The sequence below is a fragment of the Lycium ferocissimum genome, chromosome 8, assembly GCF_029784015.1.
Source record: "Lycium ferocissimum isolate CSIRO_LF1 chromosome 8, AGI_CSIRO_Lferr_CH_V1, whole genome shotgun sequence".
Taxonomy (NCBI): Eukaryota; Viridiplantae; Streptophyta; class Magnoliopsida; order Solanales; family Solanaceae; genus Lycium; species Lycium ferocissimum.
In genome coordinates, this window is record NC_081349.1 from 42,783,223 (window position 1) to 42,852,613 (window position 69,391).

Here is a 69,391-nt window from a genome sequence, read left to right on the forward strand (position 1 = left end):
CCTTGCTCTTGCTAAGAATGAAGGTGAAAGTCATTCTCAATTGGACTATGCCAGAGTGTTGGGAACTTTGACGTATATCATGAATTGTACTCGACCTCATATCGCTTGTGCTATAAGTAAACTGAGTCGCTACACAAGTAATCCCGACCAAAATCATTGGCTGACAATGAAATGAGTTTTGGGGTATTTGAAACATACTCATAACTTTGCTTTGCATTATAACAAGTATCTTGTAGTTATTGAAGGATACATTGATGCAAATTGGATCACCGGATCAACTAAAATTAAATCCACAAGTGGATACGTTTTTACCATTGGTGGAGTAGCAGTGTCTTATAAGTCATCGAAACAAAAATATATCGCCCGCTCTCCAATGGAGTCTGAGTTCATAGCTTTATACAAAGCCGGTGAAGAAGCTAAATGGCTCCGAAATTTCTGAGAAGACATTCCGTTTTGGCCCAAACCGTTGGCTCCTATATGCATACATCGTAATAGCCAAGCGGCAATAGAAAGGGCCGGGAGCATTATGTATAACGGAAAGTCTCGTCATATACGACAAGACATAATACCGTTAGACAACTACTCTCTAGTGGATTTATCACAATTGACTACGTTAAGTCAAGAGATAATATGTCGGATCCACTAACTAAAGGCCTAACTAGAGAGGTGGTTGAAAGATCATCGAGGAGAATGGGACTATGGCAGAGGATAAGTCATCGTGGCGGTAACTCTACCTAGAAGACTGGAGATCTCAAGATCTAGGTTCAAAAAGATCAAACATAGTCATTGATAACGGCTAAACATTGTCAAAATAAACTTTTTTGGTCCATTCTCGTGATGCGACAATGTTCAGTACCAGGATAAAGCATTAAGGCTTTTTAATGGTTTCTAAGTTTGATACGGGGTATATCAAATAGTGTATCTACGGGATGACACATTTAGGAATCACCTATGTAAATGTGAAGTGTAAGCGCTTCAAGGAGAATTCGTAAGGCCAATTCTCTACGCACTTATGAACCAAAAAAAGTCATGGCAATAACGAACAAAACAATGAGAACCAAAGACGGTTAAAGGGTAAATTATGTGACATGTGGTTGTCTAGGTATACACCAAAGCTCAACGGTTCAAAGATATCAAATCTACCGATTGACCGAGTATATCCGACATATGTTCACTACGGAAATTTCAAAGAGAAATCTACTTATCCAGATGCGATTAATCCTTGCTTACGAATCACACAGTTTTTCATGCATGTTTTTCATAATATAGTCACTCCCCAGCGGGGGATTGTTGGGTTTTTTGGAGTGTGAATGGGAAATGAGAAAAGATACCTTTTGGAGTGCACCCAAAAGGTACCTTTTGGATTGCACCTCTCCATCTCACCTTTTCATTACCATAAATTTAGAGGACTAGCCTCAGTTTTCTACACAGAAAAATTCTGCACATCTTCTACATATTTTCTTACAAACTAATATCGAGTCTTTGTGTGATTCGTTGCCGAATTTGCGTTCGACGAAGTTGTTGGGGTTTGAGTTACCGCTACGCCAGCAACAGGTATATCCGTTTTATCCTGGGAGGAAGTAATCCATAACCTCGGGTACAGTGAGGGGATTAAATTCTTTAAGGACACACAATGAATTCTGTGGACTCGGATAGTGTTTTTGTCATTTTGTTTTCTCGGTTTTATTAAAATATTGTTTCGTCGTTTGAATATTGTTTTACTAACAACATTTATTGTTTTGAGCACAGTTTGGATAACAGTTGAAGCATGTAATCTAAAAAGAAAATGTGCTCATATCTAGCTTTGTTATGCATCTAGAAGTAGTGGTTTTCCCTATTGAACCATGTGCCTTAGATGTCTGAAAATAGGTGTTTTTGAAGTTGTGAGTAAGCCATTGCTTATCTAACTACATTAGACATATTGCTCTACGGTATGCTTGCTTGGATGAGTCATTCTTGTAAAATTAGTTGTTTATGACTTATAATTGGTTAATTTGTTGAACTAATAAGTCGCCATTCAGATGACTAACTGATCATTTGTTTAGCTTAACAAGTTTGGTTGGGATTTCTTTTAAGTGTTTGCTCTTTAAGTTTCAAACTCTAGTTTAATTACCTTAAGTCAGGTTTGCTCATTATTGAATAATACTAGGCTTTGACTAATTTAATCAGTCAAAGAGTAACTCATTCGGATAGAGTCAAGTAAATATGCTTATATTTGCTGAATGATATTTGATTTGCTTTACTGCTATGGTTGGTACATGAATGGTTTCTATCAACGTGGATCTTCGGTAGTTTCTGCTGAAGGAAGTTGACACTTAATGATAGCCAACTGCTTCCTCTGCTTGTTAATCCTATCTTGGGTCATTTGCAAGTATAGAATCTAGTATAAAAATTTTGTGCCTAAATTAACAAGTATTCGCTTGTTTTATTCAGCCATATTGAGTTTTCTCCTTGTTTAATAGGAGCTCTGCCTCATTATGCTGGTAGCTGTTTACATTTGACAGAAATTTCTTATTTGCTTAAAACTAAACTTACATATAGCTACGGGACATTCAATTTTGTACTCCCTCCGTTCATTTTTACTTGTATTCTAAAAATAGATTTTCACTTTTACTTTCACTTTTAGCATATCAAGATAAGACAATTTCTTTTTTTTCTGTTTTGCCCATAGTATTAATTACTCATTTCAAATCCATTAAAAATATGCTCCAATAAATATGGGTACCATGGTAAATTATACACTTCATTTATTATTTCTTAAGAGGTGTGCAAAGTCCATAATGGACAAATAAAAGTGAATGGAGGGAGTATATATTGTTTTTTGCATTATCCTTTGTATAGTTAATCTTATTAGCTGGAGTAGTGAAGCAAGTTTTAAAGTAAATACATATTTTCTCTATTATTATCAGCTGGTGATCCAACTGAAGAAGATTGTGCACTAACAACATTTGAGGAAGCACAAGATATTGAATAGGTAGGTAATATTCTTTGTCCTTTTCTTGTTTTTGTACTCGAGTCTCCTGTTTAGTTATTGTTTGCACTGTTCATGTTCACTTTTCTTAAAAAAAAAAAAAAAAAAATTGATTTTCTTGAAAATTGAGTTATGTGGAGTTTTTGTGGTGTTCCTTGTCCCTTTTTTCCTACTTGAGTCCCTCTTTAGTTGCTGCTACTGTTGTTCATTCTCACTCTTCTGAGTAGTTGCTCTTGATACACTAGTTGGTTTGTGGTGCATGGTATTTGTTACTTATGATTCTTTTTATTCAATTAGCATTTTTTTAGCTGGTTTCTTTTTTGGTTTTATGGATTCTCTGTGATAGTATTATGCATCTAGTTCATCTTTCGTTGTTGCTAAATTAAGTAATGTCATCTGAAACATTTAGCTCAATAAAACTATTGACATTGATAAGGGTTTAAAATTGTGTGGTATTCTGGTTGTACTGAATCTACTCAACCTATTATCTTCGCCATTGAATCTGAAGTTAAATTCTGAATTGTGTTGTTGACGTCTGAGAATTTTGGTTTGAAATTTTGAGTTTGGTTTCTGAATGATGAATTAGAATATTCATTATTCTGAGCATTCGAATTGCATTTGAGATGGTTTGATCGTAACTAGAAAATTTAGCACTGGTTGTTGAACTTAAATTAAAGAACTCCAGGTACACGTTAAACTATTCGTATGTCATTGATACACGTTAAACTACTCGTATGTCATTATATTGATTCTATTTGGTTTCAAAAAGAAAATTGAACTGGTGTGACTGTAGATTCAAACTCGTGGTTCTTACTGATTTTGGGTTTTGGATTCTGTTTGTTTAAAAACTGCCAGTTTTTGCAAAAATTTATTATTATTTGAACTCAGTGGTACACATCTAGAATCTAACTCCACATATTTGCATATAGTTCTTGTTTCTGTTTGACAGTCTGAACATCAGAGTTGTCAAAACTCGGGGGAACAGCGGATGATGCATTTACTGAAGTGTTTGGAAAGAAGCAGCCTGGTCGGATTAGATGCTATGGTCGATCAGTGAAAACAAGTTCTCCCGAAAAAAAAAAATATGAGATCAACAAGCTCAAACAAAAGCATGCAGATGAAATCACTTTGCTGAAGCAAGAAATGAAGCAAATGATGAGAGAAGAAAATGCCACATTGTTGGACAATTCTAATTTTTTATCTATTTAAATTTGGTTTTTTGGAGTTCATTGCTAGTGCACACCTTGAAATATTTATTTATTAGTATGTAGTATAAGACATATGTTGCTTTTTCGAAGTTTATTGCAAATCTACACATTTGAATTATTATTTTATGTTATTTATTAGCTAATTTAGTGCTTGAGATCTATATGCAAAATAAAATTGTGGTATATAAATATTTTAATATTTTAGTCTACTCAACATTGCCACGCTTTAAAAGTGTGCTTATTAATGGTAAGGTCACGCTTTGTAGGTGTGGCTATAAGAAAGCAACGGCCACACTTTGCAGGTGTGGATATAAGGTAGAAAAGGCAATACTTGAAAAGTGTAGTATGAGGTTATCAAAGGCGTTGCTATATGAGGCGCTACAAGCGCGGCCTTTGTACTGTATAGGCCGCGCTTTTGAAGTGTGGCTTTTAAAGCAACACTTGAAAAGTGTGGTCTTATGTCAAAGGTTACGCTTGTTTAGGCCGCCCCCAAAAAAATATTGTCTAAAGTCAAAAAGTGTGGCCTTTGATCAAAGACCACACTTATTGATAGTTTATGCCACACTTTTTGGGGTGGCTAAAAACCTAAAATGTTGTAGTTGTCGTTTAATCTTCCCATTATAGGAGGTTGGTTACAATTTTTGTTAAGTTACCACTTCTTGCCCTAGTCAAGGTTTATTGCATCCAAAAAAAAACCATGAGATCTCTGATGAGGTCTTCATTTTCAAAAAATAATCTTCCAGTCTAGTTGTAAAAAAATGACAGTTTGGTGTACAAAGCATCCTGCGTTAGCAGGGTCTGAAAAAGGGTCATACACCAAGGCAGGGGCGGAGCTAGCCCTTCGGGTGTGGGTTCGGCCGAACCCAGTAGCTTTTGTCCAAACCATATATTTGTATTAAATTTTTTGTCAAATATTTATAAATTATTAATTAAGAACCCAGTAATTTTAAAAAATTAGAATCCTGAACCCACAAGCTTCGAATTCTGGCTCCGCCTCTGCACCAAGGAGTGTGATATTTGACAGTCTACCCTAATGTGTGGCTGCTTCCACAGCTCCAACCCGTGAGTTGTCTAGAGAGAAATTGGACGGGGCCATAGAAATACAAACAAACAAGTATCAATTAGTCCACTAACTCTCAATTTTGATTGAGATGTTTTTTATGTGAGGTAAAACTTTTACAAACAAAAATCTAGCCGCTCAATATGAACCGTAAGTAGTGCCTTTACCAATCACATTCATACTTTAAAAATGGAAAGCTTAACTCACATGGCAATTTGAAGAAAGAAATTGACTCGCTCCTTTAGAAAATCAAGGGTTGGTAGTGAATATTGATCTGACATCTTCTTCATGGCAGTAATGATTTCCAACACACTTGGGTCCATACTAAATTGATGATTGGATGTACTACTCTATTTTGAACCGCAAACAAAGTTCAACATGGTTTGGGCATATTGAAAAGGAAACTTTAGTAAATGAATCCTCAATATTTAGAAATCTCAAAATAGGAAGCTCATTAGAGAAATATTTGTAAGAGCTAGTCATGTGATGATGTATAACTTAGTAATTCCGTACGCGAAAATCAACGGTCAATAACAAGTTATAGGATACTATTGAAAGAGACATGTGAACAGATTCAACTGAATTGAATACTTTCACTTGAGTTCATTTACATATGCAAAAAGAAGAAGAAAATATAAATATATACTAATAAATCACATTTATTTTGAAACCATTGACTCTATATGCTAGTTTCACCTCGGTCGATCTATAGGAATCCGTCTAGTCAATGTCTAAGGTTCCTATAGCCAGAGATGTCAGGGGTTCAATTGAGAAATTATACTATGTAAACAGAAAAAAATAAAAGTATTTTTTCTACATATATGTAAGTTGTTGAATTTCCTTGACATAAGATTTTTTGTGAATTCCTAGCTCTGTCACTGCCTACCGCGACCTTAAGTTAACAAATAATAATAACTGAGTTCACTACTAAATATTTATAGAATTTAATGGATTTTATAATACGTATACAAGGGTCTGGATAAAAATTAGTGAGTTTCAAATTATAAAATCATAAACCCATAAGTTATACTGTGGATCTATCTTGTGACCGTTCAATTATTATAGAATAAAGAAAAGAAAAAAGAACTAGTCTTAGTTGTGCAACAAATGTATTTATCACATACCAAAGTTGAGCAAAGTTTAAGGAAGATGGAAAATGACAGGAAGGAGTTGCCGTAATGCCATTTGCCAAGGCTTAGAGTTCAAATAAATTGGGGTATGATGGTGACTGGAACGATTGCTATGCATTTTGCAGAGCTGTATCTTCCTGAGATATTTAATTTGCACTCATTGTTATTGATTTCTTTTCTTTAATTTGACATCAGTCTCTGATATGCAATGGTGATTCCCAATGAGAATTTTGTGTGTCAGAAGCTAGTGTCAACAAGGAAAAAGAAAGGCTTAATGCATATGCGGCGGGCTTAATGCATACGCGGCCTCTTAAATTTGTTCTTTTTTTTCGTTTTGGCATCTTAATTAAGTGTTATTTCTATTAAATCTCTGAACTCGTCCTCAAGTGTGTCTATCAAATACAATCCGACTTACATAGTATTCCAACTTCAATGTAGCAACATGCTAATATATATATATTCTAATTTAATCATGTTATCTTTTAGCTAAGATTAACAGCAATTGAGAGTGAAAAAAAGAATAGCTCTTAATTAAAATTCTGAAAAAAGAAGCAGAATCCAACAGAAACCGACGTATCCATGACCTTACCACATGTCTAAAATAGTACTCATCCAAAGAAGTGTAGTTGCATATCTTCAAAACGTTTTGCTTCTATCAGTTGCTTCTAGTCGATACTCATCACCTTCGTGCCTTCAAGAAAGAAGAATTCGACAATTGCTAGTTTATTGAGCTGCCCATGATAAGTTTTGTAATAAATACATGATATTGAACGAGTATACAACATATTAACATTAATTATTTATCCAAATTCCATTTTTCTTTTCTCTCAATTGTTTAGTTGTCTAATTTTTTAGGAGAATTTTGATTTCGTTTCATTTCCTTTCTAATAGTTTATTTAACTGAACGCCATATATAATGATAATATAACAATAAATGCTAGTGAAGTATGATCAAATTTAGAGGTTTTGATGGACACACGAGGGACGAGTTCGGTTGCTAGGAGCAATAACACTTAAGGTACGAAAATGAAAAAAAAAAAAAAAAGAGGTAAGTTTAGGGGGCCGCATATGCATTAAGCCAAAAAGAAAAGAAGGAAAACCCATAATAAAAATGTAGGAAACATGGCACAATATGTAATTTGCTTTACCAAGCTATTGTTCATATAATAATTTTCAAGAACTATGACCAAGAGAGACTCTTAATTACCCATTGACAAAATTATTGAATAGACAGGTTGATTGTGATTCTCAATTGCTTTGTAACATGTAACTTTGCATTGTAACTCCATTATATTTGATTTTTTACCATTAGCCTCTGCAACAAGAAAAATCCAAGAAATCAATTCAACTTGTGCACAAGTTCTAAGTGACATGAAAATTTGCTAAGAAACTCAGCGTTTGTAACACTAGACATTTACCTTTGCCTTTTCGATATGTATATGGACACCACATTTGCAACTAGCCTTCACAATCTCAAGAGGTCCATATCTTGACCCACCCACACACCCCCCCCACCCAAAAATAATACAATAATAATAATAATAATAATAATAATAATAATAATAATAATAATAATAATAATAATAATAATAATAATAACAGACCCCTGCCATCACCTTTAAGAAATCCTACTATAAATTCAAGCCCCTAAAGTTTATCTCATTCTATAGTAAGAATTCTTGCAGTAGTGTAACTAAATTACTACTACTTCTACTATAGGCCTCACTAGTCTTTTGGCCATAGTAGCAAGACACTTGTTTTAGTACTATATTTCAAATATAAACAGTAATGGCTTTCTCTGCTGGACAATCTTATGCAGTTTCAACAAATTTTGATCCCTTGCGACAAAATTTCTTGGGTTCTAAGCCTCACATTTCATCATTTTCCATCAACTTGAAAAAATGTGAAAAGCCTAACATTTTGTCCAAAAAACCTGTCTATATTTCAGCAGTATTAAGTGGATTTGGACATGCTGATGAATCAAAAGAGTCCAAATCTAGGGACCCTTTAGTCCAATGCAATGCATATGAAGCTAGTCGACCGCAATCGGTACCAATCAACATTGAGTTTGGCCAAGAAGCTCAGGCTGCTGCTGCTCAGAAGATTAAGATTGGGCTATATTTTGCAACGTGGTGGGCATTGAATGTTGTTTTCAATATATACAACAAGAAGGTGTTGAATGCCTTTCCATTTCCATGGCTTACTTCTACTCTTTCTTTGGCTGCTGGCTCTCTCATCATGTTGGCTTCTTGGGCTACCAAGATTGCTGAAACCCCAAAGACTGACTTTGATTTCTGGAAAGCCTTGTTTCCTGTAAGTAAATGATGTTTATTTAGACACTCGGATTATGATTCGTTCCAGTTGAACACCGTAATGCAATGATAAAGTGTTCTTGCTAGACATTTTTGACTTACATTTTGAAAAAGATTTTGCGCGTGTTTTCAAGCATTCATTACTTGAATAAGTTAACTACTTAAATATGTCACATCCTTTGATTATACACAGTAGCCTCAATAAGTTGTAAGACCTCAGACCAATTCCAATTTCTGATAAATTGTATAATTAAAGGAGGTGACATATTTTATGTGATTATGTAATGGGCGCTTGAGAACACGTTCAAATTTTGTACTCAATTGAAACAGGCTATAGTTTAAGTGTCTAAATGAAATTTACGGACAAATTTAAGGCACCGTCGTCGATATATTCAGCCTTTTTTTGAACATTGAAACTCATATTCTGAATGTGGTCTGTTCTGTTTTTTTCACTTCTAGGTAGCTGTGGCACACACAATTGGGCATGTGGCTGCAACAGTGAGCATGTCAAAAGTTGCAGTTTCATTCACACACATTATTAAGAGTGGAGAGCCTGCTTTTAGTGTTTTGGTTTCAAGATTGTTAGGTGAAACTTTCCCTTTGCCAGTTTACCTTTCACTTGTGCCAATTATTGGTGGTTGTGCACTTGCTGCTATTACTGAACTCAACTTCAATCTAACAGGTAAGAAGAAAATGCAAGTTTCACTATTTTAGTTTAGGAATTTTTTCATTTTTGGTCAGCCGAAATTAATTACGGGCGATAATCAAAACATATATAACATATACACTGATTATGTATATGTTATGTATACAATATGTGTATTATATGTATATTTATACTTAATAAATAGAACCAACTACATTTGTCAGTTATTATTTTTTTTAGCGGTCCAAAAATATAATTAGCCCTTGCATTTCTTAATCTTGATACCCTTGCAGGTTTTATGGGGGCAATGATATCAAACTTGGCATTTGTATTCAGAAACATATTCTCAAAAAAGGGCATGAAAGGGAAGTCAGTTGGAGGGATGAATTACTATGCTTGTCTTTCAATGATGTCTCTTTTAATTCTGATTCCCTTTGCTATTGCTGTGGAGGGTCCACAAGTATGGGCACTTGGATGGCAGAAAGCTGTCTCCCAAATTGGCCCAAAATTTATATGGTAAGCCCATTGCACTTTTGTTAAGTTGATGAAAGATCCCAATGTCACTTTCAGTTTCTTTGGAAAAAGCAAACACAAGTATGTTATGTCACATGTTTCCCTTTGGAATCATGCTCATAGTTTATAGGGAAAAGGGCCAAATGTGTCCTTAAAATATTTGAAATGGGCAGATAGTTTAGTTCACATGCGTCCTTATCATTCAATAATTGGTCCAAATATTCCTTATTTTAATTGGAGCCCTTAATTAACCTAATTAACTCATTAATCAGCAAAAAAGGGTCAAATTTGCTCTTAAAGTATGCGAAATTGAGCAAATATGTCCCTCGTAAATAATATCTGTGAATGATACTCAATCAAATCTGATTTACTCACACTTAACAAAGTTAACAAATTAGTTTTTTTGGCTGACAGCCTCTCCCAACCCCATTGATTGTCTTGTGTGGTTCTAGTTTGCATAGTAAAAGTGGTCCAAGAACTTGCAAAAACTTAAAAAGACCCAAACTCCTAAAGAGAAAAAGGAAGATCTTCAAGATTTTATAAACTGACTTCAATGTGATTACTCTTTTCTTTAGGTGGGTGGTGGCCCAAAGTGTGTTCTATCACTTGTACAACCAAGTCTCCTACATGTCCCTAAATGAGATCTCCCCATTGACATTTAGCATTGGTAACACTATGAAGAGAATTTCTGTCATAGTCTCATCTATCATCATCTTCCAAATTCCAATTCAACCAGTCAACGCCCTTGGAGCTGCCATTGCAATCGTGGGAACTTTCCTATACTCACAGGTAATAACTGAATTTTTGTCTTCAAAATATATATAGCATTTTCACTAATAGTACAATAATAAAAATAGTCATTTAAAAATTTCTTATATGAAACCAGCTTTCTTATCTTAATAAAATTATTGTATTTAAATGTTATTAATGCTTGTATTTAGTGTTCCCATAATTAAAGTATGTATCACAGGGGGACCAGTAAAGATCCATCCAAATGATCAATCTAGCATATGGACAACTTGTTACTTATTTTCATCCTAGATCCACTGCATGCTTAGACAACTATAAGGATTGTGACCACTCAAACAAACAATAAAGAATCTTTGCTTCACTTCTAAAAACTAGATCACTAAAAAAAATGACATTAGCTACGAGCTTCGTTGCAAAATTACTCATAGTTGACAAAATATTTTGTTAATCAATCGCCAAAATAGAATTAGCTACAGATTTTATTGTTTAGCTACAGAATTTGTCCGTTGCTATTTCTGCTTTTTTTTTTAGTAGTGACTAGATGTACGTAGGAGGGTTGGTTCGGATTATTTAAACACCAAACCAAACCAAATGCGTCGGGTTTTTAAATTTATAAAACCAACCAAACCAATAAAATTAGTTTTTCAACTTGGTTTTCAACTTCGGATTTTCTCGGGTTATTCGGGTTTTTTATTTTTTCATGTTCCATACAAAACATACTTTTCTTACTTCAAATATTTTACTGCACAAAATACAACTATATAACTAAGGTGTTTCTTAAGAAAATAACACAAATGTGAGATGGGTGATGACATCGTATTAAAATATTCAACAAAAAAGATAATAAAATCGGTTAAAATAAGTATTCTTCATTAATAAGCTAAAGAAATGACTTTAATATAAAGTTATGCTAAAATAAGTCTGGCTAATAAATTAATTACAAGACAAAGAGAAAAAAATTAAGCTATATATTTTTACGCTCTAAACCAATTATGCAAAATTGAAGAATAGATATAAAATTATCGTCATTCCTGTTAGAATTGAATTTCTTTTGTTAGCATTAGTGTTGAGTTGGTTTGATTTAGACTTTATTTGAGTTACTAACATCCATGGAATATAAAATTCGTTGGCATTCAAAATTTAAGTTGTTAAAATAATATGATAAAAGACAAAAAAAAGTATGAAAAAATTTAGGAAATATTTACAAATTACATTACAAATAAATATTTTAAAAATCGAATACACGTAACGTCGGGTCGGTTTGGTTTTTTGACTTTTATTAGTGAAACCATTTTGATCGGGTTTTTTTTCCAACACCAAACCACTAGTCGGGTTTTTTTCTCGGTTTGACTCGGTTTATCGATTTGGTGCGATTTGTCGGTTTGCTTTGTACACCCCTAGTAGTGACCATTTTGAGCTAAATTTGTTGCTATGATTTTCGTGCAGGCTAAGCAGTAACCGGAATTTGGTGAGGGTAGATGAAAAGAAAAATTGGGGACTTAAGACTTGCTTTGAGGAAAGTAAAAGATGGATAGAACTGGACCTATCACTTGTTGTAGATGAGATATTTTAATGTTATCTTAGTGACTACTAGCAGCATCCTAGCAAATGACCCGAGGCATCGAAATGGTACCAGCCGTACTTAATAGTAGAAGAATTTGGCTGAAATATGTAAAATTATCCCTAGCTCCTAAAAAGATTGTTCATTGTTTTTCCCTAGCAAATGACTGGAGGCATGGCTAGATGGATGTGAAAAATGGGCAGTCTCAGTGATATTTGTATTTACCCTTACGATGTGAATTAATATGAAAATATTGTATGTGTTCGTGGTGGTGATAAATTGTAAAGATTGGTTTGCTCTGCTCGAGTTATATGTCTACAATTGAAATATTTTAAAATGAGTTGTTAAATAACATACTGACGAGATTCCTAACAACCTAATTTGAATTCTCCTTGTGATGTTTCAACGTCTTTTGAAATCCTATCTTGTACCTATGTAGTTTGAACATCACAAGGCAAAATTTGTTACTACAGAAAACTTTATGAACAATTTAATAAAATAAGCGGAATAAAGATAGTATTAAATTTGGGCAGTCCGAAAAAACTTGTGAACAATTAAACAACATAGACAAGATTTACAAATTCATCAAAACTTGTGAACAATTTAACAACATAGGTAGAACGAAAATAATACCAAATTTTGTCAGTCCGAAAAAACTTATGAGCATTGAACAACACACGCAAGATTTGTCATTTCAGCAAAACCTATGAACAATTTTTAAAAAAGGTAGAATGAAGAATGCACCCAAGTTATGTCCTGCCAAAGATAACTTATGAACAAGACAAAATTTGCCAGTCCGTTAAGACTTGTGAATTTATCAAGATAAGTAGAGTAAAGACTGTACCAAAATTATACCATGCTGGCTTAACTTTTGAACAAGACAAGATTTGCTAATCAAACAGGAACTATGAACAATTTAAAAAGATAGGCAGTGTGAAGATGTATATATGAAGGTGTAATTTTTTATTTTTTCTAGTATGTAGCATCAAAAAAATTACCTTAAATTTCCAAACGAGGATAAAATTGGGCAATTTGCACGATTGTCCTTATTCAGGGGTGGTCTTTAATTTTTGCCCCTCAAATTGCTGGTCTTTAATTTTGTCCTTCTCCTAAATACCCCGAAGTTCTAGGTTCGTGCCCCTGCTCAGTTAAAAAAAAAATCTCCAAGGTGAGGTTTAACGACCAAACTAGGCCTATTTGGGCAAAAGTTAGGCCTTAAGGCCTAACTTTTGTAGAATTCCAGCAGAAAAAAAAAAAAAAAAAAAAAAAACCTGCCTTGCAAAATTTCGCACAAACTTTTGCCTTATAAGGTAGAATTCGCCTTAAGGCAAAAAATTTCGCGAAGCCTTGCCTTGCAAAATTATTTGTTTTCTTGACTGAGCAGAGGTACGAACCTAGAACCTCAGGGTATTTTCGATCACTTTTTTAAGTCGAAGGACAAAAATTAAAGACCAGCAATTTGAGGGGCAAAAATTAAAGACCAGCGCCTTTGAAGGGAAATCCGTGCAAAAAAATGGATAAAATTCAGATAGTGGCCCGAAAGAAGAATTTGCGCTGTTTGTTCCTTAATTGGACTGGTCTTTAATGTTTTCCCTTCGAAATCGAATTTATGTTTAACGGAGCATACATTTTTTAAGGGCATGGAACGTAACTTATGGGATATTATCATGCTAAAATATAACTTATACCCCATGAAAAAGTTGTTTGCATGGAGGGTCAAATATTAAAGACCAGCATAAAAGAGAGACAAAATCGCAAATGACCCGGCACGAAATGATACTATTTGTAAGGGACCCTTTCTACAAATCAAAGGGCAAGGTCTCAATTTGGCCTGGCTAATTGAGTATTGGGCCTACTGCAAAACGGGCCAGTTTGCTAGAAGGAAGTGTTTAATCTAAATCTCTTTCTTTTTTTTTTTTTTTTTTTTTTTTTTTTTTTTTTTGCGCGGATTGTCCTACAGATGGACTGGTCTTTAATTTTTGACCCTCAATCGCTGGTCTTTAATTTTTTCCTCCACTTCTCATTTAGTGTATTTATGGGATAAAGTCTCCTTATTCGTTGGTCTACGACCCCGGAGATTTTGGGTTCGAACCCCAGCAGAGTTGAAAAAAAAAATCGCAAAGCGAGGGATTGACAAAAAAAATCATGACGAGGATTTCATAAATTATGCCTATTCGGAAAAAGCTTAAACTTGTGTCAGACATAGTTCAATAGAAATTAACTCATCCGAATTTCTTTTTTTATTTTTTCGATGTCAGAGATATTTTTTACCACTTTTTTATTACTTAAAATGCCGAAGAACAAAAATTAAAGACCTTCGATTTGAAGGGAAAAAATTAAACACCACCCCATGATAAAGGGCAATCGTGCGTATTGCCCAAATCTTAATTCCTAGTCTTTTCCACAACTACAAATGTTGACCTTTTGAATAGTACGTGTTATGCTAGTCCAGCAAAATTTTGGAGGTCAACTTTCAAGTGCACAACAAATCCATCATCTTCCTTAGAAGTGCTTTTTTATAAAAGATTTTGGGTTATACACAGTTGTTTTCACAAAAGATCCGTGAAAAAAATGGGATTTGTTACATAAACAGCAAACTAGTAGTAGGTAATTATATTTAGTAGCTATAGTTTAGATTAATTACATCCTATAGCTAAAAGTAATATGTTAAATACAATTAATAGCTACCTATATTGTTAAAGTAGAATACCCATTATCACATTATTCACTTTCAACCCAATCCTCCCATCTCTCTCTCTCCCCCCTCTTCCCCCACTGCTCCGGTGAACCAGAGCAGCGGTGCCCCTTCACCACCACACCACTGCCACTACCAACCCCTTCCCCTTTTCCCTTTCTTCTCCCTCATCGATACTGCCTTCTTGTGTGTTGCTTCCAAGTATTCTCGTCGATGTGCATACGCACTAACCCATGCATTCTCATAAGTAAATTGCTTCCAAAATGATGCAATTTCTTCTTGGATATGATCACTGTACTTGCATCATTTTATTCACAACAAAAAGAAAATGACGATGACGGCGGCTTTCTCTTTCCCGTCGCCGCTCCGCCTCCCTGCGCTGTACACATTCCGGTCGGATCTGGCCGGAAGCGGCTTTTTTTTTTTTTTTAATACAATCTGGTGTTGATGATGATGATAGTGACGGCGGTCAGATCTGGACGGAAACAGTCAGATCTGATCGGAATTTGACCGGAATTTTATTTCTTGTATTCTGTATTTGAGTGTATTCGTTAATTTTATTTCTTGTATACAAATGAATACATTGTTTTGAAGTGTATATAAATGAATAGAGTGAATTTTATTTCTTTGTATTCAGTTTTTGAGTGTATTCATTAACTTTTTAGTACAAAATTCTGCTTTTGTATACAACCGATTAAATATAATAAAGTGAATACAATGTAAAAGTAGCTACAATGAATACAATTGAGTTGAATACATTTAAATTGAATACAAAATTCAGCAAATTTTAATATCGTATTCATGAATATAGCGACGAATACAATAAGTAACAAGTCTTGAGTTTTGCTATATGTTTGCTACGTGATGTAAATAGGTAAAATGTAGCTAAGAAACAAAAATAAGGCTTCCAAGTTAGTCATTTATGAAATTTTCCCAAAAAAATAATACAAGCACTCGATAAATAAAATAGTGAATTTTTTTATGGGAATAACTTAATTATATTACCTACTAACCATCTTTACACGATATACTCTAGTAATAATAATTACTTTAAAAATATATATATATATATATATATATATATATATATATATATATATATATATATATTACATAGGGGGTACGGAAAGGAAAAATGGGGTAGGGAATTACAAGGTGGGAATCGATCGAACTTTCACTAATAAGGTGAAAGTTCAGATAGTCAATTAACTGAGCTACTAAGATCACATAGTAATAATTAATTATATATATGCTCTTATAATTATTTACATAATATATATTCTAGTAAAAATTAATTCTCGTTACTTAATAGCACAGTGTCTTATGGGATACTATCCCTAAAATTTACCAATTTTGATGTCTCCATTTTTTTAGCTGGGGGTTTTCCGGAAAGAGTGGACAGGGGTAAAATCTGCGCGCATTCTACCCTCCCTGACCCCAGTTGTGGGACCACACTGAGTATGTTGTTAATGATGAAACAAACCAAACATTCCAGTACTCAAATATATAATGAAGAAATGACAGTATCAAAAAGATATTCAAATCAAAACAAGCAATACATTATTCAGCAGGATATTCAAAATCAAAAAAGGAATATTCAAATAAGAACTATACTATTCAAATCCATATTAGAAAAAGCTACACTAATATAATATTCAATTTCAAACTTACAAGTTACAATAATCGATTCAACAGTACAATATTCTGTATTTAAACTTATATATTCGACTCAAGAGTACAATATTCAGTTTAAAAAATATTATATTCAATTCAAAACTACAATATTCAATTAAAAATTAATAACGTATTCAAACCAAACTACAATATTCAAATTAAAAAGCTACATATTCCGATCAAAATTCCAATCAAAATGAAAGTATTCAAACCAAAATTACATAGTCCAAAAGAAATTATTATAATTTTCTTCTTGAATGACTGATGAGCGAGAACCCCCAAAGATAGTTGGAACTCGCAACTGCACTTCAGATATGAGGATAGAGGTAACCCAACCAGAAAAGGTAAAATGTGAGTGGAAAGAGAGAAGGTAAAAAAACAATTCCTTAAAATATGGAATTGGCAATAATTAGATATATTTGCTAGAGTGATCTATAAAAATATTTTAAAAGTTAAAAATGATAAAATAAACTTATTATATGAAAGAAAAATAAATCTATGTCGTATTGTAATACTTGGTATTTCTAGAGAGTACATGGTGTAGATTTCTCGATCTTTATGAGGTAATTTTCTTCAATTTAAATTGCAGTTATCATAAGAGATCACTGTCTAGTATAAAAAATTAGATATTGCTTAAGGATTTTGAATTTTCCACCATACATTGGTGTAAGGTGAAGGCATTTGATTACCATAGTGACTCCCATTTTCTTTTTCATAATTGATGCCATTACTAATTCAAATTTGGGAAAGATTGAAGGCATAACATGGCAAGTTTCTCGCGATTTCAACGCCATAAACTATTTTTGCTAATTCAAATAAACCTCTTGTGATTTTTTCTTAGGTAAATATACCTCTTTCTCTTTTGATATTAGAAGCGTGAATCCGGTTTATCGATTCGGTTTTATATTATTCGATTTTTACTTTTTCGGTGTTTGGTTTCTAAAAAATATTCAATTCAAACCAAAATAAGTTTGGTTCGGTTCGGTTTTTATTTTTTCAGTTTGGTTTTTTTCGATTTGGTTATTCGTTTGCATCATATAAGATAATCAACATAATAGAATAGCTTATATTTGAATGGCGAAAACGAACAATATTTTAGAGAATGAGAAGCAATCATGTCGGGCTCCAATTGGGGTACCGAACACCGGGTAGAAAATTAAAAAAAGAAAAAAATGATGAAAAGTGGTAAAATACTCAAACTCAAATTCCCTTAAATAATACTCGTATGTTAAATCTATATATATATATATATATATATATATATATATATATATATATATATATATAAAGAGAGTAGTCTAGCTTAATATTAAGCCAAGTGGCGTAATATGAACAAGCCACTTTGCAACAAATTCTATTTGCATTAATTATTAAAGAAGTTATTAATTGTAGTTCAAAATATACTAATTTAATAATCTACTAATAATCTCTCTCTCTCTCTCTCTCTCTCTCTCTCTCTCTCTCTATATATATATATATATATATATATATATATATAAAAGGAGAATAGTCTAGCTTAATATTAAGCCAAGTGGCGTAATATGAACAAATAACTTGGCAACAAATTAAACATTAATTATAAAAGAAGTTATTAATTGTAGTTTAAATTATTACATAATTTAATAATCTTCTACTACCACCACTACTAATCAACATATAGTAGTAGAGTTCTTAATATAATAATAATATCTATATCTATATTTATTAGAGTATAATAAAAGGAGGGTAGTCTAACTTAATATTAAGCCAAGTGGCGTAACATGAACTAACCACTTGGCAACAAATCTATTTGTGTTAATTTTAAAAAGAAATTAATTGACATTATTAAATGAACTCACATAATTTAATGTATTTGACTGGAGAAATATAACTAATTGATATTCTTGGATTTAATTTGTAGTAAAGAATACTCTTTTAAATGGTAAGATATAACATTACATGATAGAATTTTTTTTTTTTTTTAAAAAAAAAAACCTTTAAAATAATTAGTTGGAGATGGGGTAAAATTACTGTGAATGTGCAGAACTTATAGTACTCAATAAAATAAAAACTTACCAAAGTAAACATACGTGATATTTTATTACTTATTATTCATAGATCAGTTGTGAACTATTATGTAGTAATGTTTTTGCCCCATTTTTCTATACCGTAGCAAAATAAAGGTAATTAGAAGTAAATAAGGTAATTAGAGATTGAAACTTACTGTCTAAGGCAAGGAATAATATTATATGACAAATAATATTTAAATGATTTCATTCGCGAACAAATCAAGGAAGCATGACAACGATGAATCAGAAATAGAGTTGGAAAGAAATAATTAATTACCAATCAAATTAGACATATATGGAAAAGAATATTATGATTAAGAATCATTCCAAAATAAAAATAATCAAAGTTTGAAAATATTTAAAGTTCTTTGCCAAAGAAAAAGGGATTAATGTGATTGAAGACACCTTTAAAGATTGACTCTAAACCCTAATGAAGACAGAAAAGAAGAGGTTTTACAAAGATCAAATACTTTTCAATATTTTCCGTCATGCTTCATTCCTAGAGTTTTAGAGAGCTAAATCGTCTTTCCTGTCGATGAGGTGAATTCTCTTTTTTCTTCCTTTCCTTTTTTTTTTTTTTTTGTTTGAAACTTTGAAAAAAATATTGTAACTACGAGCCAATATAGTGTTTGCTTTTTAGATGTATCAAACTACGAGCCAATATAATTGTCAGATTTTTACAATGAAATTTAAGAATTATTTTTTTTCTAAAAAAATTTATTATGTAGTAATGACCTTTTTGTCCTATTTTAAATTCAAAAGTAAGTAATTAGTATGATCTACTGGTGAATTTGAATATTATGAGGTTCATCATGCTGATATAAGATGAAGGCTTTGTGCGATGTTCTAATTGACATATGATTGCATTGTATGTAATTATGGATAAATAGTTTTGGTATTTTAATTTTAAGGGGTTTCTTGTTTGGTATTAGAACATAAAATACTCTCTTTAACATATTTACAAATAATTGATAATAGCTCCAACTGTTTTTCTTAGAAAACACTCATAGTCTTGATGTGTTAATTACCTCAAGTGGTCTAGAAGTGAATATAGTTAATTATTAACCTTTTTTTTTTTTTGAACTTTTGCTTCTTCTTCTTTTCAGATCTTCAATGAGTTGTTGGGTAAATATAATTCATAAGACATTCTCAATACACTAATTAATTACCGAGGTTGGTCTTTCGAGTTCAAGCATTAGCCTTGAATCATCTTTACTATTCTTCGTAAATTCATATTTAAATCACTTTCTTAAGGAGTAGGAGACAATGAAGAATAGTTTGAAGAAGAAGTTAATTCCACGTCTTCGACACAGAAGGAGCATGTACTTTCACTAAAATATACGCGCAAAGAATGTGAGAAAACTTATTGAGTAGTAAATATTATAAAAGTGAAAAAATATGTGTAATATATAATGGAAGACATTATGGCACCGAGATTAAAAATTACAATAATTTAATAGTAAATACGTGATAAGATTCATTGTACTTTTCCACAGCGGGTTTATTGATTTGGTTTTCACATTGATGATCCTTCTTTGATTTCCCGATTATTTTTCTCAAACGAAAGGGATAATCGTTATTTGAAATTTCCAAGAAAAAGAAAGAATAGGAGTGATGATGGAAAATTATGTGTTTTTTGTGAATACATATGATAACGAATTCCACACAGTTTACCCTTACAAATGCATAAATATTATTGTCAAAATTAATTTGTATATCTTATTTAAGTAATTCGTGCTTATTTTTTATTTAACACTTGAAAAATAAAGTTCAAGTTTTTCTAATTAACAAGCAATTGAAACCTATATGTTCTTGAGTGCACAAGAGCACATATGAATAATTTTTTGATTTCCATTTATTTGAAAAGTGACATAAAATAAAATCTATTACTATTTGTTGGTCCATTATTATAAAAATAAGTTAAATAGTAAATGTTGGGATAGGGAAGGAGAGTCAGAGAGAGCGGGAATGAGTTATTGCTCATATTCTAGTCAAAATGTTTGTTCTAATACTTTTAACAAATAAACTCTCATAGTATAAAATTTATTAGCATAAGAAATAAAAATATTTTAGATTATATTATAATAGAAAAATTATATTATGAATAAGACCGTGTGATGGAAGACTTAATAAATATAACCAAATTTAAAAATATTGAATATAAAGAAATTCAAGTACCACATTAAAAATTTAAGAATTAAATTAATTTCTTATGTGGGTAACTCTAAACTATACATTTATAAGTTCTTTTGCTTTCCAAATCATATTTAGAAGTAAGTTACTTAACTAATAATTATGTAAAGTAGATATTTTATTTTATAATGATATGATCTTTTTATATGTTATAGATCAACAATCATTCAGGATTGTATAATGAACAGGGTTAATCTCACAACCCAATTCGCGAGTCATGGTGGCACCTACACTATCCCTCCGAGTAGGCGAACCACATTACTATTAACAAGTTAAATAAGCGAAAAATTGAATAAGAATAAGTTATCAAGTCTTAAATACTTATCATAACTAGAAATGTCACGACAACCCCAAAATCTGGTCAAAGGGCACAAGAGCGCTAACATAGGTTGGAATAAAAGTCTGAAAATACCCGAAGGCTACATACTGTCTGTCGAACAAAAAAAAATAGAATTAAATAAGAGGGTCCTTCAGGGGCCACGGATGACCAAGTAGCTCACCCTGAATGACCGAAAGATGTCACCCTCGCGTATCAGCCACGGGGCGTAGAACTGGAGCCTGGATCGTACTCTGCACTCAACAAAAGTGCAGCAAGAGTAGTATCAGTACAACACTAGTACCGGTAAGCATCATAGGCCGACAATGATTAGATAACGCATGAAGAAGTGGAAACTAACAAGTAGCATATAGAGCAAACAAGTATCGTCACGTATCATACATAAGTAAGGTGTAAAGGAATCATGAAATCAACCAAGACAGATATAGTTCACCAGATGATCAGTCAAATATATGAGTGAATGAATGCAATGCAATGCAACAGTCACCTCTCTCACTCCACTCTCGTACACATATGCTAAGGGTAGTGCCTCGAAGCCATGACCCATCGGGGACCCGCGAAGTCCATGTACCACTCGTGATCTCCGGCAACCTCGGAGGCTATCAATCACTCTCAATCTCCGGCAAAGACCTCGGAGTCTTTCTGTCACTCTCACTTTCCGGCAAAGACCTCGGAGTCTCTCAATCACTCACCTCACCAATCATCACAACAATAATATGGAAAGCATGTCATGCATGATATCAGTCTCAACAATATCACCAATATAAAATCAACAAGTACAAATCATATTACTGTCCACTGTTCAATTATCAATATTACCATTCCTTTTTATGTGATGAGTGAGCTAGTATGTGACGGAGATACAAACAGGTGATAATCACAGAAAATAACACATTTGGCGACAAGCCAATAGCTGACAGAACCAACCTAATTAGAATTCATCTGCACTTCATGCCCGAAGGCCTAACATGCTATCCCCATCGAATTCTACAACTACATACGATTTTCTAATCAGAGTCTAACTAAAGTAGACCGTAACCTACCTCAATGCCGAGCGGGTGCCACGAACAATCAAACTAATGTCTTCTCTTTGCGTAGAGCCTCTGAACGATCAAAATCTATAAAATATGCGATCTACGTTAGAATACGAATCTAAGGACACCCATATTGCTATATTTATATTCGAAACCCAAAAACACACCCCAAAAAGTGGCCTTGGGCCCACAAGGGCAAGATTGGAATTTTATTGAAAAATAATTTCACCCATTATCTAAGGATCATATATTTTTAAAATTGGTCAATTTCATCCATAAATGGACTCTCAAATCATTAACTCTCCTTTCTTAGGACTAGGACTCGAAACCTTTAATTTACCCCAATATTCAATTACTGGACCCACTATTTAAAAAAAGAAAATATGAAACCAAAACTAAGTTACAAAACCAGTAAATTCAACCCCGAATTAAAAATATGCAGAACATTAACCTATGCTCTATTCATCCATTCTATACTATTTCTCAATGATTAGCTCATAATCAATATGTTACTCAATTTGAAAACTCACAAAATTGGCCCCAATTGTCTCTGCCTCTAACTTGTCCGTTCCCATTTATTTTGTTGACTAAATCGTCACTTTCTTGTAATAATATACAAAACTATTAAAAGTCCTTTTGTACTTTCACATGTGATAATAACCAGATGAGTTTATAATATCATCTAATAATTGATAACCATTCTTGTGCGGTCAACAAATATAATTTTAGTCAAAGAAATACAATTCCATACCTGATGTCCCTAAAATTTACTTTCAAGAGAAGAAATTTCATTTCAGTTGTTTGCCTCCGTGTAGTGTCAAAGTGTTCCCCTTCCTTTCTTTTCTTTTTCTTACTAAAAGTTAACTGTATTATTTGATAGTTGATACCCTATGCCACTATGCTATACGGGTAATGAGAAGTGGGCTAAGCCCAATGACTTATTCTAATAGTTTTTACAATTTAATTATTCACTTAACCATTTATACAAAATAAAGTCATTCGGTCAAATACTTTATTTACCAACTTGTATCTTGTATGAGCAAAACTCATATTCCTATAAATAAATTATTCACATATATTAAATAAATATATTTCAAAAAGTACTGCCAATTAAAACACCGTGCCACCAATTCCCGCAAGTCAAGAATACCCTTTAAAACTACGAAAAATGTATTTTAGGAAAAACGAGTTCAAAAGTGCTAAATGACCAAACGGGTCGTTACATCAGATACCAATCAAATAATCGCTCGTCCTCGAGCGACAAGGGAAAAGGTGGAGAAAAGGAGGTACCTGGATTGTCGAACAACTGAGGATATCTACTCCGCATATCCGCCTCGGTCTCCCAAGTGGCCTCCTCAATCGGACGGTGCTTCCACTGCACCTTGACTGTAGAAATATCCTTGGACCTTAACTTTCTCACTTGCCTATCTAGGATTGCTACCGGCTCTTCCTCGAAGGATAAATTCTGATCTAATAATATCGAATCCCACTGAATGATATAAGACCCGTCTGCATGGTACTTCTTCAGCATGGAAACATGGAATACCGGATGAACACCTGCCAAACCTGGTGGCAAAGCCAACTCATAGGCCACCTCACCAACTCGACGAAGAATCTCAAAAGGGCCAATAAACCTCGGGCTCAACTTACCCTTCTTCCCGAATCGCATTACCCCTTTCACGGGTGAAACCTTCAATAGGACCTGATCCCCAACCATGAACTCCATATCACGAACCTTTCGATTCGCACACTCATTCTGCCTACTCTGAGCTGCCAGAAGCTTTTCCTGAATAAGCTCTACCTTGTCCAAAGACTCCCTCAGCAAATCTGTACCCCAAGGTCGAACCTCAAAAGCATCAAACCACCCAATAGGAGAACGACACCTCCTACCGTATAAAGCCTCGAATAGCGCCATATCAATACTGGAGTGATAGCTATTATTGTATGCGAACTCTGCCAAGGGTAAGAACTGGTCCCAATGACCACCAAAATCAATAACACAAGCCCTCAACATATCCTCAAGCACTTGAATAGTCCTCTTGGACTGACCATCTGTCTGCGGGTGGAACGCGGTGCTAAGATCTAACTGAGTTCCCAATTCCTTCTGCAAAGTCCTCCAGAAATAGGAAGTAAACTGAGTGCCTCTGTCGAAAATGATGGAAATAGGAACCCCGTGTAATCGCACTATCTCTCGGATGTAAATCCTGGCCAGCTTCTCTACATTATAAGTGATCTGAACCAGAATGAAGTGTGTGAATTTAGTCAACCTATCCACAATAACCCAAATCGAATCAAACTTGCCCAAAGTCTTCGGAAGACCAACCACGAAATCCATAGCAATCCTCTCCCACTTCCACTCGGGAATGGGCATCTTCTGAAGCACACCACCTGGTCTCTGGTGTTCATACTTAACCTGCTGGCAATTCGAACACTGGGCAACAAACTCCACAATGTCTCTCTTCATCCTACCCCACCAGTAGTGTTGTCTCAAATCACGATACATCCTTGTTGTCCCCGGATGAATGGAATACCTGGAACTATGAGCCTCTTTCAAGATCAACGGAATCAAATCACCAACTCTAGGAACGCAAATGCGCCCCTTAATCCTCAAAACACCCTCATCATCAAGAATAGCCTCCTTGGCTTCTCCACTTAGCACCTTATCCCGAATCCTGCACAATTTATACATCCTCAAACTGCTGGGCCCTAATCTGCTCCAAAAGAGATGACCTCGCCTCCACACAGGCTAAAACCCTACCAGGTTCTGAAATATCAAGTCTCACCATACTATTAGCAAACACTGCACCTCCATGGCTAAACAACGCTCTCCTACAATCAAACGCGCCAAGCTACCCATACCCACTGCCTTTCGGCTCAACGCATCAGCTACCACATTAGCCTTTCGCGGCTGATAAAGAATAGTGATATCATAGTCCTTAAGCAACTCCATCCATCTACGCTGCCTCGAATTTAGGTCCCGCTGATTAAACACATGCTGAAGACTACGGTGATCCGTGAACACCTCACAATGGACTCTATACAAGTAATGTCTCCAAATCTTCAAAGCGAAGACTACTGCAGCCAACTCTAAGTCATGAGTGGGGTAGTTTTTCTCGTGAACCTTCAACTGTCTCGAAGCATACGCGATCACCCTACCCTCTTGCATCAGCACACAACCCAAGCCAATCCGAGAAGCATCACAATAAACAGTAAAGTCCTTTCCCTCTACAGGTAAAGCCAAAATCGGGGCTGAAGTCAATAAAGCCTTGAGCTTTTGAAAGCTCTCCTCACATTCATCGGACCACTGGAAAGGCACATTCTTCTGAGTCAACCTAGTCAAATGGGAAGCAATAGACGAAAATCCCTTTATAAATCGGCGATAATAACTCGCAAGGCCTATGAAGCTCCGAATCTCAGTCACTGAAGTAGGCCTGGCCCAATCTCTAACCGCCTCAATCTTCTTGGGATCAACCATAATCCCATCCTTGGACACAACATGTCCCAAAAATGCTACCGAAGTGAGCCAGAACTCACACTTAGAAAACTTGGCATACAATTTCTTCTCCTTCAACAGGCCAATCACGATCCTCAGATGCTTCTCATGATCTTCCTTACTCCGAGAGTACACTAGGATGTCATCAATAAACACGATCACAAATGAATCCAAGTAAAGCTTGAAGATCTCATTCATCAAATCCATGAAGGCTGCAGGGGCATTAGTAAAGCCCGAAAAACATCAACAAGAACTCATAATGACCATAACGGGTCCTGAAAGCAGTTTTCGGAACATCCTCCTCTTGAATCTTTAACTGATAATAGCCTGACCTTAAATCAATCTTAGAAAAGATCGACGCACCCTGAAGCTGGTCAAATAAGTCATTGATGTGCTGTGAAATTACGGGATATTCGATGCTAATTTCTTAAGCTTTTGTAACTCTTCAAGCACTTTTGGTGTTACTTTTCGTGTGTTTTTGTCATTTTGTAGGAAAAGATATTCGGAAAGCACAACGGAGCAAAATGAAGCAAAATAGGCCAAGGACACACTTTGCACAACATGCGAGCCGCATGTCATGTCTGCGGATCCACAATCCCACCGCATAGCATGACAGGCCATTGAAGAATAGAGAATGAAAGGTTGCGCAATTTGCGAGATCAACATGCGACTCGCATGTTGAACTTGCGAGACAACAGTGTTAATTCAAACCTTGTCCGACATCTGGGAAGCCTGAAGTCAAGAGCATAACATGCGGCTGCTGAGCATGCTTCGCGTCTCGCATGTTTGTCTTGCGACACAACATGCGAGACGCATGTTGCGCACGCAGGGGTGTTTTTGTATAATATTAGTGCTCTATTCAGTTTTATGTGATTTAGAAGTGATCGGAAGAAACCAAGTGAAAATAAAGTCAAAAAGAGGCCAAACTGGACAGTTTTGCAAAACTGTCAAAACTGGACAGTTTTGCAAAAACAGGACAGATTTGCAAAACTGAAACTTTTGGGGTTTATTTTGTCATATTTTTTACTTGGGAAAGTGGAAGAGCTACAAAAGAGAGACTTGGGGTATATCATTTTCATCTTTGGCCACATTTCAAGCTTGGAGCTAGGGTTCATCATCAACCACACCATTGGGGGAGAAGATTGGAGCTCTTGAATGATAAAACTCTTAACCCTTTCTTCAATTCCTTGTTATGTATTGAATATTTAAGTGTGTTGTATCTTATTCTCTCACTTGCATCTTGTTTATAAGAATATCCATTATCAAGTGTTGAATTAAATCTCTTGTTTTGCTTATATATTGAACAATTTTTATTTCTAATGAAGCGGGTTAATGTTTTTCTATCAACTCTTCATGCTTAAATCTCTCTTAATGGTTGCAAACATTATTTGTGCCTAAGTACTTTTACTTTGCTTGAGAAAGAAAGTGAAAATTCGGAAAAGAGTTAGATAGCAAGGATTTGGGTCATTAAATCCATCTAATAACTTGAGCTGGAGATGGGATAGTTAACTTGAGGTTGAATTGATTGTGCTTAACATCATACTCTAAGGCTTGAGAAAGCTTAGAGTGAAATTCATTGATTTGGTTGAGATACTTTCAATGAGATATAAATCATTATCTATTAACATAAACCCGCTCATAGTTGTAAAATTGTAAAATACATTGGATCATTACTTGAGAGTAATCTCTCTTGTATCCATGCTTGTGGCCATTGATCATTTTACTTGATTTCTATATTAGTTTATATTTTCACATTAGTTATAATTTTCTCAACAAACCAAAATATTATCTATCGTTTGGCTTAGCTTAGTAAGTGAAATTTCCTTACTTTCTTAATCGCCTAGTATATTGTTCCCTGTGGGATCGACCCCAACTCATAGTGGGTAAATTATATTGCATACGACCGTGTACACCTTCTCTTTGAGGAGTGGATTTGGACGTTATCAGTCATCAATGCGGGGTAGGATACTTATTTCTGATTGTAACCTTGTTTAATTGCCGATAATCGATACACATCCGCATGGTACCATCTTTCTTTTTCACGAATAGAACAGGAGCACCCCAAGGAGAAATACTGGGTCTAATAAATCCTTTGCTCAACAAGTCTTGCAACTGCTCCTTCAACTCTGCCGGAGCCATCCGATAGGGTGGAATAGAAATAGGTCGGGTGCCTGGCTCCAAGTCAATGCAAAAGTCAATATCTCGATCAGGCGGCATACCAAACAAATCTGTAAGGAAAACCTCTGAGAACTCACAAACAGAGGCACTGACTCTAGGGACCGAGTATCCACACTAGTATCCCGAATATGAGCCAAATATGCTAAACATCCCTTATCCACTAACTTCTTTGCCCGAAGAAATGATATGATCTTCTTAGGTGTTGGACTAGGAGTACCCTTCCACTCTAACCGCGGAATACCTGCATGGCCAACGTGAAATCGTCTTGGCATGACAGTCTAAAATAGCATGATAGGGAGATAACCAGTCCATGCCCAAAATAATATCAAAGTCCACCATATCCGAAATAACCAAGTCTACCCAAGTATCATACCCTATAAACGTGACCATACAATGCCTATAGACCCGATCTACTATCACAGAATTCCCGACAGGAGTAGAGACACAAATGGGTACATCAAGCATATCACAAAGCATATCCAGACCCATAGAGAAATAAGTGGACACATATGAGAAAGTAGAACCTGGATCAAATAAGACAGAAGCCGATCGGTGACAAACCGAAATAATACTTGTGATAACCGCATCAGAGGCCTCGACCTCTGGTCTACCCAGAAAATCATAGAAATGGGCATGTCCACCCTCGGACTATGTGCCTTCACGACTACCACGGCCTTCCTGAGATCCTCCTCTAACTGACTGAGCGCTGCCCTTACCAGACTGATGACCACCTCTGCTAGGCTGATAGCCACCCCTGCCCGACTGCGAACCCCCTCTACTAGAATGTCCGCCTCCTCTAGCTGGCAATGCTAGAGGCCTAGATGTCTAAACTCTGGAACCCTGCCTGGATCTGGGACACTCTCTCGCGTAATGCCCTGTCTCACCACACTCAAAACATGCTCCTCTGGCAATAGGCTGCTGAACTGTCATAGAAGAACTAGAATAGCCTCCGCGACTGAAGGTCGAGAGTAAGAACCTCGGGAAGTCTGCTCAAAACTGTGCCCGCTATAACTTAAAGAACCACCTGCTAAAGCTGTAGTGATGACTGGATGGGGTGACTGTAGGGATGATGAAGAGCCCTGTCATGGTGTCCCGCATCTCTAATAGAACCTCTGAAACTGTCAAATCTACGAGCTTTCTTGTCGCCACCCCCACTATGTGCCCGACCCATCTCTGACTCAACCCTCCTGGCATGCTCTACTACTGATTGAAATGAGGCCTCAGAAGCCTCTAACTGTAAGGTCGCCAGCCAAAGCTGAAGGTCCAAACCCTTCACAAATCTCCTCACTCTCTCAGCCTCTGTAAGAAGTAATGCCGTCGCATAACGGGACAAAGTGAGAAATCTGGTCTAGTACTCCGCAACTGACCTACCCCGCTGCTCCAATGTCGAAAACTCATCCTTCACGTTGTCTCTCAGAGTACGAGGGACATACTTCTCCGGAACACAAGAGAACCGGGTCCGTGGTCAAGGTGGCGACCCAACCGGTCGACACTCCATGTACGATCTCCACCACCGCTTGGCATCCCCAACTAACCGGAAAGAAACATAATCGACCCCGAGACTCCACTACACCCAACTTATGAAGCATCTCATGGCAAGAACAATAAACTCATACGCATCCTCCCGGAGTACCATAGAACCAAGGAGGAGACATTTTGGTAAATCCCTCGAACAATTTTCGCTCCTCACTGGTCAACACTGGCCCATCCATAGGCCTTAGAGCAAAATCAGGCGCTGGAGTAGCATCAATACGGGGAGCCACTGCTGCTGCCGGCAATATCCTCGAAGTCCAAAATTCTGGAGCAACCGTAGCATCGAGATTATGACCTCCCACTCTAGTCTGCGAGCCATCTGGAGCAACTGGAATCATGCCCTCCTGAGCGAAACTGTTAAAGTACCCTAACACTCGAAACACAGCCTCTCCGAAAATCGGGAGTACCCGACCCCGGAGTGCCTCAATTTAAACTATAATCTCCTCCTCCAGAATGTCGTCAAGCTCCGGAGTCAACTCTCTGTCAGGGTCCTGAGCAGGTGCTGGTGCTTGGTTCCTATCTGGAATAGCTGCACGGCCTCTGCCCCTGCCACGTCCCCTGCCTCGCCCACGGACAGCTGCTCGGGCAACGGGTATGGATGCGGGTGCGGGTGCAGGTGCAGGCTCCTGGCCTCCAGTAGCGGTCGATCGCGTCCTCACCATCTGTGAGAGAACATAGAAACGAGGTTAAGATACCAATCTGAACAATCTCGCACGAAAAGAATGAACCAGATACCAATCGGATTGAACTAGCACGAAAAGAGAGAAAGAAGTGGAGTGTTTCCTAAATGTCCTATAGCCTCTCGAGGATGGGTACGGACGTCTACGTACCAATCCGCAAGACTCTACTAGACATTGCTCTTGTACTTATTAGACCAATTAACCTGGCTCTGATACCAACTTGTCACGACCCAATTCGCGAGTCGTGGTGGCACCTACACTATCCCTCCGAGTAGGCGAACCACATTACTATTAACAAGTTAAATAAGCGAAAAATTGAATAAGAATAAGTTATCAAGTCTTAAATACTTATCATAACTAGAAATGTCACGACAACTCCAAAATCTGGTCAAAAGGCACAAGAGCGCTAACATAGGTTGGAATAAAAGTCTGAAAATACCATAAGGCTATATACTATCTGTCAAAAAAAAAAAAACAGAATTAAATAAGAGGGTCCTTCAGGGGCCACGGATGACCAAGTAGCTCACCCTGAATGACCGAAAGATCTCACCTTCGCGTATCAGCCATGGGGCGTAAAACTGGAGCCTGGATCGTACTCTGCACTCAACAAAAGTGCAGCAAGAGCAGTATCAGTACAACACTAGTACCGGTAAGCATCATAGGCCAACAATGATTAGATAACGCATGAAGAAGTGGAAACTAACAAGTAGCACATAGAGCAAACAGGTATGGTCACGCATCATATATAAGTAAGGTGTAAAGGAATCATGAAATCAACCAAGACAGATAGAGTTCACAAGATGATCAGTCAAATATATGAGTGAATGAATGCAATGCAACAGTCACCTCTCTCACTCCACTCTCGTACACACATGCTAAGGGCAGCGCCTCGAAGCCATGACCCATGGGGGACCCGCGAAGTCCATGTACCACTCGTGTTCTCCGGCAGAAACATCATAGGCTATCAATCACTCTCAATCTCCAGAAAAGTCCTCAGAGTCTTTCTGTCACTCTCAATCTCTGGCAAAGACCTCGAAGTCTCTCAATCACTCACCTCACCAATCATCACAACAATAATATGGAAAGCATGTCATGCATGATATCAGTCTCAACAATATCACCAATATAAAATCAACAAGTACAAATCATATTACTGTCCAAACGTTCAATTATCAATATTACCATTCCTTTTTATGTGATAAGTGAGCTAGAATGTGACGGAGATACAAATAGGTGATAATCATAGAAAATAACACATTTGGTGACAAGCCAACAGCTGACAGAACCAACCTAATTAGAATTCATCTGCGCTTCATGCCCGAAGGCCTAACGTGCTATCCCCATCGAATTCTACAACTACATACGATTTTCTAATCAGAGTCTAACTAAAGTAGACCGTAACCTACCTCAATGCCGAGCGGTGCCACGAACAATCAAACTAATGTCTTCCCTTTGCGTAGAGCCTCTGAACGATCAAAATCTATAAAATATGCGATCTACGTTAGAATACGAATCTAAGGACACCCATATTGCTATATTTATATTCGAAAGCCAAAAACGCACACCAAAAAGTGGCCTTAGGCCCACAAGGGCAAGATTGGAATTTTATTGAAAAATAATTTCACCCATTATCTAAGGAACATATATTTTTAAAATTGGTCATTTTCATCCATAAATGGACTCTCAAATCATTAACTCTCCTTTCTTAGGACTAGGACTCGAAACCTTTAATTTACCCCAATATTCAATTACTACACCCACTATATAAAAAAAGAAAATACGAAACCGAAACTAAGTTACCAAACCAGTAAATTCAACCCCGAATTAAAAATATGCAGAACATTAACCTATGCTCTATTCATCCATTCTATACTATTTCTCAATGATTAGCTCATAATCAATATGTTACTCAATTTGAAAACTCACAAAATTGGCCCAATTGTCTCTTCCCTCTAACTTGTCCGTTCCCATTTATTTTGTTGACTAAATCGTCACTTTCTTGTAATAATATACAAAACTATTAAAAGTCCTTTTGTACTTTCACATGTGATAATAACCGGATGAGTTTATAATATCATCTAATAATTGATAACCATTCTTGTGCGGTCAACAAATATAATTTTAGTTAAAGAAATACAATTCCATACCTGATGTCCCTAAAATTTACTTTCAAGAGAAGAAATTTCCTTTCAGTTGTTTGCCTCCGTGTAGTATCAAAGTGTTCCCCTTCCTTTCTTTTCTTTTTCTTGCTAAAAGTTAACTGCATTATTTGATAGTTGATACCCTATGCCACTATGCTATATGGGTAATGAGAAGTGGGCTAAGCCCAATAACTTATTCTAATAGTTTTTACAATTTAATTATTCACTTAACCATTTATACAAAATAAAGTCATTCGGTCAAATACTTTATTTACCAACTTGTATCTTGTATGAGCAAAACTCATATTCCTATAAATAAATTATTCACATATATTAAATAAATATATTTCAAAAAGTACCGCCAATTAAATCACTGTGCCACCAATTCCCGCAAGTCAAGAATACCCTTTAAAACTACGAAAAGGGTATTTTAGCATAAATGAGTTCAAAAGTGCTAAACGACCAAACGGGTCATTACAGTTAATCATCGCAAGATTTAGATTTTGTTAAATTAATATAATCTAATGTGTTCAAATAAGAAAAATTATAATTAAAATTACACATATTAGTAATTTATATATGTTAATGAATTTTTTTTTTAATTATATCAATCAAATAAGGTGATAATTTTTATGATTAGTTTCATTTGACACCGGCCGCGCATCGCGCGGATACGGATACTAGTATATATAAAAGGAGAGTAGTCTAGCTTAATATTAACCTACTAGCTTAATATTAACCTAAGTGGCGTAATAGGAACAAGCCACTTGACAACAAATTCTATTTGCATTAATTATTAAAGAAACTATTAATTGTAGTTCAAAATATTACCTAATTTAATAATCTACTACTACTACTACTAATAATAATAATAATAATTAATAATAATAATCCATATATATATATACAAAAGGAGAGTAGTCTAGCTTAATATTAACCCAAGTGGCGTAATATGAACAAGCCACTTGGCAACAAATTCTATTTGCATTAATTATTAAAGAAGTTATTAATTGTAGTTCAAAATATTACCTAATTTAATAATCTACTACTACTACTACTACTAATAATAATAATAATTATCTATATATATATATAAGGAGAGTAGTCTAGCTTAATATTAACCCAAGTGGCGTAATATGAACAACCCACTTGGCAACAAATTCTATTTGCATTAATTATTAAAGAAGTTATTAATTGTAGTTCAAAATATTACCTAATTTAATAATCTACTACTACTACTACTAATAATAATAATAATAATACTAATAATAATACACTCATACGATATTATCAACACATAGTAGTAGTTGTTGTTAATAATAACAAAGAAAAATAATAATGAACTCACCCAATATACTCATTAGATATTATCAACACATAGTAGTAGAGTTGTTATTATTATTATTATTATTATTATTATTATTATTATTATTATTATTATTATTATTATTATTATAATAATAATAATAATAATAATAATAATAATAATAATAATAATATCTATATCTATATCATAATAAAAGGAGAGCAGTCTTGCTTAATATTAAGCCAAGTGGCGTAATATGAACAAGTCACTTGGCGACAAATTCTATTTGTATCAATTATGAAAAGTAATTAATTGACATTATTAAATGAACTCACCTAATTTGGTATACTGATTAGAGAAAATTATTAAATGATATTCTTGGATTCTAATTTATAGTCAACAATGCTCCTTTAAATGGTAAGATATAATATTGTCCTTTGTTACTTTCTGCAATTAAGATAAATTCAAACCCATATGAAGAGCACCTGTACGATTAAATTGAATGCAATATCAAAATTAAAATGTATCAAAAAATCATGATTGAAATTCATTTGTTTAATATTTTCACTTTAAAATGTTACCGTTAATAACAGAACGAATCAATATTACCATAATTAGTGGGAAAAAAATATAATGTTGCTTTGAATTTTAAACCGAGTTCATACTATATATAGATGTAAAACAATTTAAACTTAAAATAAATAAATAAAAAATAGGATTTGAATTAAATTGAAAGACAGTTACCTTTTTTAAACTAATCAAATGACTATCCTTTCTAAAAGTAAAAAAAAAAGGGAACACATCAAAGTTTTTTTGATACTTCCTTTTAAGAAGAAGATTTTCTTTCAAGCTAGGGTAGTAACAGAATCAAATCGACAAGTTTTATGGCTCTGATGAGCTCAATTTTATAAATAAATATCAATTTCCTTTTCTATATGTCTCTTTCTATGTAGAGAAAATATTCTAATACAAATATTTGAACTGAAATAAAAAAAATTGAATTTAAAGTTAAAACATGTGCAATTCAAATATCATCATATAAGGAATATTAGAATCCGCACCCCCCCCCCCCTCGCCCCGTAGATTGGATTATCTTTGTAATGAATTTATAATGCAATAAAAATTTAAAATTGATTATACCCCCTAAAATTTAGGTAACTGATTATAAATTCTAAAATGTTTAATTCAAATTCTGAATTTGAAGTAGTTAGCCATATATTTCTGTGGAAAATGGTTAAAAAATTATCTCCTTTTTCGGCTTTTCTCTATTTATATATTTTTTTATTTTGCATTCTCTCTTATTAATCTGCTATATCTTATTTAAATAAATAATTAAAAAAACAATCACTAATTAGAAAAAATAATCGATGCCTTATATGAGTCCAGAAAATCTTCCCGAAATTTGTGGAGATAATTAAGTAATCAGTTACATAAAATTAAGAGAGATTTAAGGAGAACTTCATTAAGAAGGATTTGAGTGGAGGTTACAAAAACGATGAAGCAGGCACATAAATAAGGTATGAAATAAATATCAATCAATAATGATACATAATTATGGTATATTTATTTTTGTGCAAATTATTAAGCAAAAAAAAAATGGTGATAAATTCCTGGAGTCGTTCTATTTATGCCATCAACCAACTCTCCAAACATCCTCCTTGCTTTTGCTCTCCATTGCTTAAAATTTTCAGTGTTTATAATATGTATTACATGTGTAGTTTCTTGATTTTATGTTGTTTTGCATAATTATGATATAAAGGTGATTGACTTTCTTGATTTTTTTTCTTTTTTATCCTTTCAACACCAGGTTTTGGTAGAGTAGGAGATCAAGAATGTTGATGAGAAGTTTAGTCAAGGACATCACTAATTCAAAATAAGAGTTAATGGAGGTTGAACGCTGAATTCACAACGTATGTTTGGAACAAGAAAATTATTTGTCGCAAAAGATTTGAATTATTTATAGTGTTGATAGTTTGTAAGTTTGGTGAATGCTTGATTTGGATACAAAAGTTTATACTTCCTCTACCCCAATTTTTGTATATATTTCGCTTCCCAACATTCAAACTGCATGAATTTTGATCATCATCTTGAGATATATTTATTTACCAAATTGATATGGTAAAAGTTATAACTTATTTTTCATGTAGTTTTCAAATAAAATATTAATTTTCAAATATTGAGTTAATTTATTCCAATTTAGCTTCAAAGTTGAATCAAATTGACTCTCGAAAAGTGAAAAGTATCTCATAAATCACATTTTAATATGATTAATATCTTTAATTTTGTCCGCGCATCGCGCGGGTACGAATACTAGTTGATATAATTCAGTTTTTTCGATTTCTATTTTTCTAGATCCGAAATGAAAAAAATCAAAATTTTCAATATTTTAATCTGATATCAAACAAAAAGAATCGAAAAGTCAATCCAAATTAAAATTCGTTTTGGTTCGATTTGATCTTCGGTTTAATCCGAATAATGCACACTCCTATTTGGTATTAATGATGTTTTGTTTTTATTAGGTAAAAAAAGTCATTGATAATAGTATATTCTAGATCCAACAAACATTCCCCTTACTCCTGTTCATTTTCTTAAAGGAATAAATATTGAAAACATGTCTGGCCATTTCTTTTGCACTTGTAGCTAGATTGCGAGCTTAAATCTATATATAATATAAAGCTAGGCATAGATAAGGTGATGTGGCACCTCTCTATGGCCTCCATTGATATTTTTTTTTTCTCCTTTTTTTGAGTTTTTTTTGAATTTTTTTTGCATAATCTACTAACTAAATGGCTTAAAAAAGCCTCACAAAATAAATGTTCATATCAGCCCACGTAGTACATGATCTTATTGCTAATTAACTTGGTTTGCATTAAAAGAAATTAGGCTTCTTCACTCCTTCACCGCGGGTGTATTCGTGCACAAAAATTTTTAACCGTTGTCTATTCTTTTAACAATTAGTACCATATTAACTCATAGATAATTACATCTCAAACATTTTGTAACTGACACGTTAATTACTAATCCTCTTTACTCAAATACATCCTCTATTAACTTTTCTCTATGAGTTATAACCTCTCCCTCCTCCTGCAACATTACAGATTCCTTCCCCTCCGTTCTCTTAAAAAAATTCAGTTCTTTCGTAAATTGTTATTCAATGTTATAGGTTCTTTCTTTTCTTCTTTTCTTACTTTCTTTATTTTAGCTAGATTTTATCTTTTGCGGTATGTATTCAAGATCTTTTCCTACGTGTTTTTTACATGTATTTGAGACCTGTTCCAACCAGGGTTGTGCATGTTAACGGTTAAACCAATAACCCGAATCGATAATTGGGTTATTGGGTTAATGGTTCGGATATCGGGTGGTGTTCTATAGTTATTGGGGTATCGGTTCGGGTCTCGGGTCCACCACTTTTGTTAACAGGTGAACCGATAACCCGATAACCATTTATTTAATTACAATTATACCCTTCCATATATAACCTTTCAGATATAATTTGTGGAGTCCAGCCCAGTGAATTCATTCCATTATTACCCTTCCATATATAATTACTTAGTAAATCCTAAGTCAATTTATTTCTCACTGGTGAAGTTAGCTGCAAGGTTTTACAAGAACTTAGCCCGAATGTCAAAGCTTCTAATTGCTTCCAAAGGTGTGAAACAAATTTTACCAAGCATCAAGTACCAAATGCTTGTGGTAATAACTTGCAGGTAGCTAACAGCTCCTCTCTACAATTTTGTGGCACTAATGCAACGGGTAAGGAGAGCAAAAATGAGGAGAGTTGTTGAGGACTTGGATAAAGAGTCATAAAAAAAGACAACATTGTCAAATTGGAAAGCTGTCAGCAGTGGTCTGGGAACTAGGATTCATGTAAATATGAAGAAAAGGTTTCAAGTTTTTAACGTCTTGGAGATGCCAGCCAGCTTCCAGTTTCAAACTCCATTTATAGCTAACTGCTGCAGGCACTTTCTTTTGTAGCTACTTTATTCATTTTGCATCTCGTTAATTCGTTTCTGATTCTGCTTTGAAGATGGGTTCTTTGTTCTTGAAAAAATTTCATGTGATATCTTAACGGTTAAAGCGATAACCGAACCGATAACAATCAAAAACCGATTAACCAATAACCCATTAACCAATATTTTAATGGTTCTTTAACGGTTTAACATGTCTACAAATTAAACTGATAATCGATAAGTTTAACCGATAACTTTCAAACCTGAACCGAACCACCCGATACGCAGCCCTAGTTCCAACTAGAAATGCTATACATTTTGAATATTATATCAAAACTCTATAATAAATATGAGCCAATCATTTATGTGGAAGACTATTTGCAAAGGAGATGGAGTCGCTCTTCAAATTTTGACTGCCCATTCCTATGAAGGTGGAGCTTCATTTCTCGGCATTGTAAAGGTCACAATATGTCTCCTTACAAGCTCGCAAAATGTATGTAAAACTTGATGAAGTACAATACTATTCAATTGTATTTTTTATTCTAAGTCATGTTGTGGCTAAATCTTTCTATATATGACAGAGAAAGAGGGGAAGCAGATAGGTCGTGAATTCTACCGCGAGATATTTTTCAGTGGCAATGAAAGGAAGGAGAAATGGAATTGGGTATGATTTCTATTTTTGAGTTGGAAAACAAGAGCTTGACGGGTTGAACTGTTTTTTATTTTTATATCTGTATCTTTCTTTTTCCTTTCTTGATACAATTAAACTAGTGAAAAAAATTCATATGAACCAAAATAATGAAAATCCTCCGCATAAATTGAGTGAATTTTTATGGCAACAAATACTTTTTCTTGGTAATAATTATGGAGTTCGTATGAAGACTATCGTAATCTCTAATCAATTCAAAAGATTAGCCAGTAAAAAAGGAAAAGAATGGTCAGCTCGATTCCACCTTTTACAAGTGTTCTAACCTATTATATTGTTGTATATATTATCCTATATTATCTAAAAAATCATGCTAATCAATTTTATGAAATTCACTTTTAGTTATTGTGATAATTATCTTTTGAGTTCAGAAAAAAAAATTGAAAAGATAAGGTGTCAAAAAAGATGTAAGTTAAAGTCTGTTTTATATTGTTAGTGGCCTAAAGCGGTTTCACTTTTAATTGCTCAAATTCTTACTTCATGTTTTATATGTAAAGGTAGCTTTCTAAACTAACTATTTCTACAAGTTTAAATTTAATATACTTTTCACAATAATAGGTTTTAGGTTTTTTTCTGCTTTGTAGTCCCCCTATTTTTATAGGGTTATATTTTTCATTGTCCACTTATATAATTTTTTTAGCATTTTATGGTGTTATATTTTTCATTAACCACTTCGTAGTTTTCAATTAAATATCACGTTTATAGTTCGAAATATTTTTAGATGTAATTCAATTAGCTTATAACTATGGTCGCCTTCACTTTATTAGAGATTAATGACGGGCTATCTGCTAAGTATGAACCTTTTTAAGCCTTTATTTGCATGATTCTCTTTTTTTCAATATCTTTTGTCATTTTGTTTGTCTATGTAAATGAGAGAGTTAAAAGGTTAGATATAACATTGATTTTCTTTATAAGAATTAAGGTAACTTTACTATTTATTTATCTTCAATCGTTAGGGAGTCATACTTTTGCAATGAATCTTTGAGATACAATCTGAAAAATTGTCACATAGCCATCACCAAGTACAATAGATCACACATGGATTCTAAATTCATATATATTGCATCATTAGCATTTTTGTTCTATGTGTTATTTCGAGATCATGAGTTTATAATAAATTGTATTTTTCTTGGTTAGACTACTTAATTGATTACTTCTCAATTTATATCGTCAAGAGAAAGGTAAGTTACTCACCAACTTTATGTGAAAGGAACTCTTATAGAAAGTAATGGTTTTGTTTTATTTTTAATAAAAATTACTCCAGTACATAGATTATTCAACAATATTCTACTTTTAAATTTTTTAACTGCGTAAAGCGCAGACATATTTACTAGTGAAGAATAATAGTGTGAACACTAGAACACATTGAATTTGAAATAGTAGTTCATGAACCTATTCCCAAGTAATCTAATAATCCCTTCCCCGTGAATTGTGATAAGTAGTACAGTATTAATTAATTTTATGGTTTTAAATAAACAAAATGCCACAAGAGCCTAAACACCTTTTTGTCTGTGCCAATGGGTGACCAAAAATGGATTTACAATATTTAATACTCCTGTCCGTGTCTGAAAGTATCTGTCAATAGTTTTTAAAAACAATATTCTTAAATTATTTATCGCTTTAGAAGTAATTAAGGGTAAATAGTTTAAAACTTCCCCAAATTAATGTTTCTTAAGGGGCATGTAAAAGAGAACCACGATAAATAATTTGAGACGGAGGGAGTAGAAAATACTAATTCCTCCGTCCCAATGTATGAGGTTTTTATGTGACACTTTTTCCTTTTTAATCAGTCCAAAAAAATGACAGTTTTCTATATCTAGTAATAATTTAACTTTAAAACTCTTAATGGGATGATTTATAGCCGTAAATATCTTTGATTTGCCTTAGACCAAAAATTTCAAAAGTCTTCTTTTTATTCTTAAATTTCGTGACTAATCAAATAACCAAGAGCGGCTCAACAGATCTAGTGACCTAAGGTGAGACCATATTGAGAGGCCCTTAAATCTATTTTATAAAAAAATTACATGCACTAACAAATGGATTTGTAAACAATAAATTAATATTTTAAGACAAAAAATAGAGAATTTCAAAAAAACTATAAACTGGGAAGAAGAGCACAAAGAATGATGTTAGAGATCCGGAACTCAAAGTGAAAATTTAAATTTGGCAATCATCACAAACAAGGAAAAAAAAACAGACATAACATTAAACATATTTATAACGTTATTTTACTCATTAAAATTAAAATAAAAAAATTATAATTAAATTATTTCTAAACATAAAAACATTAATTTTTTTATAATCTAAAAAAACAATCTTATAAATTGGCAGGCAGGGTACATATCATTTAAACAACAAAGGTCAACCAATATCCTATATCTCCCTTGAATTTCTTTTTTCGTCTCTGCACGTCTCATGTCAATTAGAGATATTGATTTTAAGTTCCTCAATTTTCCCCGCCTGGCCCCACAACAAGATTCCACATCATGGTCCCCACTTATCTTTTGTTTCCTATTTTTCCTTATTTATATAGAGTCCCTACAAATAAGATGAATGAATATATCCCTCAAACAACTTCAAGAAAAATTAATGGATGGTCCAAGGAATTCATCTGTGAATAATTTTGAGATGGATTGTAAGGAAGCAACAAATCATGATGCACCTGAAGAGAGTGGATGGACAACATATTTGGAGGATTTTTCAATGAACCAAAGGGAAAGCTATAGTTCATGTAATTCTGAAAATGATAGTTTTGGCAGCCCTTCTTTGTTATCTGATGCTGCTTCTCATGCTGCATGGAAAAATTCTCATTCTCCAATGGGTGGCTCACCATTTCTTAAGAGATTGAATTTGAAGAAACAAAGAAACAAGAAAATTTGTGATCCTGATTTGGAAGACACTGCTAGCTCACCTGTCAATAGTCCAAAGGTCATGACCAAAAACTTTCTCCTTATTTTTCTTTTATATCATATTCTTGTTTTTTGGTTTGAATCCATAGCGGAGCCAAAGCCATTTAGGTTTGTTATCGATTAGGTATTAGTGAAAACATAAAGATGAAAGAATACTTAGTATCAAATCGACCAATTTGAAAAAGTGATAGGTCAAAGATCATTTGTATGTATCTTTACTATTTTGTTGTTTATTTTCTTACAATCCTGCGTCTAATTCTATCGAAACAACCTCTCCACCTCATAAAAGTATGGATAAGGTTTGCATACATTCTTGCCCTCCTCATACCCCACTTGTGGGATTGCACTAGATATGTTGTCGTGGTTGATAGGTTAAAGATCATGTTGTTCAATATTGGGGATTGAAGAGGGTAGAACGAGCGGAGATCGAATGATTGTCATCAAGATAGATTGCCCTTATGCAATCAAGGAACTCATACTAATGCTAGAGTAGTAAGGATTGCAAATCGGACGGTACACAACTTGGTTTGGAAAATACAGCATTTTAGGTCAAGTCAAATTAATTTCTTGTGTGTATATAGTGAATATTTGAATCTTTTAGTGAAAATTCTGGCTCCATACACGACTTTGTATCTAATCAACAGTACTTTGTATTGACATATCTCTTGCTTTGTTTTTAACAGGTAAGCAGTTTTAAGCAGATGGACATCAATAACAGAACAGAAAATATCAGTGGATATTTCATGGTAATTTGTAGTTTCCTCTTTTTCAAGATTCCAATATTTTACACTTATATTATTCTTTTTGAAAGGATTAAAAAAAAAGAATTGATCAACAATGTCTAAATTGCAACTTTTTGGTTGTTTGATCATTGTATAGGAAAATGAAGGTGGCTCTAGACAATTCCAAGAAAAGGAAGCTGGGAGAAACAACACATATTTTGATGGAAAAAACAAGAATGGGTATATAGAATTGAAGAAGAAGAAGGGGCTTTGCTTGGTACCTTGGTCCATGATAGTCAACAACGATGGGTGATATTCATGCAAAAGTTCTTCTATCTTTGGTACTGTAAAAAATATGGTATATGAATTGTAAAATGTAAGATTGGGTCGCTCGCTCCATTATCATTGTCACAAAAGGGAAAAAAGACGCAAAAAATGTAAATAGAGCTTCTTTTTCTCTTACACAAGTATTTGGGGAGCAGTATAGCATTAGAGTTTATAGGTGCTATTTGTAATGTTTTGTATTTTGGGAAATCTGCTAATGACAGAAGATCTAAAATCACGTTTGATTGACAAAAATTAAAACTCTATTCTGGTAAGTTTCTAGTTTTCCATATTTCTTGCTAAAAGATTCAGTTGGTTGAGAAAGATTTGCATTCAATGTTTACTTATTTTATGCCTTATTCCTAAACAAGTTGGGTTGATTATATAATCCTCACCAATCATATTCTCATTAAATTCATTTTAGACCTACATATTATTCAAAAGCATGAAAGATTAAACATTCTCTATATTTTCTAATGTTGTAACTCATACGAATCTTTAATAGAGCAAAAGACTCCTATAAAGTATAGGATAAAAAATAAGGGTATATAATATGGCTAACATACTCCCAATCATATTAATCGCATTACCTATATATATATATCGATTTTTTCTTTTATTGTGTTCTATTTTTTGCTAAGTCTTGATTGATTTCAAGAAATTGTAAGTTTTTTCGAGACAATTTCTTGTGATTTTAAGTCTATCTCGTCATTCCCTTCACTCATCAATATATATGGTTGCGTACCTACAGACTGTTGCATCTAGAGGTTGATACAGGAAATCGCTAAGCCATTTCAAGTGTCCTCGATCTCATTTTGTCATCTATCAATATGTGCTACTTGTACCTTATGGCGAATATGATAAATTTTAATCTTATCTAATTTTCTATGATCGCATACTCATCATAGCATCCGCATCTCTGTGACAAAGTCTTGATTTAAGAGTTATTTAGAATAGGTTCAACTTGCTGGTTAAGTTGTGATCACAACAAGCTTGTGACAAAAAATAGTTAACTTTACATGAATTCTAATTCAGAATCTTCCAAATTTTTCGAATTAGTCGTTGCCAAATTCATGCCTTTTGTGAGCTTTATGGATGTAACCACTTGCTAAATTGGTCCTTATGATCTAATTATTTTCGGAGGAGAATATGAGGTGCTTGTAATGAAAACTATAGCCAAGGAATACAACCAACTACAGACAATGGTTTCAAATTCAATATGATCGACTAACAGACAATTAATTGCCCTTCAACCTTAATTAATACCAGAAGTTGCGGCATACTCTTATGTGTGCTTCCAAAATTTTCTTAGTGTTACTCCGTTTAATTGGTATACGTTATAATGTAAGGAATTTTTACAATATCTATAGAGGCGGAACTAGAATTTGAAATTTATGGGGTTTGAATCTAATTTTTAAATTTATAACTGAATTTTAAATAAATAATCTACACATATTCTATGAGTTTTAAGACAAATCTAGAGTTTAAACCAAAACTACTAGATTTGACCGAATTAGGTCGAATCAATAGTCGGCAGTTACACTCTCCCTCTGCCCCTGATATCAGTGTATTTTGAGAGATTGTAATAGAATTTGTCTATTCTCGATCTAGACCACTGATCTCGTTTATTATGAATAGTTTTTCAATAGTTCTTTTACACTCTAGATAAATAGATAAGTAGAAGTTAAACCCTTTAAGGTATATCTAAAATTCAAACTATATGCTCTAAGTAGTTCAAAGGAAAAATAATTAAAGAGAAGATAATAAAGTAATAGGTGCCTAACTATAGTAAGAAAATACTTTAGCTCTATGATATTTAAAGTTGATAGGGTGAATGCTAGGGCAATCATAGGTCTAGAAATTTAAGACAGACCAACGACTATTATAAGGACTTCGTTAATGGTGCAAATAAAAAACAAGGATGGTTCCCTTTATCTATATAAAATATGAGTTCAGTACTTGATTCTTCTTCATTAATCCAGTTAACATGACTTTTTTTATATTGTAATATTTCTTTATAGCAATCTACTCGAAAAATAAACTACCAATCCCTTCATCTCAATTGTGGTACAGTTTAATCTGTTACGGAGTTCAAGAAAAAGAGATTTAAAAAAAAAATTATGATCTAAAACAAACCTTATTAGATATTTGTGTGGCTTGTATAGATCATCTAACTAAAAATGCAAATGAGATTTTTCTAGTTAAACTGGTTTTTGAATATATGAATGTGACATTATCTTTTGAGCCAAACTAAAAAGGGTAGTATGCCAAAAAAACATGATTGTAATTTATTCAAAATGTAGGTTATTTCCTTGAAAAAACTAATCAATTAAGAAGTTATAAAACACTTAGCTTCCATCTCATTCAAGTACTGCATTATCATGAAAATGCTATGCAAATAAACTTATGACACGTTACTTAAAAAATAAGTCTATTATTTAGGAGGAAAAGTTTAGTGCGACAAGCTAACTAAGTAGGAATATAATTGTTTTTGAAACTAATTAGTGCTTGTCATTTTCAGTTAATATTTCAGAAAGGACTGCAAATAGAAGACCCCTCCATGTGCACACACGTAAATTCCTCACACGAGTCCACTCTTTGTCACAGTCGTTTTAATTATTTCCTCGGTTTCTAATTACTTCTTCTTAATTCTTGTGTTTATATTGAATAATGATTTTGATAGTCAGGGTGGTGACCATGACGCCGACATTTTAACAACAAAATATATACTATAAAACTGCAAGATTATCTTTAATATAATCCTAGAAAATACTAAAGAAATCACTTGGAAATCTCCAATCAAAGCAAGTTGCCAATTAATTAAAAGATGTATTTCTAAAGAACAAATTATATTCAGCAAAAAAAAAAATTATAAAGGAAACTCAATGGCTAGCTGCTTATAGAGAATTAAGAAACCAACAATTAAGAGCCCTCAAGAGAGTTATGGACGATTGAAAATAGCCGTCTAAGTTACTAAAAGAGAAAATTAAGAAAATTTAGCATGAATTTTTGGCAGAGGCGTATCAAGGATCAAGAGTCGGTGGGTTTAAAATAGATATGATTTTATTGTATATATACATTCTTTTTAGATCTGTATAAATAGCGCGAGCCTAAAGTCATGAGTTTAGTTGAATTAATCAAAAGAAGCAAAGCCTAAATCTGCCTCTAATTTTTAAGGACTTGACATGTGCTGGTTCAGCTATGTAAAGTTGTAAACTATTGTGCTTATCCTTGGAATTTTCTTTCAGTTAGAGAGGATGTACAGTCCTTTGTTTAATTTTATATAATTTCTTGCCTTCCTCATGAAGTATTTTTAAATCCTTATGAAGTAATCAGTATCAATTGGTACCTAAATTCTGATTTATGGTTTTAACATTCTCAAGATTAAACATAATTGTGTCTGACATGATCAATAAATTCCAGAGGAAGTCCAGAAATTCTACAGAAGTTTGATGAAGCTAACTCTGTATTATGAGGGTATACAGCTCTTGGATACACTGCACTTCAATTTTAAGTGAAATTATTAGTGAAAATGATGAAAACTAATTAGTGATAGCTAGTAATTAACTAAATTAACTAGGCCAATGAGTTTGAACAGATAATTAGTAGCCTCAAATCATCAGCTCAAGTCTGATGGAACGTTCAGCTACTATGTGCATAATAATAAATCAAAGACTAGTGTCCATTTGATTAGCTTCTAGATATTATATTCAAATGTTACTTTGTTATTAGTCACTTCTAATATAGTTGGGTGTGTGAAGAAAATCTACAATAACATAGCTAAAAATAGAAATCGGAAGCGATATATAAAATGCAGGAATACATTAAATGTTGTGAGGATTTGGGAAAAATCGCGCGGACTTCCAAAGCGGATCTGAGCGGTACACTAGAGGCGGGCCTATCCCCGGAGACTGGAGTAGGCCGCGGGCACCTGCCCCATATCCTCGGAAAAATATATGTATATATGTGTATATCTTAAATATGAGGTATATATTTTGATTGGCACCATCATTCACAAAGGTCGGGTAGTGCGCAGACGTGGGTTCGATTCCCACTCCAAAATTAGCACAAAATGGTTTTCATTTTTGGGCTGATCATTTCTCTCAAAACGTTTGCCGAAAATTAAAATAGCTCTATCAATAAATCTTTAATTGTCCACATTTATTGCTCAATTAAAAGGGCAAGACATTTAAGAATATTAACTTTTTTCCCTACATTTCTTAATATTCTACCTTAAAACTTTGCCAAATATTAAATATACCTTATTTATTTCCGTCCTCATTAATTACTATTAATCTCTTTCATAAAACTTTCTGAATTCCTTATTTTACGTGGCCTTTTTCCTCCCCATAATCTCATCTCATCATTAATGCTATTTATATCTTTTCCTTAAATTGCTCCATTTCCTTTATTTGCTCTTTTTACTTTCTATTATTTATTCCATCCACGTAAGTTATAACTTATAAGCCTTGCGTTTTCTCTTCTTTATTTTGATACTACAGTCCGACCTCTCTATAACGGTATCCGCGTATAACAGCACCTCTCTATAACAGCTAAGATTTTTCGGAACCGATCTTTTATGTTATAATTTACTTCTCTGTAACAAAGATTTTACTTATAACGGTAAAAGCCAACTTTATGACAGTACGATCTTTGTAAAATTACCCCCCATATAACAGCTATACTGTTTTTCGGGTAATATAGTAGTTAATTATCTTTATAAAAAATAGAATATATATGGTTACCAATAATAAGTATATAGATTTTGATCAAATAGTTAATTTGATACTTTAACATACTATATTTATGATGAATATTACATATGAATACATATTTGTAATCTAAGAATATCATTGTCTTCTATAAGTTTATTTAATATACATATGAATATCATTGTTTTATTACAATAATTAAAAGAGCTTCATGGAAAAATATTTAATTTGATATTTTAATAAACTATATTTCTATAAATTTAAAATGTCTGTCTTAGAGCTTAAAACTTTATACATTCAGTTATGAATTTATTGAAATTGTATTAACTTTCTTAAATGTTTAGTTAGTGAAGTATTCATATCTTTGAGATTTAAATTTTAAATAATTTGTTATTTTTTACAACATTAAAAATAAAAAGCATAGGTTTTATGCATCTTTTTTGCCTATAACAGCCACATATTATTTTAATGGCAAATGCTGTTATAAGTGTATAACAGCAACAACAGCCAAAAAATTTCGGACCCAACGATGCTGTTATAGAGAGGTTTGATTGTATTTCATTTTTTTTTTTGTTGTTGGAATTTAAGCTCATTTGTTTTTTGTGAAATAATTATAATATTCATGAAATCGTAATGACATTAATGTTTACATTATATTCCAAGAATTGCTATGATATTTCAACCTTTCATATCCAGGGGCGGATCCAGGATTTTCATCCAGGGTGTTCGGAAAAAAAAGAAAGCTAAATATACACTGTAATTTTTTGTCGAGGGTGTTCGAAAGTTAATATATGCACATAAATACAGAAAATTTACCCTATATATACACTGTAATTTTTTGCCGAGGGTGTTCGGGTGAACACCCTCGGTTGGCTGTGCATCCGCCACTGTTCATATCTATATATAATAGTAAAGCTGGGCATAGAAGACGTGAGGTGACATGCCTCTAAAGCCAGCATTGGTATTTTTCTTTTATCTCATTTTTTTGGCATTTTTTTCCTTTTTTAAGTTCCAATATTAATGTCATATTTTGTTATGCATAATGATTTCAGCAATTACTACATTAAGTACTGCATTTTACTAAGAGAAACGAAAGTGAAACGTAAGTCTACAGAAGGAAAGTAGAGGAAATTTAGTAACGGAAATAATAAATTAAGGTTCATTGGCACATCAAATTTTTTGCTGCTATTATTATTTTGCCTCTTCAGCAGTTACGAATAATACCTATAAACCATCACTTTGAAACCTTCTCTTCCTTCATCTTATTTCTTCTCCATATCTACATATCACACAAACTTAAATCTTGAGAAACTATTATAGTATGTTGCATATTTAATATTAGGTTGATTTTCAGTTTTGGCCTGTCATCTCCAATGATGTAGTGATCCGAAGTTTGTGGGTAAGATGAAAAAGGAAAATTACCAGCGTTGAATTGGAATTTCAGACAAAGATTTATTTGGTAATCTCATTTTTGGGTTCCACTCTTTGTAATTGATCTATATTCTTTTTCTTCTTCCTTTTTCATTTACTTTTATATTCTCTCTCAATTGTCAAAAGAGTTGATTGGTGTATTGAGGAGAAAGAAGCAACTGAATTGCATTGTTAATACTACTACTTCTATTATTTATTTAGATGAACAATATTTAAATAATAGAAAAAGAAGACGAGAAAGCTTAGAATACTTATGTATACGGTAAAAATCGGATTAATGCTAGACCGGTGAGACCGGGGATCAAGGGAAGGAAGAAACAAGCACGAGCGCAAAGACTCTTTCGGGCCCGGGGTATTGCATCAAAAGTGGTCGATCAGAAGAAGTCGGAGGAAAATCGTATGGTCCGATTTATCCGGGGCAAACTCCTCATCACAGCCTGTCCGATTTCTCCATGGCCGAGTTGATCGTGGCCGTTAGTCCGGTTTCTCCATGACCGAGTTGATCGTGGCCGTTAGCCCGGTTGATTAGTTACAAAATTGCCACGTGTCAAGACCGTTCTGCCACATTGTGCTGCCAGTCGTACAGGTGTCAGACCGTACGGCCCAACCTTATCCTTTTAGGGTGTTCTTTATTCTAAAAGGGCTTTAATTTATTTTGTATAGAAGGCCTATAAGGCAAAACTATAAATAGGGGGGCATTTCCCTACTTTGAAAGGTTGGCTTCTTAAGATCTAGAATATTGTAATAGCAAAAAATACATTAAAGCTTTGTTTTTCTTTCTCTTCGGTCCGAATCCGTGACGTTATAATTATTTCAATAACATATTAGCTCTAATCATCAACGTTTACATCTTAGCTCAAGTTGTTGAAATATATATATTCATATACATATTCTTATCTTTACATACGAATTCTCATACGTTCATATTAGCCCATAATAGATTAAAGTTCATCCACATATCTTATCCTATACCTCACTTACAAATTCAATTGATTACCTAAATTCGGGGTAAACAACTTAAAGTCTTTTCTCTTCAAATTGAGTGTTAACTCTCTTCCCCCTCGGAGAGAACTGTTCTTGGAGAATATTATATGCAGGCTATTTTATATGATGAATTTGCTTTTCTGTTTTATTTCTTCAATATGGTTTTTTCCTTAATACATTTTATTTTTTATTTTTCCTTTGCAAGTATTGGATTATATATTTGTTGGTTTTATTTTTAGCACATCAAAGTTTTAACTCTTCTATATCAAGAAATTTATACAATGAAACAAGATATCGCGTGAAGCGCGTTAGCTTGATCGAGAATGTCTTTCATGAGTTGGTTTAGCCAAACAAATATTATTTGAAATAGAAATAGATGAATTGCAACTAGAAAATGGTCATATCGTGGATGTAGGTGCATGTAGTTCAACATTTCAACCAATAGGTGCTGATACAATAGACTTTGTTGAGACAATAGCTATGAACTAATATGCATATATAATAAGCTTTGACTGCAATCGCATTTGTTAACCTACTCACAGATTGGATAGAAAAGTAACTACTCTCTAATTAGGGTGGAGCTAGAGTATCAACTTCGGATTCGGTCGAACTCAGTAGCTTTAATTCAAACCTTTATATTCATCTTAAAAATACATTGAATATATGTACATATTATAAATTTAAAACTCAAAAACTTAAAAAAGTTAGAATCGATATTCATAAATTTCAAATTTTGTCTTTCGCCTCCGTCCCTAATCATATAGCTAGGGTTGGGAACATGGCTGCTTAGCTAGTGTTAGAAAAAAGTACTCTTCCGTCCTAAAAATGATATTAGGGTTGTTAAAGTACATTGACCAATGCAAGCATAAATCCAAATATCTATTCTTAACTTTTAGAATAAAATTTGTGTATTTAAAACTACATGAACGCATTGTAAATCACAGTAGTTTATAGATAGAAAATCACATATCACAGAAAAAAAGTTATTTGACTCTTTGATGTTAATATTTGGGGATAACCAGGTTTTTTCCATAATTTTTAATATTTTAATTTACTAGTATTTCATCTAAATATGTAAATTTAGTGTTTTTTTTTTTTTTTTAAATCAAGAAATTAACAAAATAAGGAATTCAGTATTCGAGCTTTCATTGAGATGTAAGCCCCTCATTAATTCTTTTCTTTCATTGAGATGTAAGCCCCTCATTAATTCTTTTACATGATATGTCCAACTGGGGTATCTTTAGTCAAAAGATGTCTACCCTAATCAGAAGTTTCGAATTCAAGCATCGACGCGTGGATTTTAGTACTACATTATTAAACAAAAATACAGTTCAAAAGCTGCCTTTAATTCCTTTTCTCTCTCTCTCTCAACCAATTTAACATTGCATGCTATCAAATCAACTATTGATAAAAGAGGTCATATTGCTAATCAACATATATTCTTCATCAAGAATATAATGTTACTTTGTTGTGTTCCCGTGATTAGTGCACCTCTCATGCGTTGTCACACAAACGAGGAATCTTTGATAAGATAATTACTTTCATGTTTCCCACTAATTAGATCCAATTGATACAATAATTATTTTCTATTCCATTCACCGGATTTGGATAATATACGGCTTAAGCAGTTTTGACTTAATTAAGACATGCTTTATACTAGGAAAGTTATGCCAATTTGTTGTCTATATCCTTGACATATTCATTAGGATCGAAAATTTGGAACTTTTCTGCAGCAAAAAAGAAAAATAATTAAACAAACACCATTTTAAGTGTCTTGCTATTTGAAATTCTTGATTGACTATTTCTACGAGAAAACAAAATTCTAACAAACTTCTGAATAAATTAGAATTTTGGCGAAGCACAAAATCTTGATCGTATATCGTATCTTTGAATGTGCAATTATTTTAAGTTTTTTCGGAAAAATACTAGAGGAAGAAAGGAAAGATTCAATCATCTGCCGCCTGCCGGCTCTATATATATATTGGAATTAAAGATAATAATAACAATAATAATAATGATAATAATAATAATAATAATAATAATAATTTATTGTTATTTTAATAAAAATTTACCATAGGGTGTTTACACCAAACCAATGCAATTTATCATGGTTAAGTGATTTACAGCATACCCACAATGTGTGATCCGGGGAGGACAAGGTGTACGTAGACCTTAAATCCCACAATGTGTGGTCTGGGGAGGATAAAGTGTACGTAGACCTTACCCTTACATCGGAAGGTAGGGAAGCTGTTTCTGAAAGACCCTCGGCTCAAGAGAAAACATGACGTAAAAAAAGTCGAATAAGGACAAGCAGTTCAAAGTAGTATGGAAATAAAATTAACGAAAACGAAAAAACCCATGATAAAGCAGTCTGAAAAAAAGAGCAGTAGCTACCACAGATAAATAATGAAGTGAATATATACATTAATCGATCATGGTTAAGTGATAGTTGTAAATTTTCAAACGCATGTCATACATTCATTAATTTGGTGTAAACACCCGATTTAGGGTAAAGTACGTACATATATATATGTATATATATGGGTTTTGCTAACCTACAACATGAAGGTTGTAGGATAGCAATGTACCCACTTTTTATTTCACTAAAATGCCCCTAATTTTTTTTATGCCAATACATTAAATGCAAGGACCTTTTTGTCTTTCACCAAGATTTCTCATCCCAGATAGAACCCCTGCTCAAAACATGTTCTGCTGCCTCCATGCATGTCAATCTCTTATTTTTCCACCTCCATCTCTATCTATCTATCTCTTTGTTCCTTTTTCTTTTTCTCGTAATAAAGTTTCTAATCTTTTTAAGCATGTAAAACCAGCAACTAAAAGCTAAACCAAATCTAGTCCATTTCATCGTTATATTTGAAAATGTAAACCCAGTAACTAAGAGCTGAATCAAATCTGAGCAATGAATTAGTTATAAAGAAAAAATGTAAACCCAACAATCAAAACCTAAACTAAATTTAACCTATTTCCTTGTTATAATCTGAAAATTTAAACATAACAATCTCTTTAAGCTAAATTTAAAAGTGGGTTCTATTTAAATTATTCTTTGCAATGTGAAATTACAGCAACTTAGTTTATTTATGCCCTCTTTAAGGAACCCATTCACAATCCCCCCTAATTCATGGAGACCCATTTACAAATTAATGCACCAAAGAATTAGATATAATGCTTGTTGAGCAAAACAAAATGTAATTTTTAAAGAGAAGGAAAAGAAATTGGCAGCTTTTGCAGCAGGGAGATGAAAAAAAAATAAAAAAAATTCAACATAGAGATTAGAGATAGGGAGAGAGACAACAGACAGAGAAATGAGGAAGGCGAAGTAAGTTTAACTTTTTGGCTAAACGACTGAAAGCCTTTTTCATTCAAGAGGACTTAGAATAAAATTAAGGGCATTTTAGTGAAATAAAAAGTGGGTACATTCTTCACTATAACCTACAAGGTTAGCAAATATATATATATATATATATATATATATATATATATATATATATATATATATATATAAAGAGAAATATTTACGATGTGACGATAGTTTTTAATCTACAAAACATAACATTATAAACCCTATACAAAACATTACTTAAAACAAAAAAATTGAAGTAATTTTTTAAGCCTTTGAGCAAAAAAAAAAAATTAATTTAAAAAAAAAAAAAATTCTTAAAAAAATAAAAAAAACGAAAAATATATGAAAATCCGTCACATTTCGTAAAATATCGTTATGTTTTGTAAGGAAAACTATCTATATATTTTGTAATAAAGAGTTTTAAGTAGGTACCCTGTGTCATTTTACTTTGATTTTTTGGGTAAAATTCTCACGGGCCAGCCTATTTTGACACTGCCATCTAACATATATACCTGTATTTATTGAAACTTTGCACATACATCCACTTTAGACTACGATAACAGAAGTTAGGGTTGACAAAATTAAGCTTCAGATCATGCAAGTTCAAGCAAAAATGATTGGACTTCAACCATTTATGTTTGACCTTCAGTCATGTTAAATTTCAGATATTGTGTCTGACATTAGACTTTGTCAAGAGTGACTTCTGACATCATATGTCTAAAGTTATTTTGAAATGGTTCACAAGCAAAAATTTAAAAAACGGACAAAAATTAAATGGCGGTGTCAAAATCGAGTAGTCGTGCTCTTCGCCAATTTTTGGGGTGTTGTTTTTCACCTCCAAAAGTGGGGTTGGATTGATGTGGTTAATTAAATTTACAACTATTAATTAGTTGCTGTGTCATTGTTCTAATTGAAATAATATTAGCTTATTGTTGCATTACTGCTTTTTGTCGCAGTCTGTGGCGAATGGCATTTTCTTAAAGTGAATATCCATAGAACATTGCACTTCAACTTTTTAACTCTTGTCAATTTTGAGGGAAGAAATTACATGGTTTGTCCTTCAAAATGGGTTGGTCTTTACTTTTGTCCTTCAAAATCAAACTTATTATGCCTAGAGGGCATAAGTTACACATCATAATATTCACGAGTTATGTCAGCACCCTTAAAAAACATATGCCCCGCTATGTATGTGTTCAATTATGAAAGCCAAAAATTAAAGACCACCCAATTTGAAGGGAAAAAATTAAAGACCAGTCCATTTGAAGGGAAAACCGTGCAATTTCTTCGGCCTACCCAACTATCCATTGGACATTATGATGCAAAAATATAAATTTATGTATCCACGAAAAAATTGTTTGTTATAAGGGACAAAAATTAAAGACAAGCACAAAATAGGAGGAAAGTGCAAATGACCCATTTTGAAGCGGGTAGTCTAATGGTCTTGGACTGAAATTATAGCCCATGTTTGGATATCAGCTCCTGTTGGGCCGACCCAACTTGCAACCAGAGTTGCAGCCCAAGTCTATTCCCAGCCCAAGCTCTGAGTGATCTTGACTCAGATTAAGTGGTTTAAGTGGGCCAGTTAATCCAGCTCCAGAATTTAGGGGTGTGCAACTGTACGTAGTTTGGACAAACCCAAGAACCTTTTGAATTGTTAGTTTGGATTTTCAAATTACGGATTGAATTTTGAATCTAATTTTTAAGTTTACTGGATATTGAATTGGATTTCGAATTTGGAACTTTGATGTTTTGGATATTTCAAAATTCGAATTTCTTATATCTTATATTTAGTCCTACCCAGCTATCATCGGACATTAACGCATTAATTATATGCAGAGACGGATCCAAGATGGGAAATTTGCACGATTTTCCTTATTTGAGAGGTGGTCTTTGATTTTTACCCCTCAAATTGTTGGTCTTTAATTTTTGCTCTTCGCCTAAAAATTCATGGGTTTCGGGTTCGAACCTTCGCTCAGTCAAAATTTTTTTTTAAAAAAATCGCAAGGCAGATTTTGGATTTCGCATGGCAGAATTTCCTGCAAAACTCTACCTTAAGGCAGGCAAAACTCTCCCTTAAGAAAGAGTTTGCTACCTTATAGCGCACAGTTTGCTACTTAAGGCAGAGTTTGCCTTCAAGCATAAGGCAAACTCTCTCTTAAGGTGGAGTTTGAATTCAAAACTCTGTCTTGCGAATCTAAAACTCCACCTTGCGATTTTTTTAAAAAAAAATTTTGACTGAGCGGGAGTCCGAACCCGGTTTTTTAGGCGAAGGACAAAATTAAAGACCAACAATTTGAGGGGCAAAAATTAAAGACCAGTGCCTTTGAAGGGAAATCCGCGCAAAAAAAATGATCGAAGATTTGAAATTTATGGGTTCCAAACGATCTCAAATTGAAAAAGTTAAAAAAAAAAAAAAAAGAGAGAGAGAGACAAAGTAAAGACTTGCATGGTTTCTTGTAAAACAAAGCGAAAAATAGGTTCCACCTTTGCCACTAAACCAACAGTCCACTTTGATACTAGGTTCCCAATTAGAAATTTGTTATATGCTTAGTGGATTTTCATAAGATCCGAGCAAAAGTTATTAGGTTCCCGAAACCCCCACCTAAATACACTCATTCCGCCCTTGTTTATATGTTCATCTTATAAGTAAACATACCCTACTCACTAGACATCAGCTCATATACTAATATATTAAGTCCAATATGTTTGTATTTGTTAATTTTCAAGATGACTATTTAGATTTTTTTTTTCTTTTTTTCTATTTATTGTCATTGTCAGCATATTCTATATTAATTACTCTGTAGGACTTGTTTATTCGCAGGGTCTTATTACTGCTTTTGTTGCATTTACTTGGTAATAGTCTCATTGCTTGAATGAACACTTTATATAGATGGCTGTGATAGGAATGGTGAACTACTAAGGCAATCTGATATGAATATAAATCTGATATGAATATACTTTATTTGGATGTTCATTTTTGTAAGAAGAAGAAGCAACTTAACTTATAAACTCAAAATAAAATAAAAAATCGTATTATTCCAAACCGATTAATCTGAAATCAAACTTAAGAAATTGAATCCTATCCGAACTTAATTGGATCGGATTGAGATTACATTTTGCAAAATCCGAAAACTGAAATATATATATATATATATGTATATATATATATATATATATATATATAAAACTGCAATTCCCAATTCCAATCCAATCCAATCCATGGACGGCCCTCGTAGTTCAGATCACTCGAATTTGGGCTGGGAATGGACTTGGGCTAATCCATCAACTCAGCTTCAAAACCTCCCTTACTTCATCCATAATTTTAATTAATTAATTAATTCTGAGAACATGGATATGTAAGTACCTTAGATTATTGGCAAAAGGTTAATGCTTTACTCAGTCAGAGAAATAAGATTCCTCCGATTAGAGCCTATCAGAATACATGATTAGTACAACCTGCATGCTGGATCTTTATTATAGAGTAATAAATAAAATTAAAGAATAAGTCGAAAAAATTATGAAGATTCGTTTTAGCTCATTAAGATCATGTACATTCATGTGGTAACATGCAATTAAAGGTCAACCATTACTTCTTTACATTTCTCTTTGCCTACACGACGACATCCTTCTTCTTGAGAAAGGAAATGTATGTATATTTATATATGAATGTGGTAATGGCATGCAATAAGTTTAATTGAAAGTCAACTCTCTGTTACTCCATTATATCTATTCATATAATAATGAAGTATTTCATCATTGGCCAACTATTTCAAAGCCAGCTTATCTTGCATGAAAAGTTCAAATCATGCATGGTACTTCATATCGACTAATTATTACTATAAATAACCAATCTGTGTCACATACCAAGAGCATCAAATCAGAAAGAAACAAATTACTTCAATTTAATTTCTCTGTTTCTAATATTTCCAACAATGGCTTTCCCAAGACTAATTTTCCAGTTGTTGTTTGTAATTGTTCTTGCATTTGGCCTTTGTAATGCACAAGACTTGAAACTTGGCTACTATGGTAAAACATGCCCAGGAGCTGAGGCTATTGTGAAAAAGACAACTTCACATTACATCTCAAGAGCACCAACTCTAGCTGCTCCTTTGCTTAGGATGCATTTCCATGATTGCTTTGTTAGGGTAAATTTGCTTAATTTTTTTCTCATTTCCATCTTCCATCTTTATATATATATATATAATGAAAATAACATTGTGCTCAAAGATTTTTAAGTTCTTTATGTACTTCCTTTGTCCCGATTTATGTGGTATTATTTGACTAGTATAGGCACATAGTTAAAGAAAGAAAATGAGAATTGTAAAGTTAAAGTGCTCTAAATTGAGACAGGTGATATTATTTCTTGGACAGACTAAAAAGGAAAGTGTGTCACATAAATTAGGACAGAAGGAATACTTAATTAGGATTTAAGTTATCCACTGATAGTATGAGATGATCACGCATTTCAAGAATTATTTTAGAATTACCCACCTGATAGTGTAAACTGCAAGTGCATATATATATATATATATATATATATATATATATAACTCTTATTAATATTAATCATTATTATATCTATTTACCAAAAAAAAATCAGTAATCATTTCTTTTATAAAAAAAAAAGGTCCTTATAAAAATGTTTCTACAGGGATGTGATGGATCTATATTGCTAAACTCAACCAAGAACAATCAAGCAGAGAGAGATGCCATTCCAAATCAATCCCTTAGAGGATTCCAAGTGATTGATGCTGCAAAATCTGAATTAGAACACAAGTGTCCTGGTGTGGTTTCTTGTGCTGATATTCTAGCCTTAGTTGCTAGGGATGCAGTATCTATGGTGAGAGATTAATTAACTTTACTTATATATAAATTAAGAAGAAAAAAATCATTGTTAAGTTTTAATTAAATGGTTTGGTTTTACAGATTAAAGGACCATATTGGAAAGTTCCTTTGGGAAGAAGAGATGGAAGAGTGTCAATCATGTTGGAAGGACTCACCAATTTACCAGCTCCTTTTGCAAATATTACTTCCCTTAAAGCTCAGTTTGCCTCTCTTGGTCTGAATGCAAAAGATTTAGTTGTTCTATCAGGTAATATTATAAGTATTTGGTTTCAAATAATAAATGGGAACATGGTATATTCACTCATTTTTTTCAAGTTTTGCTAGCCTATGCCAGATTTTAATTATAAGCAATTTCAGAACTCATAAATAATTTACATCGACACATATTTAATCAGTCTTAATTGTTTGGTGTTTTTCTTTAATTTATCTTTACTTTTCACACTATACAAAAGTGACATATTTCTATATCTACAAAACACTTTTCTCTTACATGATCATTTTTAATGATATCAGTATGTTTATAGAAATTTTAGTGTGTCAAATGCATGAACTGCGGTGAACTTGGGCTGATCAAAATAAGCGAAATTAATAAATGAGCAGATCATCAATCAGATCAAAAATTACTCTTTTTTTTTGCGCGGAAGGTCCTTCAAAGGCACTGGTCTTTAATTTTTGACCCTCAAATTGTTGGTCTTTAATTTTTGCCCTTCGCCTAAAAATTCATGGGTTCCAGGTTCGAACAAAAATAAAATAAAAATTGGTAAGGTAGAGTTTGAACCTTATAAGACAGAGTTTGGGCAAAAGTCCGCCTTAAGGCTTAACTTTTGCCCGAATTGACCTAATTTTAGGCAAAAGTTAGGCGCTGCGCAGTTAGGTTTGCGCCCATGCCTAATTTTTTTGCCTAATTCTTTTTTTTACTAGAATAGGCCTAATTTTGCTATAAACTTCTGTCTTACGAAATTCTTTTTTTATTTGACTGAGCCGAGGTTCGAACCCAGACAGCGAAGGGAAAAAAATTAAAGATCAACAATTTGAGGGACAAAAACTAAAGACCAGTGCCTTTGACGGACAATCGTGCAAATGACCCAAAATTACTTGGGCTGGGTCAAATAGTTATAGCCGAACCTGTTCATCTCTAACCAAGTTTTATTTTTGTATTTATTTTCTTATAATTTATTTAAATATCAAACATAAATTAACTAAAAAAGATTACTTTATTTTGACTATGTCTAACATATCAAAGAAATGAAAGTTTTTCTCAAATATTTTGACTAGTTCTCTTATGGTCAATTTGGTCTACATACTTAGCTCAATTCAACCCAACATTCAACCCAAATAAATTTGGGCCAAAATTGAACCCCCGTGAGAAAAGTGCTCAGCCCAAATTTCCAAGAGCTGGGCCACATTTCATGGACAAGTTACCCATTTGGCAAAAATAATTATATTTGCTAGCCAAATATATATTATTTTGTATCAAAAATGTATATTGTAAATGAATATACAAATACATTTGTTGGCAATTATTTTTGTAAGCGACTATTTAAGTCAATTTTTCTATTTTTTTCATACTAATTTTGTCATCCTCTAAGAAAATCAACACTATTTTGTTGTGAAGCCTATAATTAGAGGTGTACATTCGATCTTTTACGCACACTTGGAGTTGTTTCACCATAGATTTTGGCTAAAGTTTTTGAAATAATATTTGACAATTATATTTCAAATAAGTGTTTATTCATTAAATTGGGACAACGGAACTAACCAATTGTACACGTTGTTCAGGAGGGCATACCATTGGAAATGCACATTGCTTTGCCTTCACAAACCGAATGTACAACTTTACAGGCAAAGGTGACACTGACCCAACAATGGATCCTAACTACATTGCTCGTTTAAAAAGCAAATGCACCTCAGTTAACGACGTGACAACAATTGTGGAAATGGATCCAGGAAGTTTCAAGACATTTGATGGAAGTTATTACACTTATGTAGCCAAAAGGAGAGGACTTTTACAATCTGATGCTGCTCTTCTTGATGACAAAGAGACTAAAGCTTATGTCAAATTACAAGCTTTGTCACATGGATCAACTTTTTTCAAAGATTTTGCTGAATCAATGGAGAAAATGGGAAAGATTGGAGTCTTAACTGGTAAAGCCGGTGAAATTAGGAAACGTTGTGGTTTTGTAAATTAATTCATTTAACTTAAAGCGCAATTAGCTCTTCATGTTTTTCTTTTTCTTTTTTGCTTTACCTTGTTGATTTTTTGTTTTTGTTTTAGTTATTTGGTCTACCTTCATAGCTAATATTCTTATCTTTTGATTATTTATATGTTCTCTTATTAGAAATAATAATGGTTGTGGTTGACTTATAAATTGTTTTGCCCTATTAAAGTTTTTTTCCTTCCAAATATCAAATTCATTGATATTGTCCATAATTCTTCCCTCATCCCAAATTTATGTAATGATTATTGACTAGGCACGGAGTTTAAAAATGAAAGAAGAACTCTCGAAGCATGTGATTTAAAACAAATCATAATTCTTTTTTTGATAACAGCTGTAAATACTACCATTAACTAATATAAAACAAATACACCTAACGAATACCTGAACTTCACAACCACCTTATAGGAAAGGTGTTATGAGTATTAGGCCTACAACAAGCAACTAATTACACAAAGAATCTGTTGATTAATTGCCTCAGTTATTGCAGTAAAAGTTCAAAAGAAGTTGTTGGATTGTTTCATGTTTTTTAGCCATTTTCAGTAATGTTAACTTGGTTGTTGATTTTTAGGAGTTTGTTCAGATTTTAGGAGTTTGTTGATAATGGAATCATGTGCAAAGTAGTTGCTTAAATCTAGGCTCTAGTTGTTGAATTTTTCTGTATTTAAACACCATTTCAGTTCAATGAAAAGATATCTTTCCAGCAGCAAATATTTCTTCTATTCTTCTTGCCTTTATTTTTGTTTCTAGAGTTGTAGTTTAGCTTAAAAACTCCAACAAAATGGTGTCAGAGCTCTCTTCTTTAGGGGCATGTAATAGAGGGAAATACATCTTTTTTCTTCTTCTATGGATTCAGAAACTCCTTTCACTACACTAGCACCACCTGTCTTCAAAAAGTGAAGGCTATCGTATTCGGCGCAAGAATAGAGGCACATATGAGGCAACGATCTGCGGGAAGTTGTTGAGGAGGACTACGAAGTTCCTCCCTTGCCTGCAAACCCATCCATGGCGCAGATAAAGAATCAAAAGGAGAATAAAATAAGAAAATCAAAGGCTAGAGCAACGTCATTTGCTGTAGTCTCATCTGAAATCTTTGTCAGGATTATGACAATGAAATCAGCATTTGAGGTTTGGAATTTCCTAATATAGGAATATGAAGGAGATGAACAGATCAAAGGAATGCGTGTTCTCAACCTAATCAGAGAATTTGAACTTCAAAAGATGAAGGATTCAGAGACAATCAGAGAGTATTTTGATAGATTACTCAGCATTGCCAACAATGTAAGATTACTTGCCTATGAATTTCCTGATTCTAGATTGGTTCATAAAATTCTCGTAACAACCCCTGAAAGGTTTGAAGCAACCATTTCCTTGCTGGAAAATTCCAAGGATCTGTCAAAAGGTTTGAAGCCCTAAGCCCCTGAACTATTGAATTCTTTGCAGGCACAAGAACAGAGAAGGCTTATGAGGTCTGAAGGGTCTGTCGAGGGTGCATTACCTGCAAAAGTTCAGTCAAACCAGGGAGACAAAGGGAAAAAAAAAGTGGAACAAGAAGGAGAACTCAGGTTTTGATTCTCCAGATTCAAGTGTGTGAAAACAAAACATGATTTTCCTCCTTGCAAGCATCAGGAAAGAAAGGTCATCCACCGTTCAAATGCTGGAGAAGACCAGATCAGCAGTGTGAAAAATGTCAGAAGATGGGACATCATCAAAAGATTTTCAAGAACGACACTCGGCAAATAATGTTGCACAAGTTGCAAGTCAGGAAGATAAGGAGCAACTATTTGTAGCAACCTTTCTTCCAACTAGCAGCTCAAGTGACAAGTGGCTTATTAATAGTGGTTGCACAAACCACATTACATTTGATCATGATCTCTTCAAGGAGTTGGATACTTCAGTGATTTCAAAAGTACAAATTGGCAACGGAGAATATCTTCCGGCTGAAGGCAAAGGTACTGTGGCAATAAAAAGCTCTTCAGGTACAAAACTAATTAAAGACGTGTTTTTTGTACCTAATTTAAGTCATAGTTTGTTAAGTGTTGGCCAGCTGCTTGAGAATGGTTTCAAACTTCTCTTTGAAATCAATTATTGTCAAATCAAAGATGTGGAAGGTAATAATCTATTCAAAGTAATGATGAAAGGAAAGAGATTTACATTGGATCCTTTAGAGCATGAGCAAAAAACTTATTCTGCAATTAAGATCAATGCAGAAGTTTGGCACAAATGGCTCAGACATTTCAACCATGCTGCTCTACTGAACTTAAGAGGAGAGATCTGGTTCGAGGGTTGCCTAACCTTGAAGCTGAAATACCAGATTGCAAAACTTGTCGATTGGGAAAGAAAACAAGGCTTCCTTTCAAGAAAGCAACCTGGAGAGCTACTGAGAAACTAAAATTAATCCACGTATCCATCTGGTCCTCACAGAACTCCATCACTCAAAGGAAGTAAGTATTACATAGTCTTCATTGATGACTATACGAGAATGTGCTGGATTTACTTTCTCAGGTTCCAATCAGAGGTTGCCGCTATCTTCTGGAAATTCAAGCAGTGGATCGAAACTCAAAGTGGCTGTAAGATTCAATCTTGAAGGTCTGACAATAGCAAGGAGTACACATCTAATCAATTCAATGTATTATGTGAAGAAGTCAGGATTGAACACCAACTCACTACTCCATATACTCCACAACAAAATGGAGTTAGTGAGAGGAAGAATCATACCATAATGGAGATGGCTAGATGTTTGTCAGCCTAGAAGTGTTTACAAAAGAGTACCGGGGAAAAGCCGTACATAAAACAAGGCTTCCTTTACTCAAGAAAGCAACAAAGGTAATTAGAAAGAAAGACACCATTCAAGTCCGGTATGGTTATAAACCTTTTTAAAAAAAATTCAAAGTGTTTGGATGCATGTGCTTTATGTGGCTACGACTAAAAGAGATGTTCGGATAAAAAGTCACGAAGCTTCGGAATGTTTGTGGGTTACATCATCGGTTCTAAGGCTTATACGGCTTATCCAACCTCGTACAAGGAAAATCCCCGATAAAGAAAACAAGGCATTTCTTTGGAGGATGAAAGCAATGGAACTTGAAAGGCACAATCAATATTAGTTCCATATCAAAGTACAAAACTCCAGCTGGATGAAGATGAATTGGTAGATGACGTTCTAGTAAGATGCACGAGATCTCTCTCTGATAGCTATCAGAAATGCAATATGGCTGTTCTTGAGCCGACAACTTTCGGGAATACAGAAAAAGATCCAAAATGCAAAATGAAAAGCTGCAATGAAGGAAGAACTCATCATGATTGATAAGAATCAGACCTGGAAACTCTTGAAAAGGCCTAAAGACAGGATAGTCATAGGAGTGAAGTGGATTTTTAGAACCAACCTGAATGCAGATGGCTCTATCAACAAGCATAAAGCCAGACTTGTTATAAAAGGGAATACTCAAATTTTTGGTATTGATTTTTCTGATACATTTTCTCTTGTTGCTATATTAGAAACCATCAGATTAGTGTTGGCTATAGTTGCACAAAAGGGTTGGAAAGTGTTTCAGTTGGACGTTAAATCCGCATTCTTGAATGGCTTTCTTGAGGAAGAAATTTATGTTGAGCAACCGGAAGGATTTGCTGTCAAAGGACATGAAGATGAAGTGTATCGGCTCAAGAAAGCTTTGTATGGACTAAAGAGATAAGCTTGGATAAAAAATTGATGAGCATTTGTTGCAAAATTTCAGCTTTTAGAAAGCCTTAGCGAAGCTTATCTAACCTACATTAAAGGTGATGAAATCAATTTTATTGTTATATCACTATATGTAGATGACAATGGACACGGGAAGCAATAATGAACTTGTTAAGAAATTTAAAGAAGATATAAAGATACTTTCGAGATGATAGACTTAAGAGAAATAGTTTATTTTCTCGGGAATGGAAATCAAGAAAGAGCAAAATGGTTGTTCTTGATCCGACAAAAGAAGTATGCAAAGACATTCTAAAAAAGTTTAGAATGGAAAATTGCAAAGATACAACTACTCCAATGTGTCGGAAGGAGAAAGTACCAGCAAGAATGATGAACGAAAAGTTGATAAGATTCTTCTGGTAAGTATGGTTGGATGTCTCATGTATCTTACAACACCTAGACCCGACATTTTATATGTTGTAAGTCTTCTATCTAGATTCACTAGTTGTGCAAGCTAACACTCATTTTAGAGCCGCTAAAAGGGTGATAAGATATATTAAGTAACACCGAGTTTTGAAATCAAGTTCTATATTGCAACCATCGATTGCGTGTTGCGGGGGTATTCGATAGTGATTGGGCTGGTTCTTACTGGATTTACATGAAAAACACTTCTTGGTTATTGTTTTAATCTTGGGAAGAAATTTTCTTTGATGTTCTAAAAACAAGAGATTGTTGCACAATCAACGGCTGAAGTCGAGTTCATTGGCAAGAATAACTTTGTAATGCAAATCAAGCCTTATGACTTAGAAAAGTGGCGCTTGATCTTAATCTAAAGCAAGAAAAGTACGAGGTGTTAGGATAATCAAGCAGCTTATTGCTATCTCAAGTAATCCTGTTTTTCATGGAAAACCCAAGCATTTCAATATCAAATTATTCTTTTTCAGAGAAGCGTAGAAAGAAGGATTTGTTAGGTTAAAGTATTGCAATACAGGTCTTCAACTGGTAGATATGTTTACCAAAGCCTTGCCAAGAGAAACATTTGAATTTCTCGAGAGAGGCTGGAAATTTGCAAGAAAGAAGCAAAATGAGGAGTGTTGATTAATTGCCTCGATCAAAAGAAAAGTTCAAAAGACATTCTAAATTGTTTCTTTTTAGCCATTTTGAGTGTTAATTTAGTTGTACTGTTTAGTAGTCTCCGATTTTTAGAGTTTGTTGATCATGGAATCAAGTGCAAAGTAGTTGCTTAAATCTAGGCTCTTAGGTGTTGAATTTTCTATATTTAAACACCATTTCCCGAAAATATATCTTTCCAGCAGCAAATATTTCTTCTATTCTTCTTGCCTTTATTTTTGTCTAGAGTTGTAGTTTAGCTTAAAAACTCCACAGAATCTGTATCAATATACTACACCTTTGGGACTTCTTAGACAACCTAGTTATGTCTAATCTCTCTACAAACTCTTTCTTATTGAAGGTCATTTTAATTTTGATTCATTATGCATCATAATCGAATTCAACTTATAGAAACATAAATCTACTAATGTAATTGTCCTTATCATATAAAAAAACTATATGGTAACTATTTTCAATCAGCATTACTCCCTCCTCTTTATCAGTCATTGTGCCATTTATATTTTACTGTATAGAAGCATGAGTTGGGGGTGGTTTCGTCGTCCACCTCCAACTCATGTGACAAAAAAAAAAATGGTGAACCTCATACTAAAAAAATCAAGTAATATAAAAAAAATAAAAAATAAAAAGAAAAAAAGAGTGGACCCCACCACCTCCAAACTCATTAAAAAAAAAAAAAAAAAAGTGGACCTCATATTAAAAAAATAAGCAATAGCAAAAAAAAAAAAGTACACCCCATATTAAAAAATTAAACAATATTCATGTAATTCCTAAAGTATCCCCATTAAGTCAATAATAGTGGATTCATTGCCACATGCATATCAACCCATTAGTGGGAGCAAATGAAATTATTGTACAGCAAAAAACATAAACCTCATATTGCTTTTCTTCAAAAGGTTAAGTAACCAAACCATATAATTTCCTTTCTTTTCTTATATTAGCTTGATATCTAATCTAGATATTTAACTGTTGTATTTACTATTCCGCCATGTCATTTATTTGTTATGTTTACTAAAATAAATATACTTAAAATATTTATATTTTAAAATAAGATAAAATTTAATTACTTTTTCATTTTTATTCTTACTCTAATAAATGTGAAAAGAGATTAACGTCGACGTCGTAAAAGAAAAATTAATATTAAATGGAGATCAAATAATAAATAAAGTAAATTAGTCAAATTATAATTCTAATTGACGTTTCTTAAAAAAACGTGCAAAAGAAACATGACAAGTAAAATGAGCTAAACCAAGAATATTCACCAAAAATGAAAAAATAGTAGTTCTTCGTTTAAGTAGAAAATCAAATTTCTACTTTGTTTCATTTTAAACATGTAAAATTAATTTAATAATTTGAATTAGAATTATCCAAATCAAAATTTGATAAAAAATAATAAGTATTGTTTAGGTCCAATCTACATACATTAACAATAGAATATTTTACACCTTTAAATTAATCGAATTAACATTTAAAGTATCAACTGATGTTCAAATATTGCTATTATTTTTTTTCAAAGAGAGGAAAATAGAAAACAAATCTTCTCTTTTAAAAAAGTATTAATAAATTTTTACAAACTTTGTATTCGTAAAAACACTAATATAATAAACCCCATATTAAAACAAATTACAATGTTATATTAATCGTGTTTTGAACATAGTGTGTGTTTGTGTGTGTGTGTCATATATATATATATATATATATATATATATATATATATATATATATATATATATATATAAGTACAAACTTATGTATGGTTATTAGTAATATAAAATATATATATTATCACTACCCAAACACAATTACATACACATAGATACACTATAATCCAAAAGTGCGCATGGGCATATGCCATCTAATAGTATAAAATAAAAATAAATTAATGCAGGAATCAACCACCTATTATTTCCCCTGAAAATTGTAGAATAATCGCCAATTCTACAAATAATAGCAATCTTGTAAATCCTAAACAAAAATAAAAAATAAAAAAAATTGTCATTTCTGACAGTCTAATAGTTATGATTCTGATTTCAATGAATGTTGTGGCTGTCTTCATAAGGACTACTGAAGGCTGTGACAATTTAATATCAATTAGCTTCATTAGACAGATAAGGCATCACTAAATGTAGTTAAGACTGTCACATTAATAAAAATAGCACAACATAACAATAATACAAAGACTCGAAAAACAACAATGAAATTTTCATATATCTAAAAATATGAATAAATTTGGTATAACTGAAAATAAACAAATTTAATAGCAAAGCTTTAAAGCAAGATAATGAGAAATGGGAAAACCTGACTATGCTCACAAGTTTAATATTAGGTACTCTTGGTTGAATCACTGATCGGTGACAAAGCTGATAACCGGACCAGAGAGATGGACGATGAAAACAAGGAATCTTTTTGCGAAATACTAATCATTATTTTTACTATCAATCTATACTAAAAATAGATGTTCAGTTTTGAAACCTAAGAGATAATTTACCTTTTCATACCTACTTTACCTTTATTATTAATTATTGAGTTTGAAACTTCAATGAATTGTTAGTGGTTGCATAACTTTTAAAGTATTTTTGATTGATTTCAATCGGTAAATGACTTAGTAATAATTAGAGGTGATAAGATAAAATTGTCATTCCATTTCTGACTCCTTGAGAAGCCAAGTCAATACAGAACAAGTAAAAATGGACGAAAGAAATATTCAAAGAACACTAATGATGGCAAGGGTGATTGAAAATCTTGGTAGGAAGATATCCTACCGCAGATTGTTGCAAAAATTATTTAATCTCTGTAAATATCTAATTTTGTTGTGCATGCATTCATAAATTTGAATTGAAAATTTTGGAATGGAGTAATAAATAAGAATATTTTCTAGATCTTTTAAAGTTGGAGACATTGATAACTTTGGTTGTAACTATAGGGAAGTTTTGTCCAGAATTCTAAGCATCACAAACTCTTCCATTGCTCCTAATTAATACTCCTCCTCCCATTTTTATTTGTTCTGTATTGACTTGACACATCCTTTAAATAGGCATAAATATAATGATAATTTTACTATATCACTCTTAATTATTACTAAGTCATCTAATAATTGAAATGAATCAAACATACTTTAAAAGTTGTGGCACTACCAATTCTTTGAAGTTTCCAGCCTAATAATTAATAGTAAAAGTAAAACAGCTATGAAATGTAAAATATCTCTTGCTTTTTCAAACTAGACATCTATTTTAATATACAAGACATGTAAAATTGGACGGAGATCTTTTAAAGTCGGAGAAATTGATAACTATGGCTGTGACTATACAGAAGTTTTGTCTAGAATTCTAAGCATCACAAACTATTGCATTGCTCCTAATTAATACTTCGTCCGTCTCAAAATATTTGTCGTCTTTATTAAAAATACTTATCTCAAAATATTTTGTTTTATTTACCCAAGATAAAATTAAATAGTTTATTCTCATTTTACCCTTTGTATTAGTTACATCAATGGGTTGATTTTGTGAGTTCACATACTAACATTTAAGAGGTTTCACCATTAATAGAGTAAATATTTGTTGAGTAGAGAGAACATGATGAAATATGTTAAGAGGGTCAAATAGTCAAAATGCTACCCTTATAAATGCTTCTTAATGGGCGTGTAAATGAAAAATGCGATAAATACTTTGAGACGGAGGAGTAATGACTCGGCACACCCTTAAGGAGTCATAAATAAAATGACAATGTTACTATATCTGTTACACCTCGGAAAATTTTCCGTTGATGTATAGTAAATAGGCTAATGAAGAGCACGAAGTATATGATGTCTCGATAAGTAAGAAGTAGCATTTGACGACCTTAAATAAGATTTCAAAGACATTCGATGTTAGAAGAGAAAGGTTGCCAAGAGAAGGCAAAGCTTACGATAAGTATCGGAAGGAATTTATGAGTAACGAGTTAATGGTGACTTAAAGATATTGGACTGAAAGAGTTATAACGTCCCTTAGATTGGTATTGAGGTGTTAGACAAGTGCCAAGAAGGTTCCATAAGGATTGGAGGTCAAACGAGTCGACGAGAACCAAATCGGAACCATTGGGCATTATACGGCCAAACATACTGGCCGTATAAAATATACGGACCGTATGTCCAGCCGTAGGTTCAGCCTAGAATGGCACGCCTCACCGGACCAAATATACGGTCCATACATACGGCTCCGAGAAATTATACGGACCGGTATGTTGGTCCGTATATTCCGTTCAAAGTTGATTAGGTATATTAATAAGGGTTCAAGTTTCATTTATTTCATTTCATCTCTCACTCCCCTTCTCAATAAAACATCTCTCCACATTTCTCCCACAAGTTTTCAAGAGAATTAGTGTTCAACTTCATCAAACCAAGTGAATCAAGTATAAGAAACCCATTAAAGTTCATCCAAGGCAAGAATCCAAGTGAAGGAAAAACTAGGGTTTTGTTCAAGTGAGGTATTTGCACCCGAGGTTCATTCCTACACTATCCAAGGTAAGTTTTATGATGTTTCCATGTTGTTTAAAGTATTTGGGAGTTGAAACACTTGGATTGCAAAAGAATATAAGAAATGGGTCATGAATGTGCAATAATGCCACTTTTGAGTAAACGTATGGAACGAGTTATGATTCTTGATGCTTTATGAATATGATTACGTTATAAATGGTATGGAGAGTAGGAATCGACATTGTATGTGAATGAACGTATTGCCGAGGTATGACTATGAATATGGATGAATTGAATTGTAAAGCAAGGGTAACGTAGTTGAATAAAGGTAATTGAGATGATATCGTGAATGTTATTATTGATGTTTGGGAGTTGATATATGATATGAGGGATGTAGTATAAACAAAGGAGATGCTGTCCGATTTTCTCTAGAATTAGTCATGAATGCTAAAGTTATCTATTGTCTAATATGAGCATGCACTTCAAGAGTGAGAAGCAGTCTTGGAAGCTACCCATG

The 69,391-nt window shown here is 33.4% G+C and overlaps 3 protein-coding genes across 3 annotated transcripts; all 3 read left to right on the top strand.

The window, feature by feature from the left end:
• The first annotated feature begins 8,030 nt into the window (after positions 1 to 8,030).
• Positions 8,031 to 12,422, top strand: LOC132068526 (glucose-6-phosphate/phosphate translocator 2, chloroplastic-like). The gene is made up of 5 exons (XM_059462144.1): positions 8,031 to 8,682; positions 9,141 to 9,363; positions 9,621 to 9,843; positions 10,416 to 10,629; positions 12,037 to 12,422. The coding sequence occupies exons 1-5, from the start codon at positions 8,158 to 8,160 to the stop codon at positions 12,046 to 12,048; spliced, it is 1,197 nt and encodes a 398-aa protein (XP_059318127.1). The 5' UTR covers positions 8,031 to 8,157; the 3' UTR covers positions 12,049 to 12,422.
• Positions 12,423 to 40,653: 28,231 nt separating this feature from the next.
• Positions 40,654 to 42,349, top strand: LOC132066975 (vascular-related unknown protein 1-like). Its single transcript, XM_059460156.1, has 3 exons — positions 40,654 to 41,047; positions 41,712 to 41,774; positions 41,908 to 42,349. The coding sequence occupies exons 1-3, from the start codon at positions 40,673 to 40,675 to the stop codon at positions 42,061 to 42,063; spliced, it is 594 nt and encodes a 197-aa protein (XP_059316139.1). The 5' UTR covers positions 40,654 to 40,672; the 3' UTR covers positions 42,064 to 42,349.
• A 14,083-nt stretch (positions 42,350 to 56,432) lies between these two features.
• On the top strand, positions 56,433 to 59,814 carry LOC132066976 (peroxidase 27-like). Its single transcript, XM_059460157.1, has 4 exons — positions 56,433 to 56,707; positions 57,214 to 57,402; positions 57,489 to 57,654; positions 59,187 to 59,814. The coding sequence occupies exons 1-4, from the start codon at positions 56,495 to 56,497 to the stop codon at positions 59,594 to 59,596; spliced, it is 978 nt and encodes a 325-aa protein (XP_059316140.1). The 5' UTR covers positions 56,433 to 56,494; the 3' UTR covers positions 59,597 to 59,814.
• The last annotated feature ends 9,577 nt before the right edge of the window (positions 59,815 to 69,391 follow it).

Coding starts and splice junctions, on each gene's coding strand:
- LOC132066976 (XM_059460157.1), top strand. CDS start 56,495: ATGGCTTTCCCAAGACTAATTTTCCAGTTGTTGTTTGTAATTGTTCTT. Junction 56,708..57,213: donor TCCATGATTGCTTTGTTAGG/GTAAATTTGCTT, acceptor ATGTTTCTACAG/GGATGTGATGGATCTATATT. Junction 57,403..57,488: donor CTAGGGATGCAGTATCTATG/GTGAGAGATTAA, acceptor TTGGTTTTACAG/ATTAAAGGACCATATTGGAA.
- LOC132068526 (XM_059462144.1), top strand. CDS start 8,158: ATGGCTTTCTCTGCTGGACAATCTTATGCAGTTTCAACAAATTTTGAT. Junction 8,683..9,140: donor TCTGGAAAGCCTTGTTTCCT/GTAAGTAAATGA, acceptor TTTCACTTCTAG/GTAGCTGTGGCACACACAAT. Junction 9,364..9,620: donor ACTCAACTTCAATCTAACAG/GTAAGAAGAAAA, acceptor ATACCCTTGCAG/GTTTTATGGGGGCAATGATA.
- LOC132066975 (XM_059460156.1), top strand. CDS start 40,673: ATGAATATATCCCTCAAACAACTTCAAGAAAAATTAATGGATGGTCCA. Junction 41,048..41,711: donor CACCTGTCAATAGTCCAAAG/GTCATGACCAAA, acceptor TGTTTTTAACAG/GTAAGCAGTTTTAAGCAGAT. Junction 41,775..41,907: donor ATATCAGTGGATATTTCATG/GTAATTTGTAGT, acceptor ATCATTGTATAG/GAAAATGAAGGTGGCTCTAG.